The sequence below is a fragment of the Grampus griseus genome, assembly GCF_964374135.1.
Source record: "Grampus griseus genome assembly, chromosome: 4".
NCBI classification, from domain to species: domain Eukaryota; kingdom Metazoa; phylum Chordata; class Mammalia; order Artiodactyla; family Delphinidae; genus Grampus; species Grampus griseus.
This window is the reverse complement of record NC_138997.1, coordinates 143,267,134-143,335,191: the sequence shown is the minus strand read 5'-3', so window position 1 is coordinate 143,335,191 and position 68,058 is coordinate 143,267,134. Positions and strand designations below refer to the sequence as shown.

At 62.0% G+C, this 68,058-nt stretch overlaps 2 protein-coding genes across 10 annotated transcripts; one reads left to right on the top strand and one right to left on the bottom strand.

Annotated features, from left to right (window-relative positions):
• The first annotated feature begins 16,358 nt into the window (after positions 1-16,358).
• Positions 16,359-31,137, top strand: FGFR3 (fibroblast growth factor receptor 3). 8 transcript variants are annotated; one of them, XM_082653898.1, is made up of 17 exons: positions 16,359-16,543; positions 21,858-22,124; positions 22,268-22,321; positions 23,903-24,072; positions 24,156-24,279; positions 24,356-24,546; positions 26,139-26,283; positions 26,729-26,919; positions 27,271-27,416; positions 27,775-27,896; positions 27,974-28,084; positions 28,158-28,348; positions 28,431-28,553; positions 28,633-28,703; positions 28,915-29,052; positions 29,213-29,318; positions 29,432-31,137. In XM_082653898.1, the coding sequence occupies exons 1-17, from the start codon at positions 16,432-16,434 to the stop codon at positions 29,576-29,578; spliced, it is 2,409 nt and encodes an 802-aa protein (XP_082510024.1). In that variant the 5' UTR covers positions 16,359-16,431; the 3' UTR covers positions 29,579-31,137. The 8 variants fall into 8 exon arrangements, with proteins under 8 accessions (XP_082510024.1, XP_082510026.1, XP_082510022.1 ...); XM_082653900.1 differs by having other exon boundaries at positions 27,268-27,416; XM_082653896.1 differs by lacking the exon at positions 26,139-26,283 and adding an exon at positions 25,338-25,488.
• A 3,675-nt stretch (positions 31,138-34,812) lies between these two features.
• LETM1 (leucine zipper and EF-hand containing transmembrane protein 1) lies at positions 34,813-67,763 on the bottom strand. 2 transcript variants are annotated; one of them, XM_082653122.1, is made up of 14 exons: positions 67,532-67,763; positions 63,287-63,347; positions 57,108-57,519; positions 53,189-53,332; positions 52,459-52,596; positions 51,609-51,812; positions 46,239-46,358; positions 44,494-44,625; positions 44,037-44,180; positions 43,492-43,626; positions 40,439-40,573; positions 39,466-39,656; positions 38,248-38,386; positions 34,813-37,310 (listed from the first exon to the last, which is right to left on the bottom strand). In XM_082653122.1, exons 1-14 carry the CDS (start codon positions 67,608-67,610, stop codon positions 37,161-37,163), a joined length of 2,184 nt encoding a protein of 727 aa, XP_082509248.1. In that variant the 5' UTR covers positions 67,611-67,763; the 3' UTR covers positions 34,813-37,160. The 2 variants fall into 2 exon arrangements, with proteins under 2 accessions (XP_082509248.1, XP_082509249.1); XM_082653123.1 differs by having other exon boundaries at positions 43,492-43,623.
• Positions 67,764-68,058: the final 295 nt, after the last annotated feature.

Genomic DNA, 68,058 nt, shown 5'->3' with positions numbered 1-68,058 from the left:
CGTGGCCCTGAGCCCTCTGCCCTCCTGCCCGGACCCCTGAAGCCCTTGCAGCGGGGCCCAGGAAGGGCGAGCGCTGTGTTTCACAGAGGGGCCTGGCTCAGCCAGTCTGGGAGAAAGCAGCCTGTGCGTGAGGCCCCCCGAGGCCAATAGATGCCACAGTCGGGTCCCAGCACTGGCAGGGACGCTGTAGGGGGTCCTGCTGCCCCGCACCCCAGGACAGACAGAATTGGAGCTGGGAGGCAGGCAGAGAGGGCTAGAGGGGTCCAAGAGGGCTGCCTGGAGGAGAGGGCAAGGAAAAGGGCTACAGGAGAGAAGGGGCTGGCTGGCTCAGTGGGCTGCTGCTCCAGTCCAGGCCGGGTCCAGGCCCCAGGGCAGCGCTGACTCCTGGCCATTCTGGGGACAACAATGGCCGGCATTTAAATTCCAATCGAGTCGGCCTGAGTGGCCGCGGGCGTGAGAACGGGAGCCCCTACCCCCCGTCTGAGCCCCGCCCGCCGCATTCCTGCCTCCCCGGAGATGGCCGTGGCCGGGCGTCGCCAGGGGGCCGGACCGCAGCACTCAATGGCCAGGGACAAGGGGCCATTGAGCGGTGACGGGCGGGATTGAGCCGTCAGCACCCCTCCACTCGGGACCCCCCTCCTCTGTCCCAGCCCCCTCCCAGCGCTACCAACGTCAGCTGCTGGGATGGACCCTGCTCACGCCCTCCTGGGCCCAGAGCGGGAGTGGGCTGGGACCCACTGACCACAGGCCTTGGTCCTCTCACCCCCTCCCCACCACAGTCAGAGAGCCTGCATCTTAATCGGATCATGTCACGCCCCTTCCTAGAGCCTCAGGGCTGCCCTGTGCCCCAGGGAGCAAAGGCCCACTCCTCCTGCATCCACAGGCCAGCTGCCCGCCCGCCCCCAGCCTCCGCCCCTTCGCTGCCTGGAAGCACCCAGTAGGCCTCCCCTGCCCGCCCGGCCTGTCACCTGCTCTCGTCCTGCCCTGCCATCTCCCCTGTGTGTACCGACTCGTTTCATGTCTGCCACCCCACACTGCCAGCCCCACAGGTGCTCTGCGCCCAGCACCTGTCCCCAGCCCGGCACGCGGGGTGTCCACGCGTATCTGAGGAATCCAGTTTTCAGTGCAAACGGGCTGCCGGCCACGTCCCCAGGACCCCAGACGGGGCACAGTGCCCTCGTGCAGCCCTGCGGAGGGGAGGGCGAAGAGAGCACGCCGGCGGCCCCGTCCTGGCCCCCCTTGGGCGCTGAGGGCTGAGGCCCATCCCGTCAGGCAGCCCAAGGCCGCCATCCCCTCTTTGGATGTGCCGTCCGCCCGCGGAGGCTCAGAGGCCAGGTGCTGGCCGAGCGGTGCCCATCAGCGTCCGCCTCCAGCCAGACAGGGTCACCAGACGGGGCCCTGGTCCTCACGGTGCTCGGCGGCTGGCCACGGCCTTGCCTCCCTCCTGGCCGTGCCAGGGGCCTTGTCTCGGGCCACGGCGGGAGGATGCCAGGCAGGCTGCCAGGGAACCTGAGCCCGGGAGGGGTGGTCCCAGGGGGCGTGGGTGACCAGGAGACACAAAGCACTGGCTGCCAGGCCCCCGCCCGGAGAGGACTTGGGAGCCGGAGAGAGGCTGGCGCGGTGCCCACGGGCAGCACGGTGCGGACGCCTCCTTCCGCCCTGCTTGGGAAGATGAGCTCACCCGCCTGTCTCCTTGGTGTGGGGGAGCTGCCGGGGGTCCAGAGAGAGTGGAGGTACCCTTGGCCAGGATGGGCGGCCTGCCAGGTCTGGCGTGTATCCCACGTGGGCACAGGGAACCCCTCCCCCAGACAGGTGTCAGGGAACCCCAGGCAAGTAAGGTGTGATGGTTCAGGGGGCAGGGTCTGGGTTTCGTGGGTGCCTCCGGGGAGATACAGAGGGGAGGTTTCCAGGCAGGCATCCCCTCAGGCCCCGGCCACACTGACCACATGGACCACCACCCCTGGGGCTCCCCAGAGTGGCCTGACCACGTCATCCTCACCCTCCAGGCCTGACCCAGGGCCGAAGGGCCGAAGACAGGATAAGGAACCCTGCTGCTGAGGACCGCTGCCTGAGCCACCACTGGCCGCCTGCACAATGCAGCCCACACCCCAAAAAAGCCCTTCCAGCCTCCAGCCTCTGCCCTTGCCCTGAGACCACCCGTCAGCCCCTCCTCAGCTCTGGACGCCCCCACGGCTGCCATCCCGCTGGAAAGAAGCCAACTCCCCGGCTTCCTGGGCCCGCCACCGCCCTGCCCCTCCCCTGCCCCGCCACACCCCTTGGCCCCAGGCCCCCGGCCCTGCGTCGGTCCCCCAGCCTGGAGCTCTGCTCCCTCATCTGTGGGCATCAGCAGTCAGCACCGTGTGTCGCCCTTCCTTCCGGGCTGCGGCCAGAGCCCCACACTGCCCTGAGCACCTCAGGGCTCGTCCTGCAACCTGCCACCCACGTGACTGTCCAGCCCTGCAGGGCGGGCCTCGGTCTACGTCACTTGTGTGAGCCCCCGGGGCCGTAAGCAGTGCTGGGCACACAGCAGGTGCTCAGGGGATAGTTACAGAGTGAATGAACGACTCCTAATTCCCAAGTTTGGAGCTGAGGCTGAGGCAGGAAGTGTCAGGGAGTGGAACAGAGCAGGCAGCTCTCAGTGCCGCCTGTGAGTCCAGGCCTGACCCATCGCTGCCCCCTTGTCCGGGGGACACCGAGGCCTGCAGCAATCACCTCTGCCCTCACCATGCACAGGCAGCCCGGCTGTCCTCACGGGCCTCACAGGCGCAGGGACCCCTCACCAGCTCTGTGGTTGCTGTTGTTTTTAAATAAATTTATTTATTAATTTTTAAAATATTTATTTATCGTTGTCTGCGTTGGGTCTTCGTTGCTGCACGCGAGCTTTTCTCTAGGTGCGGCGAGCGGGGGCTACTCTTCATTGCGGTGCGCGGGCTTCTCACTGCAGTGGCTTCTCTTGCTGTGGAGCACGGGCTCCAGGTGCGCGGGCTTCAGCAGCTGTGGCACTTGGGCTCAGTAGTTGTGGCGCACGGGCTTAGTTGCTCCGCGGCACGTGGGATCCTCCCGGACCAGGGCTCGAACCCGTGTCCGCTGCACTGGCAGGCAGATTCTTTTTTTTTTTTTCATTTTATTATTTTGTTTTTAATTTTTATTGGAGTGTAGTTGCTTTACGATGTTGTGTTAGTTTCTGCTGTACAGCAAAGTGAATCAGCTCTACGTATCCATACATCCCCCCTTTTCTGGATTTCCTTCCCATTTAGGTCACCACAGAGCACTGAGTAGAGCTCCCTGAGCTGAACAGTAGGTTCTCCAACGGTTCATTTTAGTTGTTAGGTTTGAGCAGGTGGACTCTTAACCACCGCGCCGCCAGGGAAGCCCCACCAGCTTTGTTTTTGCCGGGAAGCCCTGGACCAGCTGGGCCAGCAGAGTGGGGTGTGAGCCCCCAGGAGCCGCTGCCCAGGGGCCCCTGCAGGCCTCCGTCTCGCACACCTCATCGGGCGGGCGGCCGCAGGGGTGGCAGCCGGGCCTCGAGGATGGGCTGCAGGCGCTCCTCTGGCGCTGCCCGCCCTGAGGGGCCCCGGCCTGCTGGGCCTTGTCCTGGGAGCCCACGCGGCCCGAGGCCCATCGCTGCTCGGCGCCTCAGGGTTGAGCCAGGCTCCTTACTGCCGGCCTCTCACCCCTCGTCCCTTCCAGCCCTCGGGCCCACTCCACACCTCCCCCACCTCAAGCCCTGTGTCCGGGCTCGGGGGGTGGGGTTAGGGGGCTCCCTGGAGATGAGCTGTCCTCAGGGGCGCTTGCCCCGGGCTGAGATGGGACAGCAGTGGCCTCTTTCGTTGAACAGGTGGCCCTGGAAGAGCCCTGAGCGGGTGAGGTGGGCGCTGGGGAGGTGGAGGGACAGAGTGGGCAGGGCCCAAGGTGGGGCGAAGAGGCACAGATGTCCGTGACAGGTGGTGATGAGAAGACACAGTAGCCAGCAGGGCTGGACGCATCCAGGGGGCCCCGACCCACCCACCCCCTCACGCCCAGGCCTGGGCCAGCTCCCTGAGCCCCAGACAGCCCTGCTCAGCGACCCTCAGCTCCCCCTTGCCTGGGGTGGGGTCCAGGCCCCAGCTGGTCGCGACCTCACAGTGGTTACGCCCCTCTGTTCTCGGGTCATTGAGGTGTCTCCCCGGTCCCCTCCAGGGCACACCTGCAGGGTGGGGCCCTGGTCTCAGTCCTGGGAGGGGAAACGTGGCCACGGATGCCTAGGGACCCTTCATCTTGCCAGCCGGACTCTCCCATACTGCTTTCTTGGGCATGGAAATCCACAGCAGCATCTTCTTTCTCTCTTTGTCCTGGCTGCTGGGGAGCTCAGGATAAAGGCAATGGCTCAAGTGCAAAAACTCTCCCTCCATAGGTTCAGGAGTATTTCTCTTTTTTTGGCCTAAATAAATCCAGTGTGGGGACTTCCCTGGTGGTCCAATGGTTAAGAATCCGCCTGCCAATGCAGGGGACACAGGTTTGATCCCTGGTCCAGGAAGATCCCACATGCCGCAGGGCAACTAAGCCCGTGCACCACAACTACTGAAGCCCGTGCACTCTGGGGCCTGAGTGCCGCAACTACTGAGCCCACGTGCCACAACTACTGAAGCCCACACACCTCGAGGCTGTGCTCCGAAACAAGAGAAGCCACTGCAATGAGAATCCGAGCACCGCAACAAAGAGTAGCCCCCGCTCGCCGCACCTAGAGAAAGCCCGCGTGCAACAGCAAAGACCCAGAGCAGCCAAAAAAAAAAAAAAAAAATCCAGTGTGAAAAAGGTGTGTTTTCTCAGCAGCTTTTTTTTTTTTTTTCCTGGCCGCACTGCATGGCATGTAGGATCTTAATTCCCCGACCAGGGATCGAACCTGCACCCCCTGCATTGGAAGCGCGGAGTCTTAACCCACTGGACCACCAGGGAGGTCCCTCTCAGCAGCTTAAAGCTCAAACCTGCACAGCAGACGTGCCTGGTGCCTACTCCCCCAGATGCACTTTCCTTCTGGCTCAGCCCCAAGGTCCAGATAAGGACCCAAGCTCCCCCAGCCCAGCAGGGCCACCGCGCGGTCTGGCCCTCATCCGAGCTGGGCTGGGGGCAGGGCGGCTCTGAGCCAGCCCGTGTTCTTCAAGCCCAGCCAGCCCCCAAGCCCCAGATCCTGTCCCGTCCCCACACAAGTACACAGGCCACCTGCCTGCACAGGTAAGGATCTAGGGACTTACCTGAGCCCTGAGCTGCCCCCTAGGAAGTGGCGTTCCGTGCAGCGGTGAGCTCCCTGTTCCTGAAGGCTTCGAGTCGAGGCCACCAGCATCTGAGACATCAGCAGAGCCGCAATGACGAGTGCTGGGCTCGGTGAAGTGTGGCCCTGAGGGCGGTGGCCCTGACGCCTGGCATCCCACAGGACTAGCTGAGGTCTGCCCTGCCTGGGCGCTCCTGGAGGGCAGGGCCCTGGGTTTGAGGGGGCTTGGTGGGCCCGGGGCCTGACAGGCGTCCCAGGGAAGATGGCCATGCTCAGGCCACCGTCAATGGGCCGTTGTGCTCCACTAATCCTGCCCACCTGGCAGGACAGATGTGCCCTTGCAGGCCCACTCCAGCTCCAGCTGGCAGCCGCACACGGCCAGGGCCTGGTGCGCATCCTGGGGGCTCTGGGAGCCCCGCCCAAGCAGAGAGTGAGCCCTGCACTCTGCCACCCCTGCACCCGGCCAGCTGTCCTCAAGGCCACGCTCCCAGCCATGGCAGGAGGGCAGGCGGTGGCTGACTGTAGCCTCACAGCTGCTCCTGGCCTGAGCAGTCCTTGCCCTTTCCTGGGTCTGCAGGTCCTGACTCTCTAGGGCCAGAGCTCTCCTGTCCCAGCTTGAAATCCCCTCCAGCGGCCCCAGAGCACCTCCACAAATGCTGGGTTGGGCAGGGGCTCGGGAGGCTTGGCCAACCCCCGGCCCCCCAGCACCTCGGGCTCCCCACCTTGGATAAGGGGGTCCCAGTGGTCTGGGACTGAGGATAGAGCCCTGGGGGGCAGCACTAAAGACCTGGGGGTGGGGGCAGGGTGGGGTGGGTGAAGGAGGGACTGGCTGAGATCCCCGGAGCAGAACAGACCCTCTTCCAGGGCTGGTCTTGGTAGCTGAACCCACACTTGGCCACAGGTTTCCAGTCCATGGGTGGGGTCAGCCATGTGGAGAAGGCCAGGGGCCAAGACCGCAGCTATGGCAGCGTGACTGGTAATGTCTGCCAGGGAACAGGCTGGCACATAGGGGTGGCACGCATGCCACATAACTGCCCCCCCAGATCTAACCCTCTAGGGTCACAAATACGCACCCCTGAGACCTCAAAGGCTCTGTCCCAAGGGCCCCTGCCCAGATTCTCCCTGGCCGGGGTCTCTGAGTCAGTCCACCTCATTCTGGGGGAGCCAGCTCTGGGCTGAGGGGCCTCCAGGGGACTCCGGCAGAGGACGGCGTGCAGGGTCTGACCCCATGGGAGCGATCTCTCCAGGGCTGAACTGCAGGGGGTGCAGGAAGGGTCTGAGGCCAGCCCCTCCCCTGCGTGTCCGGTCACCTCGACCTATGCATCGCCCCTTTACTGTCCCCGTTTCATAAACACGCTTGAGGCCACTCACCAAGTTCCAGCAGAGCACCTCCGGGACGGGAAGGGTGGGGCTGTGGGTGACCAGAGGCGCGACGCGGGAGAGCGGCAGGTGGTCACAGGCCTGGCTCCCTGCTCCTGAGGGCCATCTCGGGGCTGCAGAGGACTGAGCGGAGAGGCCCCAGGGAGGGGGCTGACCCCGTCGAGTCTCCACCTGCCCAACCAGCCAGATTTCTGGCACTACCAGTTCTGTGAGCTCAAAGTAGCCTGGAATCCTTTAAGCAATTTACGAGGAGAACGGTGCCTGGGCCCTGTGCGTGTGTGTGAGCGCACGTGTCTGTGTGTGTGTGTGGGGGGGGAACACATCTTAGGGGAAGGAGCGCCGCTCTGAGCCCCCAGGTCCTGCAGCGCCGGGCGGCCAGGGGCCTCCCGGGAGTGGTGAGGGCGCTGCAGTCGCAGGGAGCCTGGGCAGGTCAGCCTGCGAGCCGAGCTGGACGGTGGCCCTGCCACCCGCCTGGGGTCCCTGGAGGGGCTGCCTTAGCTTGCGGGCTGGACCGGGCGAGGGCAGGGATGGGGGCAGCGGGGCAGGGATAGTTGAGGCCACACCAACTCCTGGTTTTGAAGATCTGCTGCTTTCCCTACCCTCAGCGGGACGGGTGAGGCGAGGGTGCATGGAACGGGAGGCCGGGCCAAGCACGCGGGGCTGCAGCCACCCCAGCGGGGTTTGCAGACAGCCCCCTCCCCTGGCTGGCCGTGGTGAAGTCTGTCCCCCAGCCCCATGTGGCTGTGAGGACAGAAAGTGTGGGGCCCCAAGTCAGGGAGCAGGGGCGGCACCCGGCAGGGCAGCGGCTGCAGCGCTTCTCCTGCGATCTGGGGCCCAGGACTCCTCACCCAGGTGGGGCTGGCCTCAGGGGCGGGCGCCTGGACCTCGGCCCTGGCGAGCCTGTGATGCTACACCTGCAGCCCTGGCCCCGGGGGAGAACCCTTGAGCAGCAAGGCGAGCCCCAAGGCCAAACCCCTGGGGACTTCGCCGAGGGCAAGCATTATCAGAGGGGACTTGGCCAGCGCAGGGCAGGGCAGGGAGTCTGGGAGGAGCAGGAAGTCATGGCCACAGGCACGCAGAGGAGCGGCCCTTCTGGATCTGCTGTGTGCCCCAGGGTGGGTCGCTGCCTTCTCTGAACCTAGGAGATTCCCGCTACCTGAGATCGTTCATCTCCTTAGCTCCAGAGATCCAAGGGGCCGGGGGGTCTGGGGGAGGTCTTGCCTGAACTGGCCGGGTTGGCCACCCTTTGTGGGCTAGTCTGGAGTCTAGCCCATGGGAGCGATCTCTCCAGGGCTGAACTGCAGGGGGTGCAGGAAGGGTCTGAGGCCAGCCCCTCCCCTGCGTGTCCAGTCACCTATGGATCGCACCTATGGCTGAACTGAGCTAGCCTGGAGTCTGCAGTGGCCAAAGGCTGCCCTTGGCCAGGTCAGGGGCCTGTGGGCGTGGGGACGCCCAGAGCCCTGAGCAGCGGCTGTCAGCTAAAGCGGAAGACCCAGTCCATGCCCCCAGGGCACACACACGCGTGAGTGCACACATACGTGTAGACACACGTGCGCCAGGCTCGGCCTGGGTCCAGGCTGTGCTGGGATCTGAAGCCCCTGCCCTCGCTGGGTGCGTGCTCGGGCAGGTGTGGGGAGCCTGCCCAGCCTTGCTCTGATCCAGTTTCCCAGGCTTGGCCTGGCCCCCGGTGCCTGGGCAGGCAGGCGGGCGGCACCGGCAGAGGAGCTAGCTGGGCTGGTCGGCAACATAGAGGCCCGGGGCCCACGGCAGCTTGATGGGGGTACCCACTGGCTCAACGGTTTGAGGGCTCAGACCCAGGCTGCTCCCTGGGAAACCGTGCGCGCGCGCGCGCACACACACACACACGCTCGCATGCAGATGTGTGCGAGCGTCGTGTGCATGTGTGAAGAGCCCTGAAGGCTCCAGGCCACAGGGGGAGGACCTGTGTGGTAGGGGATGCTTCTGCCTCACTCAGGCCGCCTCCAGGCCCACCTGTGTCCTACCCTTGCGTCTCGACCTCCGGCTGTGGTCACCCACTGTGCTGCCCACCCGGTCTTCTACCTGGGGATGAACCGAACCGTGGTCCAAAGATCAAGCCCTGTGGCCCTCCACTACTGAGGTTGCAGGGTACTTCCTTGCCACACGCTCCTGGAGACCGGGACCCTACGGGGTCGTGGATTTGGGGCTAAGCCAGAGAGCCCCAGGGCCTTGGAAGGCCTCCAAAGATGTCCCGGAGGAGGGCGGGGGGGAGGGAGGGGCGGGGCGGGCAGGTAGGCGGCAGGACCACTGCGGGAGAAAACAGGCCTGGGGGGCGGGGAGGGGAGGGTGGGGAACGGTGGCTGGGAAGGGAGCCCTGACCCGATAAGCCCCCTTGATCCGCGCTGAGGCAGCACAGACCCTCGTCCTGAGATAACCTCGGCCTGGGGACCCTGGGGCTCCAGCTTCTGGAGGGCTCCCCACCCCCACCCACTCTAGCCCTGGGCTGACCCTGGCCCAGAAGGTGACTGGTCCTCAGGGCAGGGACCCTGGAGGCTGGGGCGGGGTTGGCCTGAGCCAAGAGGCCGCAGGGACCCCCCGTGGGGTGGGCCTGGCAGCGGGAGGGGCGCCTGGGCTGCTCACCTGCCCACGAGGCCACCCCCACCCTGACCTCCCGGATCCAGCCCTCTCTGGCCCCGCTTCTCGCTCAGCTCCCTCCCACTTTCACCCTGAGCCTGCTGGGTGGCCCTGTGTGACCTGGGTTACAGACCAGGGTGGGCACAGGTATGGACCCGGCGACCGCGGCCTCAGTCCCTGCAGGGCAGGCCAGATGGACACCAAAGCTGTCAGCGGCCTTGGGCGCTGGGGCCGGCACGCAGGGGAGGGGGGTTTTGGGAGGCCCCTCAAAGACGTCACTACTGGGGGGCCGCAGACCCTGCCCCGCCCGGGGCCTCCGAGAGCCTGGGGGAGTGGACCAGCGTGGGCAGAGGTGGCCCCCAGGCCCAGGGCGGACACGGGGCTCACTGGGCACCAGGGCCCCCTGTCGGCCCCTAGGAGGGCGGGCCCACCAGGCAGAGGAGCACACGGAGGCGGGGGCCTGGGTGGTGACGGGGGGTCCAGGCACCTGCTCTCCCTGCCCTGGAAGGCCTCCCTCTGAGGGGACCTCCCTCGGCACCACTCTGCCCCAGGCCCCGAGCACACCCCCAGCAGCCGGTGCTGGGACAGACCCCTCGTGAGGTGCTCCAGGACGCTGTACCTCAGTCCCCATCTGCATGACAGGGCAATGCTGACGGCTTAAATCCATATGCCGCCCCAGTGCCCACGTGCACAGGGCTTCCAGGCGTCAGGGTTTGGGGAAGCTCAGGGCCTGGGGTCCCAGAGAAGCGCCGATTTCCCGGGAGGTCAGGACGGGAGCAGCCTTCCTGCAGGAGTGCGGTCTCGGGCCATCACGATGCCCATGCTACCCGAGACCCCACGCGAACTACAGTGTCTCTCCTTAAAGCCCCCGCGGGGGAGAGCCCTGGGCTCGGGGAGAGGTCCCCAGGGAGCAGCCACCCCCATCTCTCCTTGCAGGGGCTGCAGGTGGGAGATGGGGTACCATGGGGGTCTGGGATCAGGACTGGCAGAGCCCTCCCCTCCCCCAGAGCCAAGCCCCCACTCTGGGATGCCCAGGGACCCCACGGGCCCGTATCCCCCCACGCCCTGCCCCCTCGGAGCACCTTCCCAGCACCCCTCCCTCCTCCCTGCCACCCTCGGAGCGGGCATTATTAGTTTCCCTGGACAGATGGGAGACCCAGGCCCTGGGTGAGCGGCCACTTGCCCAACACCGTAGAGCTGGGCTGCAGGGCTGCTGGGCCTGATCCAGGACTCTGCCCCAGACACCAGGCTTTGACCTTTCACCCCCAGCCCACCCCCAGGCCAAGAGCTGCTACAGCCTCCAGCCCGACTGCCCAGCGTCAGTGGTGTCCGCTGGGCCTCGGGGCAGCCTAGAGTGTCCACCGGCCGCGTTCTCCTGAGCAGAGGGCCCGGCCAGTGGCGGTGGAGGGATCGTGGCTCGCGGTGGGCCTGGCTGAGGGGTGCACACGGAGAGTGGGACCCCTGACGGTGGCTGCCCGGCAAGCCAGTGGTCCCTGCCCAGTGTCAGCGAGTTCGCTCTGCAAACAGCCCCTCCTCCACGCAGCTCTGCGCAGCCTGTGGGCCGGCCTCCCTACGACTGCGGGGCACCCGCCTGAGGCTGGAGGGTCTAGCCCACTCTCCGGGTGCCCTACACACTGCAGAGAACACCCACCTTTCCCAAGCTCAGCAGAAAGCTCCCCGGGACAGGGCAGCTGCACCCACCTGGGCACAGTGTCCCTGGGCGGGCCGTGTGCCTGCGTCCCCACCTGTCGAACAGGGCTGACGACGGGGCTGGTGTGAGGATCCGGCCCCTGCGGGTTCTTTGTCGGGAGCCGCCATCACCTGAAAATTCAGTCTTTCTGTTCCCAGATCCACAGGGTGTGGGTCGCCCCAACCTGAGCCTTGGGGGGGTGCCCTGGCCCCCGCCTGGGCTGGATGGTGTCTCCAGCCTCCAGCCAGTCGGCGCTGAGGCCCCCACCATCCACTGGGCCCAGCTGGCCACTCTGACCTCGCAGGCGCTGGCTGGAAGCACGGCGGAGGTTTGTCCAGGGGTGACCGGTGCAGGGGCTAGCAGGGGCAAAGCGCAGGGGCTCGAGGCCCCGGGGCGGGCATCTGAGGCTCAGGGCAGAGCTCGCTGGGGTTCCTGGAGCAGGTGACGCCCGCCTGGAAGGGTCAGCAGGACCCAGAGGAAGCGGCATCCCAAGAAGGGTAAAAGGCTGCTCAGGGGCAGGGAGGAGGGCGTGACGCGGGGTTGGCCTGGTGGCCTAGGCCTGGATTCCTGATTCAGCCGGAGCCTGTGGAGTCAGCCTTGTTTATTCTTGGCAGGAAGGTTGGTGCGGAGGGGCGGGGATGGGGGGGCGGGTAAAGCCTTTTCAAAAAATAATAATCATAAAAACGCTCATTTAGCAGGCCCCCAAGATGTGCTGAACTCCAAAAGCGTCCTGGAAAAAGTGCTGAGAAGGTTGAAGTGTAAATGGACCCAAAACACCATAATTAAATTTCCCTTAAATTTACCAGAGTTTGGGGTCAAAGAAAAAATAAAACTTAGGGAAAATACACTTGAGGTTTCAGGCAAATGCCAAGTGCTTAGGAAAATAGATTTCTGAGCTGCTCAGTGGCTACCGGCCTGGCCCCCGCCAGCCCCGGGAGTGTAGAGGCCTTAACCCCTCCCTGGCCAGCGGTGGCCGCCTCTCCACTGCCCTCATTCCCAGGCCCACCCCCTTGGGGGCCTCCCCCACACCCTGGCTGGCCCTCCCCACCCAGACTCTCCCCCCACCAGCACCTCCTGCCCTTCTGCACTGGGGAGCAGCCCTCTGTGCCAGGCTCCAGGCCGGGAGGTGGGCCCCCTGCTCCCAGCCTGGGGTGGTGCGCAGGAGAAGCCTGACCTTTCATCCCCATCTCCCCCACACCACCACTCTCCTGTGTCTACAGACAGCACTGGTCTCCTTTTTTTGCTCATCTGGGAGCAACCACATTTTCCAAACCTAAAGTCAGGATTTGAGGTCTAGCAATCTGAGTGAACCAAGGGGCAAAAAGGCCAGAATGTTTGGACTGGGGCTGTCAGAGCACATCTGAGAAGACAGGCTCCCGACAGCACATGATTCATGGTCTTGCCCTTTTTGCTCAGCCTGCCGGGAAGCTCAGAGCTAAAATTAAGGATCTTGTACAGCAGTTAGTGTTGGCCAACGGACCTTGGCATATTTTCTCTTCTCCATGTTCTTTAAAATTTCTGTTATAATGAGCAGATCAATTGTGCTTTTTCTTTTAATCCTCCTCAGATTTTCTGAGAATGAATCTAAAAAGCAGAAACTACCCACAATCCACAACAGCCATGGTGTCTCTCAAATCTGCTCATTCTTCTTTGGGGGGAGGGGGCCGCCAGCTCAGCCCAGTTCAGCCGGGGGTCCTCTTCCTCCATCCCTTGGTGACCTGTCCTGGTCCCTGGGGCCCAACCCCTGGACCCTGACAGTAGTGGGGGGCTCCAGGAAGACCAAGCAGCCCCCCACTGGGGGTCCCAAGAGCCTCCTGGAGAAGTGGACTGGGCACAGGAGACCTGAAGCCCCCTTGGGGCCTGCGTCTCCCCCATCCCTGCACGGAGCCTTGTGGCAGGGCCGAGAGAAGCTCCCACCAGCAGCCCCTCCCTGGGCCAGGCACTCCATCCTGAGTCCCTGAGGGGGGCTCAGCAGGAAGTTCTGGCCAAGGCTCCCCCTGCCCCGGTTCCCAGGCCTGGCTCTGGCCTCGATGGGCACCTATCGGGCACCGTGGCAGCCGCGGCCTGCCAGGAGTGCTGAGAATGGCAGGCGGGGTGGAGACTCCAGTCCACACCAGGAACATCCCCATTGCTGAGCGCACCACCGCCGTGATCCCAGCGTCAGCCCAGGCCTGGAAGGGGAGGTAAGGAGGGGCAGATGCAGGGCTGGCTGCTGACAGCCTGCTGTGATCCCAGCGCCCAGGGCACACAGCAGCCCGCTCACCACCACAAGCCCCAACAAGCCGGGCCGCCCAGCTCTGACTCACCGACCAGGCTGGGCTGGGCTGGGCTGCCCGTCAGACCCCCACTCTTGCCTCGCCCTCAGCCTCACCTCCGCTCCCCGCGCTGCGGTCCTTGGGAGATGGGGTGGGGACTTCGCGGGGGAGTGGGGGGCGTGTCAACACCACACCTCGGGCTCCAGTGGGCCCGAGGAGTGCCTACCGCACCGGGGTGCCAGGAGGACTGAGCCAGGCCGTTCCAGAAGGGTCTTGGGGGAAGTGCTCTGTCAAGAGGGCCATGATGAAATAGTGGCTACTAACGGCTCCTCTAGAGGCGGCTTCGCCCAGCTCTGGGGAACAGGGCGCAGGCGCACTGAACGACGGCTCGCCCCGCGTCTGGGGAAGGCCCCGCGGAACAACTGGCTCCAGCTGAACGGGCTGGCTTGGAAACAATAATTGTGAACAATAAAATTATTTTGTCAAGAATAACAAAACTGCCTTCAAGCAATTCCCTCCCCCGGTGGCGAGGGTGGGACAAAATGGGCAGCGACTCCTCCGGGGTTCGCAAGAGGCAGTGCTCAGACCCTCTGGAAGCAATCGGGCAGAGTCAGCAGCCTAGAGCCGTGCAAATGCTCCTGAACTTTGACCTAAATGCCACCAGACAGTGCCACTGGAAACAGGCCGCAGCGAAGGGACCACTTCAAACTGTGGGCGGCACCAAAGAAACCAGCCACTGTGGGGTGTAAGAAGGGCAGGATGGGGGCCTCCGAAAGGGAGATCCATGTCCTGACCCCTGGAACCTGGGAATGTGACCTCATTTGGAAAAAGAATCCTTTGCGGTCATTATGTTAAGCTCTTGAGATCAGGAGATCAGCTTGGATTACCTGGGTGGCCCTACATCCGACGACAAGTGTCATTATAAAACAGAAGAGAAGCCATGTGACTATGGGGGCAGAGATGGGGCGACGCAGCCACAAGCCAAGGGATCCAGGAACCACAAGAGGCGGGAAGAGGCGGGAAGGATCCTCCCCTAGAGCCTGGGGCGGGGCCGGGGGGTGGGGAGCAGGTGGGAGGAATGGCCCCACCCTGATTTCAGACTGCTGGCCTCAGAACGGGGAAAGACTAAATTTCAGGCAACTGGTTTGTGGAAATTTGCGACAGCAGCCCTAGGAAAGGAATCCAGGGTGTCTAGTACCCAGGGGTCAACCGAGGCCTGTCACTGGAGGAACAGGGGGGCTCACACCCACCCTTCAGGAACAGCGGAAGTGCCCATCTCCCTCTCGTGCTGCCCATTGGCCAGACCCACACAGAAGCTGATGATGCCCCTGGCCAGTCTGGGGGACATGGGTTTGACCAGAGCAGGCAACGAGGGCAGCATACAGCAGAGGCGCTCATCTGTCGGGTGGGCACAGAGGAGTGGGACCTTCCAGGGTCCTGAGGTCTAGCCTCAGAGGCTGCACCCGGAGCTGTGGGATGGCAGGAGCAGCAGTTCACACAGGGGCTTTCATTGTCCATTTCCCTGATAAGCAAACTGAGTCCAAGAAGCCACGAGCCAGGTGGGCCAGAGGCAGCTGGCTGGGGCAGCGCAGACCCAAGCCAGGTCACCCTCTCCCCTGTCTGGCTGCTGCAGGTCCCCGCCCCCCTGGGCTTGCCTGAAAGTGAGAGAAGAGCTCTCTTCCTTGCGAAGGGGGACACAGAAGCCACAGCCACACTGGGTCCTCCTGCCCTGCAGCGCCCCAGGACCCCGCACATGCCTGGCAGCTCAGGCTCTGCCACCAGCTCCCCCCTCGGCCTTCCTCCGAGCCCTAGGGTTGGCATCCCCCACCCAGGGCCCCCCAGCGCTGCTCTCCATTCTGATGTCTGGCGAGTACCCCATCTCCAAACTTCTTCCTCCTGGGGTAGTGAGGGTAAGTGAGCCTCTCTGGCGAGGCACTCACGCAGCTGAGCTCCAGTCGCTTAATAAAGCGTGTGCAACAGTCGCTTAATAAACGCAGGGGCGAGCCCGCAGCTTCCGGAGTCCCCTAGCGTTTCAACCCCAGGCGGGCAGGCAGAAGTGTCCTTCGCCCCCAGGCTTTCTGTGCTGCTCACGCCTCCGGGCTCAGCCTGTGCAGCTCCTTCTCAGTGAAGCCTCCCTGACACGTTTCACCCCCAGAGACCACCCTCTCTACACCGCCCCCTCCCTCCCAGCCTTCCGGGGCCTGAGCCCCTGGTGCGCGGCCGGGTGCTAACCGGGACTGCGCGCTGTGCAAATAGAAGCCTGCGCTCGGGCTCTCTGTGCGCCCGCCCCGCGCGGGGCCGCCCTCAGCGCAGGGCCCAGCGGTGCGACTGGAGGCCTCGCCGCGGAGCCGGGCTCCCACGCCCTCCGAGACCGCCGGGCGCCCCCGCCCCGCCCCGCCCCCTCTAATCCCCTCCGCGGGCAGAGGCGAGGCAAGCCGCGGCCCCGCCTCCGGACCGCCCCAGGGGAGGGGCGTGTCCCCGCGCCCGAGCGGGCCAGAGCGGGCGTGGCCGGGGCGGGGCGGGGCGGGCGCAGGCCGGCCTCCACTGGCTGCCGCGCGCCGGGCAGCCCGGGCTCAGTGCGCGGTGGCGGCGGCGGCGGCGGCGGCGGCGGCGGCGGCGGCGGCGCGGGCAGCTGGCGCTGCGCGGTCCAGCTCGGCCGGGCGCACGGACGCACCGCCGAGCCGACGGCCGGTGGGACGGGGCGCAGGCGCTGGGCCGGCGGGCAGCGAGCGCGAGCCAGAGCCGCGCTCAGTGAGTCGGGCGCCCGCTGCTGCCAGGTTGGTGCGTGGGGACCCGGCGGGCGCGAGGGGACCAGGCGGGCGCGCGGCAGGTCCAGAGCGCGCGGCAGGCTCGGATCCCGAGCGGTCTCTGCGGCGGGGCCCGGCCGGGGCGCGGGCTTCCAGCTCTGGAAAGTTTGCAGCCGCCGCCGCCGCCGCCCTGGGAGGGCTCTGCAGCAGCCAGGGAGGGAAGGGGGAGGGAGGGACCGCGGCGGGGAGGCGGCGGCCGGCGCCAGGCGGCCCGGGAGCCCTGGGCGGCGGCGGCGGGCGGGGCGGACGGGGATCGGAGGGGCCGGGGCGCAGGAGCCCTGCCACCGCCGCCTTCGCCCCTGCGCGCCCGAGTAACGAGTTGCCTGCCTCCTCCAACAGACTCCCGAGTGGCGCCCTCCCGCCGGTGCCAGAACCGGGCCATGGGGGGCAGCATGCTGGCGCGCGCCGCCTGAGGACGTCGTAACACCCTCCCCAGCTATGGGCGCCCCGGCTTGCGCCCTCGCGTTCTTTGTGGCCGTGGCAGTCGTGATGACCGGCGCCGTCTCCGGGTCCCCGGGCATGGAGCAGCGCGTCGTGCGGGGAGCAGCAGGTACGGAAGGACCCGACGGGTACTGGGGAGGGGCACTGGGCCCCGGCAGGCAGAAGCGTCGGGGCCGGGGAACGGGCGCCTGGGTGGGTGTGGGGCGCCGGAGATCAGAGTGGGCCCCAGGGCTTGCTCTGGGCTGGCATAGCGGGGCCAGCGTCCGGGTTTCTGCCGCCCTCCCTCCCCGGGGATCGGGGCCAGAGCTGGCGCGGCAGTTTGTGGGGCGCCTGGAGCCGCAGGGCTGCCACCCAAGTGCGAGGCTGCGGCGGCGAGCCGGGCACCGCGGTGGCGTCCGCAACCCCCGCCCCCAGCGGTTCCCCAGTGGGGCGCAGCCTGCTCCCGGGCGCTGTCGGGAGGGCTTGGGGACTGCGTTTCCACGATTCCCATTGTTCCGCGGGTTCTGCACTGACGGACAGTTTCTGCTGTTGGTGCCTCTCCCCCCAGCCCCCTTCGGGCCCCAGTTCGTGGCCAGCGTCAGCCAAAGCGAGAGGTTGGACTTTGGAGGGAGGGTATGAGAGTGCGTCAGCCCGGGGCCGGGCCCCAGCCCCTCAGTGGCCTGCATGACCAGGTGACACCTAGTGCCTCCGTTTCCCCCCACCCAGCTCTCTTGACCTGTGAGTTAAGATGACTGCCCCCAGGGGTGTGCAGCGAACGCCAGGCGGGGGCCGGGAGGTGAGAGGGCGGATGTCCGAGCGATGTGGAGTCGCGGAACCCCGCTGGCGGTCAAGGTCCAGGGGGACGTCGAGGGTCTGCGAGGAGGGCCCGTAGAGCCTGGGCAGGGGCGGGGCGGGAGCGCGTCTTGGCACCGGGCCCTGACCCGCACACGCACAAGGCCCTCGAGGTGCAGCGCGCGCTGACCCACGCTGCGCCCGGCCGAGCGCTCCGGGTGCCCACGCCCCGCACACGCGCTGCCAGGCCCCGGCAGAGAGGGGAGGCCGTAGGGAGCCCGCCCCCTGGAGACCAACAACTCCGGGGCGCTGGCGAGGACCGGCGTGGGCGAGGGGGCTGCGCGCACCGCTGTCCCCAGCCCGGCGGCGGCGCGGAGGGAGGCCTTCGCCCGGTGAGCTCACGCCCCACCCGGGCGAGACCCGAACAGCCGCTCCTTTGTACCTCGGCGCGGCCACAGACCGCGCATTGATGGCGGCCGGGCCTCGCGGGGAGGTGTGAGTCGAGCGGCTGCGGGCGCGCAGTGCCAGGGAGGCGGCGGCCGCGGGCTGGACGGAGGCAGATGGCGGCCCGCCCCTCCCTGCGTCCCCCGCGCCCCTTCCTCCGGCGGCGGCTGCGGCCTCCCGGAACAATGTCATTTTTTTATGAATGAAAGTGGGCTCGGCGCTTGAATGTGCGTGTCATTCAGCGGCGTGACAGAGGCCGTCGGGAGGTCAGGGCGCGCTTTTAGCGCTTGCTAGGGCGGCCCCCGCTTCCAGGGGCGCAGAATAGGCGGCCGCGGGGGGAGCCCCGAATTAGCATTCGCATTCAGATAAAGATATTACTCCCTACGGCCGGGGAATGTCAAATAGCCCCGGGGGAGGGGGCGGTGGGCGGAGCTCCAGACCTCCCGGACCCCCTGCGGCGCGGAGGTGGGGCAGTGGCCCCCTCCTTCCCCGCCTCGGGAAACTGGCAGCGCCCCCACCAGATGCGGGCCTGGGGTAGAGCGTCCTGAGGACCCCCCCAGGGGCTGGGGTGCCCGCGCACCGGGGCCCCTGTCCCCGCAGTAAAGTTGGTGAAACAGGTAGTGAGTTGATAGGTCAATAAACCTAATCCGGTTCCTGAAGGAGCTGGGCCACGAGCCAGGCAGTAAAAATACAAAGGCCTCGTGAAATTTACAAAGGTCCCAGCCTGGCACTTCCCGGGGAACATAAATTACGGAGCCGGAGCTGGCAGGGGTCACGGACACTGGGGAAGGTGTCCGCCGCTGGACTGCCCTGGCCACCCCAGGCCCCGCCAGGGCGGCCTCCATCTCCGCACGAAGCCACTGGCGGGGGCCCCCGCCAGGCAGGAAGGTTGATGGGTGCCCCCCCCCCCGGCCAGGAGGGGCCTCGGGGGGTGAGGGTACTTCCCAGGAAGGCGCTGGCGGCACCCTCCCCCACCTGCTCCTCCTCAGGGCTGGACTTTGAGCCCCGCGGGCCTCTGGGTGGTTCATTAACCTGCGCTGAGCCTGAGGCTGGACCTCTGGCCTCTGAGCCCCTGCACTGAGCCAAAGGTGCCCCCGCCCCCCCAGGCCCTCAAGTCCCACCTGGGGCCCTATCTGGGGCCTGGTGCGCCCCATTTTACAGTTGAACCTAGAGGGGAGCTAGGGGTCTCCTTGAGGAGGTAGGCGGGGCGTCTGCCCAGGTACCGGTTTGGGGGAGCGGGTGGCCAGGCCGGCCTGAGTGATTTACAAGTGAATGAAAGGTGAGGAGCCTCTTCAGGCTGGGGGACCGGGGGGCTCCCTGACCCCAGGCCCTGCTGGGCCCGAGGCTGCTGGCTGCCCACCCTGGTTCTGGTTGCTTTCCTGCAGCCTCAGTTTCCTCGCCTGTGCGGGATAACGGAAGGGTTGCTGGAGGATTAGGCTGGATAATCCTGTAAGCCCTCATTAGCCCGCCAGGCCTCTGGATCCCACCCTTTTCTTTTCCTCACTTTGTTACGAAACTTTTCATATTGTTTCCGGGTGGGGAGGGGACTGGGGAGGCAGGAAGGCCATGACTTCACGGTCCCTTTGGGGCGCGCCTCCCGGCTATTTAAAGCATGTACCTGGCATCAGAGACCTTCACCCACATCCAGAGCCAGAGGGCTTTGCTCTTCCTCTGTCGTCAGCTCCAGGTGCCTCCTCTGAATCGGGTCTGGATTTGATGCTTGTTCCCTGGGGTCTCCTCCAGGCCCCTCTCACGGAGGGTGGCCCGACCCCTGCACACCCCACATGCATTGAGCGGGTCTCAACTGTAGTGACCCCAAACCGGGAGCGAGTTCCGCCAGCAGGGCTCGCGGCCCTCTGGAGCAGGCTGGCACCACTCCGGTTGCGGCCTGGTGGACATCAATCCTGGGGTGTAGCCCTGGGGCAGGGGGGTCTCGCGCCCCCTATTTTCACCGGCTCCAGTGCTTTAACTGCTTGTGGTGGCCCCCCTGGCCTGCCAGTGGGGGAAACTGAGTCACAGGGCCCGTGAGTGGCAGATTCAGGAGGATTCTGGGCCTGGGAGACGTGCCCGAAGGCCCGGCTTGGCCCCTCCAGGACACAGTACCCCTTGGCGGCCCCCTCACCGAGCTCAGGCCTTTGGCGGGGGTGCAGGCTGGAACAGGTGCTGTGGGACCCACGGGGGCGGACATTCCACCTCTGCCCACCCCCGCATGGCACGTGGGCACCCACCATGGCACAGAGGACATTTGTCTTCCCACATGTGTGGCGCCAGTGCCTGTGTGGGTGTGGACGGGCCCCCTTTTGTTGATCAAGAAAGCCTCCTTCCTGAGGCCATTGTGGTGGGAGCTGAGGAGCCCACAGCCCCTAGGCAGAGTGCCCCCTTGGGCCCTGCCCGTCATTCTGTGTCCCCCCGCCTGACACCACCGCCGCCCCCGCCTTGGCGTTGCCTGGTCTCCCCCGGGTCCTCTGTGGCGCGGAGTGGATTGGATCTGCAGGAAGTGGAGGTGCTACTGCCGTCCCTGCCCTGGTCCGGAGGTCCCCGGCCTCTACGGCCACCTAGTGGAGCAGGGTCCTGGGCAGGTCCGGGGCTGGCCCTCGGCGGAGTGCTGGGTCCTCCCAGCCCCCTGCTGGACCAGGTTGAAGCGAATACTTGTGCGGATGGCTTGACCTGCCTTTGCCACCCAGACCAAACCGGAACCAACCACTGTTGCCCTTGGGCCAGGGCCTGGGGCTGAGGCAGCCGCAGCCAGCCTGTTCTCGGCCTTCTGGGGGGCCTCAGCCGGCTCCCGGCACTGGGTGGTCCCCACATAACACCGTGGCCGGGACTGGGGGTCTGAAAGTCAAGCCAGGAGCCCCCGACTGTGGGGACCCTGGGAATGCAGACCCCATGGGCACTTCAGGGACCCTTCTGGTGGGCGCCGAGCTTGTGGAACCTCCTGAGGTGGGGGGCAGAACGGGGCCCGTCAGAGGAGCCAGGGACTGGCGTGGCCAGAACGGGCAGCTGGGCCCTCGAATCTAGGCCGTGCGTCGGCAGAATGACAAGTAACGGTGTGACCGACCCAGCTGGGTCTGCGTGGTGGGACCACCCAGCCCTGTCCCGGGCCCAGAGCCCAGGCTGCCTGCCTGCGCTATGCATTGCCCAGCTCTGGCAGGGAGGCCTGGGGGGGCTGGTCAGCCCCTGGGTCCCAGGCCTTGTTGGCCCCTTGGGATCTGGACGGCCACTGGTCGGGGAGGGGCGCAGGGGCCACAGTGGACATGCGCCCTCGGCAAGGACCCTCCACCCCGACTTCTCGGCACCTGCGGGGAGAGGTGGGCCGGGCCTCCTCAGCCTGGCCTGGCGGTGCCTGCTCTGGCCTCGCCGCCAGCCGAGTCTGCAGTCTTCCTCCCCTCGCCTGTGTCCATCTGTAAGATGAGGGGTCCTAGGTCCCCTCACCCCACTGGCCACAACTGGTACCACGTCTGTGTATTTCTAGCCTCCTTCTGGGTATGTGTTCTCTCTGATTTACTGCGGAGGTGTAGTCTGAGTCGGGGTTCAGGCTGTCCATGCCCCTGAGAGCCTCCACTCTGGGCTGGCCTTGCCGGCATCAGCTTGGGGCTCTTCTGGAAGGCTTGGGGGTGTTGTCTGACTGCGGCGCTCCCTTCTGGGGCTGGGCAGGTCCCGAACTGGTTTTGAAGCCAAGATGAGGGGTGGGGGGCACCAGGTGGGCACCCCCTCCTGGGATGAATTGTCTTGTCACTACCCCGCTCGTCCCCACCTCCGAGCCTCTGTTTTAGCTGAGGTCGGCCAAACACAGCACGCCCACCTCCTGCTTCGCTGCTGCCCGTGAGGTCGGAGCGGATGCTGCATTTCTAAATCACTGAAAAGAATCAAAGGAAAATTGGACGCTCTGAAACTGGAGTGTTCCGTGTCTACAGACAGTGCTGGACTGGAGCGGCCCCTCCCGCTTCCTCGCGTGTCCTCTACATAAGCGCTACCACAGCAGGGTCGTCCTCGGGACGGAGACCTGGTGGCACTACGAACAGTGCCCGCTCCCGGCCCTGTGGGACAGTCGGCAGGACCACAGGCTCTTCCGTCTCCTGGGCCCACCTCAGCCCCCACAGGCCCCAGCCTTCCCCCGGCGCGTGCGGTGCCACAGTGTGGGGTGCGGAGCCCCCCGGCGCCCCTGGTTTGGGGGGCGCCTGCCTCATGGGCCCCCATCTTGCCCGCAGAGGTCCCGGGCCCTGAGCCTGGCCAGCAGGAGCTGGTCTTTGGCAGCGGGGACACCGTGGAGCTGAGCTGCCACTGGCCCGTGGGGGCTCCCTCAGGGCCCACGGTCTGGGTGAAGGACGGCGTGGGGCTGGCGCCCTCAGACCGCATCCTGGTGGGGCCGCAGCGGCTGCAGGTGCTCAACGCCTCCCATGAGGACGCCGGGGCCTACAGCTGCCGCCAGCGCCTCACGCAGAGTGTCCTGTGCCACTTCACCGTGCGCGTGACAGGTAGGGCCTGCTGGGGCCCACGACGCTCCCGAGGGTCCTGGTGGCCTTGGGGGAGGGGAGGCCCCCGGAGGCGCCGTCGGAGTGAGGGGCCCCTGCCTGGTTGCAGGGCCACCTCCCACATTTCCCTCTCGCCTGCGCTACAGATGCTCCGTCCTCAGGAGACGATGAAGATGGGGAAGACGAAGCTGAAGACACAGGTGAGGCCGGGTTCCAGGCGTGCGGGGCTGCCCAGGGCTGGGGACCGACCTCCCACTGGGGCCCTGCTCACCAGGCAGGGGAGAGACCGAGGTCTGGGGGCCAACTCCGTGGGGGCCCCTTAGTGTGGGGTGGCGGCGATGCGTGCCCAGCTCTGGGCTCCGGGTGGCAGGTGACGGGTGGGATGGGGCACCGTGCTGTGGGGAGGGGACTGGGGCCCGGGGCTCCAGGAGCAGCCGGGGGGCCGGTGTGGCTGGGGCCGGGGCAGTGAGGCCTGTGGGCGAGGTGGCCCGTCCCACGTGTGACTGAGACAGGGCAGGCGGCAGCGGACAGAGGGGTTAGGGCCGGTGGGAGGCGACTGAGACAGTGCGGGTGGGGGGGGGTGGCGCTGAGCAGCAGGGACAGCAGGTCCCGGCATATCACTGTGAAGGGGCTGCGCGGTGCTTTCCGGTGACAGGCTGGGGTGACAGCGCCTGGAACAGTGAGCAGCAAGGGCTTTGCCCAGCGGGCGGGGGCCGGCTCAGGGAGGTGGCGTCTGGTTTTGGAGGAGCTGAGTTTGAGATGCCCCGAGATGCGGGACGGGGGTGAGGGCCCGGCGGGCGCCCCGCCGCCTCCCGCCTGTCCCCTGTGTGTCCCGCTCGCCCTGGCCGTCCCAGGCAGGGGGTTGGCGTTCTTCTTCCTGAGTGGGCTCAGGGCCACGCAGCAGGGCTGCTGGCAGAGCTGCCTTCCTGAAGGCATCGCGGTCTCCAGTCCCAGGGAACGGCCCCTCCCTGCCGGGCTCCCCGGGCCACCCTGGGGTGTCTGACACCGGCCCCCAGAGCTCTGGAGGCGCCACCCCCGGCGCCTGCCCACACTGCTCCCCACCCGGGCTTCGGCACCCTCTCGGAGGTGGCTGCACGGATGGCAGCAGGGTCGCGGGGAAAGGCTCCCTCCCTCCTGGGGACACCCACCCAGCCTCCCCGTGGTGGGAATGCAGCCTCACCCCAGCCCCAAGGGAGAAAAGCCAGTTGGGCTGTGAGGGTGGGGGTGGGACGGTCCTGGAAAACAGGATGGGGGAGCAGGGCCTCCCAGACACCCTTTCACCGCGTCCCCACCTGGCGCCCATGGTGTGGAGAGTGGCTCCTGGCCGGTCTCAAGGCTCCGGGTTCTGCGGGTGGCTGGGTCTTGCCTCCTGGTGAGCTCCCGAGGCCTGGCCCTGCCCGTGCATGCAGCCGGGCTTCCTAGCCCGCTGTGACCTGGTCCCTCTGCGGGCTGCGTCTCCCCTCTGGTGGGCCTGCCTGGGTGGGTGGGTGCTCCCCTGGGAGGACACCTTTGCGTCGTGAAGGCTCCTGGGCCGTGGTGTGGCGCCCGGGGTCCTCTCGGCTGGAGGAGGTGCTTGAGGGAAGTGGACGGGAAGGGAGGGGACCTGGCTTTTGAATGCCAGGAGGTGGCCACCTGAGGCCACCGAAGGCTCGTCCAGCCCAAGCAGGGGTCTTCAAAAGGCCGACCTTTCCTACACAGGAGGGGAGACTGAGGCTGGCGCGGGGCAGGCAGGCCTCTACTCCCACCCTGGTCACAGCCTTCCCGCGCCCTTCTGCCAGCAGGGGCCCCTTACTGGACACGGCCCGAGCGGATGGACAAGAAGCTGCTGGCGGTGCCGGCGGCCAACACGGTTCGCTTCCGCTGCCCAGCCGCCGGCAACCCCACCCCGTCCATCTCCTGGCTGAAGAACGGCAAGGAGTTCCGAGGCGAGCACCGCATCGGGGGCATCAAGGTGGGCCCGGCGGGGGGCGCTGGGGCCTCGGTGCCGGCCAGCAGGGCACAGCCCGCCGTCCGCTCACCCGTGTCCACCTGCAGCTGCGGCACCAGCAGTGGAGCCTGGTCATGGAGAGCGTGGTGCCTTCGGACCGCGGCAACTACACGTGCGTCGTGGAGAACAAGTTCGGCAGCATCCGGCAGACGTACACTCTGGACGTGCTGGGTGAGGCCCGGGCTGGCGGGTGCGGGCGGCAAGCGGGCGCGGGTCAGGCAGCCTCTGAGCGCCCCCTGTCCCGCAGAGCGCTCCCCGCACCGGCCCATCCTGCAGGCGGGGCTGCCCGCCAACCAGACGGCGGTGCTGGGCAGCGACGTGGAATTCCACTGCAAGGTGTACAGCGACGCGCAGCCCCACATCCAGTGGCTCAAGCACGTGGAGGTGAACGGCAGCAAAGTGGGGCCCGACGGCACACCCTATGTCACGGTGCTCAAGGTGGGCCCCGCCGCGCCGCTGGCTGGGTGGGGCAGGCGGGCTGGGGGCGGGGCACTCCTTGCAGGTGAGCCATCAGGCCCGGCCCCGCGGGGGCCCCTTTCGCCGGGGACAGGGAGGGCATCCCAGGCAGGAGGCCTGTCGTGTTTAAGGGACGGGGGTCGGGGCACAGGCTTTGGACCTGCGGGGAGAAGCAGCGGGGGGGGGTCGGCTCGGGAGGTGGGGCCCGGCCCAGCACGCCAGGACCTACAGTGAGCCCTGTGTCCTTGCGCCCTTGTGTGCCTTCAGACGGCCACCCGCCCACCTCACTGGGTCCTCAGGGCAGGACCGCCTGAGCTTTGTTCCCACGGCCCCGGGGGTGGGGGCCCCCCGAGTTGGGGTGATTGCGACACTTGCAGCCCAAAGAGAAACATCTGTTTAGAGACGAGATGGGCCTGCGGGGCGGGAGCAGGGGTCCAGACTAGCCGCGGGGCGGTGCCGGGTGCTCTCGGCCCAGCCGTGTGGCAGCCGGGGCCCCCCGCGGTGGGCAGCTCCAGTGCCCTGGGAGGGCCTCTCTGAGCGCCACCAGACAGGGCTGCGCTCCGGGCTGTTGGGGTGGATGAGGGGAAGGCGCATCCGCGGAGACGACAGCCGCCTCCAGGCAGTCTTCCTAGCTGGCACAGCCTAGTCCGCCCATCCGTTCCTTGGGGGTCTCAGAGCCTCAGAGCCTGGGGTCTAGACAGGCCCGCTCCTGCGCGGCCACTTCCATGCCCGGCGGGGCTTCCGCGCCTGAGCCGGGTCTCTTGTCCCTGCAGTCGTGGATCAGTGAGAGTGTGGAGGCCGACGCGCGCCTCCGCCTGGCCAATGTGTCCGAGCGCGACGGGGGCGAGTACCTCTGTCGAGCCTCCAATTTCATAGGCGTGGCTGAGAAGGCCTTTTGGCTGCGTGTTCACGGGCCCCAAGCAGGTAACAACTCTGTCCCACGCCTGCCTGGCACGCCGAGCTCCAGCTCCGACGCCCTGGCCCTGCGCCCACCCGCACGCCCCGCCGCTCGTGCCCCGTCCCCGGCTCACACTCTGCTCCTGGCGTGGCCACATCTGCGCCGCCGCCTCTCTGGCCTCCGCCGTGACCGCCTGCTTTGAGCCCCCGTGGCCTGTGCCGACCCGCCTGCACCCCCGTGCGCACTCCTCCCCCCACCCCCCTGCCCGGAGGACCTCAGCCCCGAGGCCGGGCCGGAGCCCGTCTTCCGCTGCTCTGGCTCTCGCGCTCTCCCTCCATCCCTCTCTCTGGCCCCTGCTCCCGCTGCTGCTCACTTCCTGCCCATCTCTGTCGCCTGCCCGCCCGCCTCCCCTCCTGGTGCGCGCTAACCCCTCCTGCTGTGCAGCCGGTCGCACGCCTGGCTCACCTGGGACAGAGGACTTGCCGGTGGAGGGACTGGCTTCAGGCTCGGTGTGGACGCACGAGGCAGGGGGCCCTCGGCCGCCGTGGCCGTGGCCGTGGTGGTGGTGGCGGCGTTTTCCTTGCAGCCTGGCTGGATCGTCGCCGCGTGGACTCTGGCTGTGGTGCCCGCGGGAGGTGCTGGCGCTCTCCTATCGCGCTCTGTTCTTTCTTTGTAGACGGCGGGCGCTAACACCACCGACAAGGAGCTAGAGGTTCTGTCCTTGCGCAATGTCACCTTTGAGGACGCGGGGGAGTACACGTGTCTGGCGGGCAATTCTATCGGGTTTTCCCATCACTCTGCGTGGCTGGTGGTGCTGCCAGGTACCAGCTCCTGCTGCGCTCGCTCTGCGCCTGTCCTCTCGGGGCTGCAGCTCGGGACACGCCAACGCCATCGGGGACAGGCAGGGGACCGCAGAGCCCTCGAGCCAGGCCCTGTGCCCGGTATGGGGACAGAGCCCACACGGCCCTGTCTTGGCCCAGAGGGCCTCCCTCGAGCGCCCCATCCCAACGGGGTCCCCCGCAGCCGATACGGTGGCTTTGGTGTCTCCCGGGTGGCGGGTGAGGGTGCCGCTGGCTCCGCTGGGCTCTTTCTGTCCTGGGTCTGCCCCTCCTGGCCCAGGCATTTCTGGCTGCTGGACCTTCAACGAGTAGGCCCTTCAGGCCTCAGCACTCGCACCAGGGGAGCTGAGCCCCCGGCCCGGCCCAGGGCGGCCCGCGGGGGCTCCTGAGAGGCTGGGCCAGGCCCCCAACGCCCGTGTCTTTGCAGCTGAGGAGGAGCTGGTGGAGGCTGGTGAGGCTGGCAGTGTGTACGCAGGTGTCCTCAGCTACGGGGTGGGCTTCCTCCTCTTCATCCTGGTGGTGGCCGCTGTGACCCTCTGCCGCCTGCGCAGCCCCCCCAAGAAGGGCCTGGGCTCGCCCGCCGTGCACAAGGTCTCCCGCTTCCCGCTCAAGCGACAGGTAACAGAAAGTAGATACCAGGTTCCGAGCTGCCCGTGCCCCTGCCCCTGCCTCCCGGGCTCCCACGCTCAGTCCCCTTCCTAGTGTCAAGGCCTGGGGCCTGGGGCCTGCCCGGGGACAGCCCTTCTGCTGTGGGGGGCGCCAAGCCCTCAGTGGTCTCTGTGGTCACCGCACAGAGCCGGGTCACTCTGGGCACAGAACATTTTAGAAGTCTTCGCTCAGTGCTGTGCAGGAGTCAGGCAGCCATCCCAGGCCCAGCCTCGGCCTACGGTCCGAGGGGGCCGCACCCTCGCCCCCGTGCCCCGGCCGTGCGGCCCCGCAGCACCAACCTGCCCCTGCTGACCCAAGCAGGTGTCCTTGGAGTCCAGCTCGTCCATGAGCTCCAACACGCCGCTGGTGCGGATCGCCCGGCTGTCCTCGGGGGAGGGCCCCGCGCTGGCCAACGTCTCTGAGCTCGAGCTGCCCGCCGACCCCAAGTGGGAGCTGTCCCGGGCCCGGTCAGTGGTGTGCGAAGGCCTGGGGCCCTGGCCCGGGGGGGCGGGGGACGCACACACGGTGGGGGCCGGTGGTGGGGAGGGGCCCCACTCAGACCCGGCTGCATTCAGATGGGAATCAGGTAGGCCACTGCCGGAGATGGGGCTGGGGCGTGGCGGGGAGGACCCGCCCCAGGAAGTGCTCTCACCGGCCCAGAGGCCGGGGTGGGGGGGTGGGGGCAAGGTCCTCCACCAGCACGAGCACGGTCGCCGGGGCGAGGGTGGTGGGCTTCCTGGAGGCGGTGGCACTGCACCTCAGGCTGCCTGGGACAGTGCCTCGAGCGGGCGGGCGTGCTCATCGCTTCTCTGCTTTTGCCGCCAGGCTGACTCTGGGCAAGCCTCTCGGGGAGGGCTGCTTCGGCCAGGTGGTCATGGCAGAGGCTATCGGCATCGACAAGGACCGGGCTGCCAAGCCCGTCACGGTGGCGGTGAAGATGCTGAAAGGTGAGGGAGGGACGTGGCGAGGGGAGCCTGGACAGGGCTGGGGCGGCCCAGCCTGACAAAACCCCCTCCCCGCACAGATGACGCCACAGATAAGGACCTGTCGGACCTGGTGTCCGAGATGGAGATGATGAAGATGATCGGGAAACACAAGAACATCATCAACCTGCTGGGCGCCTGCACGCAGGGCGGTGGGTGCTGGGCCCGTGGCGGGCGGCGGGCGGCCCCCAGGTGCAGCCCCCTCTGAGACCCCGGTGCTCGCAGGGCCCCTGTACGTGCTGGTGGAGTACGCGGCCAAGGGCAACCTGCGGGAGTACCTGCGGGCGCGGCGGCCCCCGGGCACGGACTACTCCTTCGACACTTGCCGGCTGCCCGAGGAGCAGCTCACCTTCAAGGACCTGGTTTCCTGCGCCTACCAGGTGGCGCGGGGCATGGAGTACCTCGCCTCGCAGAAGGTGAGCACCGGTGGGGCCGGGCCGGCCGGGGGGCGGAGGGAGCAGCCGGTGGCGACCGCCTCAACCCCGGTCCTGTCCCCAGTGCATCCACAGGGACCTGGCCGCCCGCAACGTGCTGGTGACCGAGGACAACGTGATGAAGATCGCGGACTTTGGCCTGGCCCGCGACGTGCACAACCTCGACTACTACAAGAAGACCACCAATGTGAGCCCGGCCTGGGGAGGGTGGGGGACTCAAGCCGGGAGGGCGCCTGGCGGTCAACAAGCCCCGTTCCTCCTCCCAGGGCCGCCTGCCCGTGAAGTGGATGGCGCCCGAGGCCTTGTTTGACCGCGTCTACACCCACCAGAGTGACGTGTATGTGGCCCCCAGACCCGGGCGGGGGTGGGGTGGGGAGCCGGGCGGGGCACAGGCCACACCAGGGCAGGGGCCGGGGAGCTGTGGGGCAGAGCCGGCCACCATCGGTAGCCCCCTGCACCCCACTGGGGTCTGTCCTGGGGCTTCCGCATGCACGGGGGACCGCGGGCGGTAGGGTGGGCTGACGGTGCCGCGCCCCCGCCGCCCACAGCTGGTCCTTCGGTGTCCTGCTCTGGGAGATCTTCACGCTGGGGGGCTCGCCGTACCCCGGCATCCCCGTGGAGGAGCTCTTCAAGCTGCTGAAGGAAGGCCACCGCATGGACAAGCCGGCCAACTGCACGCACGATCTGTGAGCACACGCACCCGCCTGTCACCTCGGGACCCCGCTGGGCCCCCACTGAGCCCCGCCCCCGGGCAGGGGGAGGGCCGGCCTCGAGGCTGTTCCCAAGGGAGGGGGACTGGCGCGGTGTGCGGGCGCAGGGAAGGGCCCACCTGAGTGCCGCCCGCAGGTACATGATCATGCGTGAGTGCTGGCACGCCGTGCCCTCCCAGAGGCCCACCTTCAAGCAGCTGGTGGAAGACCTGGACCGCGTGCTCACTGTTACATCCACCGACGTGAGTTCGGGCCCCACTGCCGCCCCCCGCCCACCCCCCGCCCCGGGCCTGGACAGCTCGGGCGTTGGAGGTGGCGTAGCACTGACCGCAACCCCACCCCGGCCCGCCTGCAGGAGTACCTCGACCTGTCGGTGCCCTTCGAGCAGTACTCGCCGGGCGGCCAGGACACCCCCAGCTCCGGCTCCTCAGGGGACGACTCCGTGTTCGCCCATGACCTGCTGCCCCCGGCCCCGCCAGGCAGCGGGGGCTCGCGGACGTGAAGGGCCGCGGCCTGCGGGCCAAGCCCCCATCAACGTGAGAGCGGACCCCAGCCTGCCGTGCTGCCGCTGGTGTGCCGTGACCAACGGGTCTCACCGGCCTGGGCTCAAGACCTGGAACAGGTGGACAGATGGACAGACAACTTCCACATGTGTGCATGTGTGCACTCGTGTGTGCTCGGGGTCCCCGGCGTGCCCGCCCTGCTGTATGGTGACCTCCTGGCCACCTGGGCCGGCAGCACCGGTGGACCGGACGTAGAATGTAAGGGGCTTCTCCCGTGGGGTCCCTCAGGGCAGGGAGCCGGGCCCCTCCCCAGGCTCCCCTGACCCCCGCTGCCACCCCACAGGGAGCATCGGGGTGGGCCGGGCTCCAGTGTCCAGAGTGGGCTGAGGCCCCCCCTCCAAGTGCCCAAGCTGAGCCTACAGGGAAGCCCCCGTGTGGCACACCTCCCACCCAAGTGGCACCTTGCGCCTGGGGTGAGTGTTAGCGGCTCCCCACCTCCAGGCCTCCCCACTTCCCACCTTGACCCTCAGAGACTGAAATTACGGGTACTTGAAGGCGGGAGCCTTTAACTTCTATCCGAAAGGTGTATTCCAGAAATGAGTGTACATTTATATAAATAGATGCCGTGTATATGATATACACATACATATATATATAAATATCTATATGGAAGAGGCAGGCTGGTACAACTGAGGCACGGGGCCCTGAGGGTGCAGGGGCCGGGGTGCCCTAGTCGAGCGAGGCGCCCTGGGGGCTCGCTGTTGAGACGCAAAAACCAGCAGAGGTTGGAGGGGCTTTTCTGGCACCGCAGTTTTGTTTTAAAAATTGTTCCTGGACCTGTATGTTTGTAAAGCTATTTATCGACCCCCAGAGCCTGTGTCCCCGTCACTCCCCAGGCTCCTAGCGTTCAGCCAGCTGCACGGCAGAGGCTTAAGTTTTAACTTATTAACAGTGAGAGGGTTTATGCTTTGTTTAGGGGCATTGCTGAGGGTGTGTCCAGCCCACACCCCAAGGCCAGAGCCAGCCCCCGGCACCCTAAAGGGTCGTTAATAGTTCGAGATGATTCCGAGGGGATATTTTACTCCCTTTGGCCTTCTTTTGCAGGAGAAGTAGATTTCTATAGGAGTTTTCTTCAGATTTATTTTGTTAGACTTCAAAGCAAGCTGGTATTTTCATACAGGTTCTTCTGATTGCCACGTGTTCCAGGCAGGGAGGCAGTTTCGGGGCGGGGGGGCAGCCCTGCATGCAGGTTCAGATGTTAGATGTTACAAGTTTATATATATCTATATATATAATTTATTGAGTTTTTACAAGACGTAGAGTTAACACTTCTTACGCAACGCTTCTAGACTTTTGTAGCCCGGACTGCTACCTTTCAAAGCTTGGGAGAGAAAGCCACAAATTCAGTTTTGTTACTTTTTGTACTGTTAATGGCCCTGAGTTTGGGCGGCTGTTCTCTGCTTGTCAGCGGGCTCAGGGTGGTCTCGGTTCTCAGGGCCCCCAGCCTTGTGGGGGCCAAAGGTGTTGGCCCAAACCAGCAGACGTGCTTTCCAAAAAATAAACAGACAACTGGTTCAGATCCATGCTTTCTTGTCTCCTGTCCTGGAGTCCCGGGCAGCTCCCGGGTACTCACTGCCCACCTGGGGCGAGTCCTGTCATCTGTCCCCCGAGGAGGGAGGGGTCACTAGTTGCTGCTGGAGCAACAGCTGCGGGGGTGGGGGCCCCAGACTAGACTGGCTGCCTGGGTCTTGCGCTCTCCAAGGCTTTCCAGCCCAGGTCTTTGGCTCAGAGACGATGTGTCCTGGGCAGAGCTAGGGTGAGGGTGATCCGGTGTGCCCAGCTGCACAGGGGCCCGACGCTGGCAGGGCGGAACCTCAGGGTCACCAGTGGTCTTCACTGCCTTGGTCGGGGGTCTCCAAGGGCAGGGAATGCAAGTGATGTGTTTGTGGGAGAAGGCAATGGGGAAATCCTCTGGGCCTGCCCATCCCCTATCTGCCCCCAGCTCGTGGAGTTCAGGGGCCCTGAGGGTCACATCCAGGTAACTGTTGCTGGTTCCAAGGCCTCCCTCTCCTCACCCTGCCCCTGGTGTCTGCCTACCCTGTCAGCTGGGGGAGGGGGACGTTTCTAGGTGGGTCCCCCCCATGGAGCCCCACGTAAACCAAGCCCTCACCTGGCGCCCTGAGTCAGCCGTCTGCACTCCTGGCCACACTCCTGCTCCTGGCTGGCTTCCCACCCCCTCCCGGGCCTGGCACCCGCCTTGGGCCCCACCATTGTCCCCTGCGCTCCGCCACCGCCACTCCTTCAACTTTGGGCAGGTGCTGCACGCTGATGCTCAGCTCGTTGGGGTGCTGAGGACCCAGTGACAGCATCTGGGCCCGTCTACTGCACAGTTCACAGCCTGAGGGAGAGGGAAGACCGAGCAGGGCACCCAGCCAGCAGTGGTGGGAGTAAGTCTGGGAAGGCTTCGTGGAGGAGGCAGCAGTGCCCAGGCCAACTGGGGGACTCGGGTGGATTCAGGGACAGGTGGCTATGCAGACTCACGCCCTCCCTGGGACCCAGCGCTGCCCAGGGCTGGCTGTCCCTCCCCCCCAGCCCCTGCTTTGCCACCTGGTGCCCCTCCCTCTGTCCCTCGTGCCTCACGGTCTTGGACGGTGTGAACTTTTACTGTGGCTTCTAAGAAACTCGCTCCCCTTATTGCTGTGTCCAACTCACCTTCCAACTGAGGGGGTTTCTGGGGCCTCTTTCTGGAGAGCCGGGGAGGTTGCTAGGAGCTTGGTTCTGGATAACGATGCCGCCCAATACCTGACCCAACTCGGGAAAGCGCTCCCGGCCCCCAAGCCCCTCCAGCCTGCCAGAGACCCCGTGTTTGTGTCCAACGCTCGGGAGACACGCGGCGATAGTGACGGGGATGGCAAGGAGGCCAGCGAAGGCCAGAGTCTGGAGGGAGGCCAAGGCCAGGAGGCGGGGAGGCGGCGAGGCGGGCGCAGTGCGGGCGTGGTGCGGGGCCCTCTAGCGCTGGCCGGGCCGAGCCCCAGCTCTGCCCCCGGCCTCTGTCCTGCCTGAACCCGGCTGGGCTCCGGGTGCGCGCTCTGGACACCGAGTGGATTGGCTGTGGGTGAGGCGCGGCTTTCCGGGACACCGGACGGAGACCCGGAGGGGGGGCGCTGGCCGGAGAGGGACGGGCCCAGGTGGGCAGGTTGGGGGGCCCGACAGGGGAGCTGCTCAGTCCTCCCCGGAACCTCCCCGCCCAGCCCCGCCCCTCCTCAATACTGCCCCGCCCCCTCGCCCGCCTGGCCCCGCCCCCCACCTCGGCCCCGCCTCCACCCGCGGCCCGGCGTCTTCTCAGAGCCCCAGGGCCGGTGGGGTCCGGCCCAGGCCCGGGGGCGGGCTGCTGCGGGGCTTAGGGAGCAAGGCGCCAGCACTCCGCCCGCCCTCAGAGGGTCCGGAGCCCCCATTCTCGGACCTCTAGGTCCGGCCTTGCCCTCTGCCTTCCCCTCGCGGCCTGGGGTGACTCGCCTGGTATGTGCGTCTGCACCTCTGTCCTGGCCCCCTGGCCTCCGGAATCTTGTTCCCACCCTGCAGTGTCGCCAGGCTGGACAGCGACCTCTCGGTGTCCTCTTCCCCAGGCGGGTGCCTGAATACACTCTCGGCCCCATGGTCTTCAGGGGGCCGCATCACCACGTGTAAAAACACGTGACGCCACCGGGAACAGAACGTCCCCAGTCGCCCCCCCACTGCAGTTGATGCAGGTTTTAAAGGTTTTAAATCAGGACCCCATCTGGCTGTCCCTCCTCCCGCTACGTATGGCTTTTGGAGGGGGATGGCCATGGACGTGCTGGCGGCTCCTGTGGGGGGTCATGAGACTTCCCCGGCTGGGTGTCTGGGGCAGTGCCTGGGGCACACAGCCAGCGGCCCCGCACACCCAGCTCCCCACCCCCGTGACCCCAGGGTAGCCATCCGGGTGGGTTCCAGCGTTTCTCCCGTCTGTCCACCACCTGGAATTCTCCCTGAAGAGCTTCCTGGGATGGGCTCTATTTCCTCCTGAGAAAACAGGGTAGTCCCCAATTCTTTCCTGTCACCTGTTCTCGCTGTTTAAGAATCTCCATCAGCAGGGAAAGACTTTCCTGAGGATCAGCTGGGTGTGTGGATTTTTGTTTATGATCGATTTTGTCTTTTTTTGCTACTCACTCTGTCCTCGCTTTGGCCCGAAGTGTCCCTTTAGGTTGGCTGTGGTGTCCCTGGACTATATATAGCCCCCTTGCCTGCCCCCGCCCTGGGTCAGCCTTGCCAGAGCCCTTGGTGACCCTCGATGTGACCTTCTGAACCACAGAAGTGAGAAGCCTCGAATCCTGGGGCACCGGCTGGTACCTGAAGACTCGCACGGCCCCGACCCCGGCCACCTTCTCCCGGGGCCCGGCCTGAGGAGGGTCCAAGTGCAGTGGACACACTCAGTCCTCAGCATGAGGGGACTAGGTGCCTGCCGGGGGTGAGATGAACCTGGACAGAAGCCACTGAGGCCCAGCAGCCCCCTGCCCGCGCCTGCACCCCCAGGGACATCTCCCTTCCACACGGGTCACGACCCACGTGCGAGCCCGCAGAATCCCTGGGGCAGACTGTGGCCAAGGCCAGGCTCAGGGAGAGATGGGGTGCAGGTGAGGACGACCCTGGGCAAGGGGTCGGGGCTCAGCAAGGGTAGAAGGAGCCCCCACAGGACCTGGGGCCAGTGCAGGGGTGAGGCCGCCTGAGACAGGCTGGACGTCCCAGCTCACGGGGGGCGGTCTGTCCACGCTGGGAGGATGGGGAGGTAGGACCCTCTGCCTGGCGGCCCTCCCAGCTGGGCCTCAGCTCTCTGCCCAGGGTAGGGCCCCCCTGCCCCTGGAGCCCAGAGATGAGGGCCGGAGAGGCAGTGGGTGCGGGGCGGGGGGGCGCTGCGGGCTGGCCCCCGGTCCGCACACCCCGTCGGCTCTCTGGGCCCTGCCCTGGTGTCGGGGAGACCGCAGTTCCTGAGGGCCCCCTCAGACAGTGGAGGGCACAGCCCTTAGGCAGTGCTGTCCCTGATCCCGGGGGCCCTCAGTCTCTCAGAACAGAATTCCACCCCCTAGGGCTGGCCAGGGTCCCAGCCCTGCCCACCAGGGACCACCCCCCACCCCGGGGCCTCTGACGGTCGGGGAGAGGAAAGCCTGGTCAGGCAGTGGCTGCCGCGCCGACCTGACAGACAGACCGTCACAGGGAAGACAGGCCATCACGACAGCGCTTTATTCAACCTTCTCCTTACATCAACTCGAGTGCCTAGTCACCAGCACAGTCTGAGGGGACAGGCAGGGCACGTGGTCACAGCACAAGGGGACACCAGAGGCCAGGACCAGAGCGCTGGAAGGCCCTCTCGTCACGCTCTCCTGCCGTGAGGCTGGGACCAGACGCTCAGACATCTCTGCCATTTCCCACCCTGACTGCCGGTGGGCCACACGGTTCACAAATCTGGTTTTGAGCTGTTACAGGAACACGAATTTGATATTTTAATAAAAACACTATTTCTAAAAAAGGTGTTTACACACAGCCCGAGGAGGCGGCCCTCAGGCCAAGCCGGCCCTGGGCCCCTGGCGGACACGCAGACAGAGCCGCCAGCGGCCCAGGGCCCGCCGTGAGGAGCACCGCCTAGAGGTTCTTCTCTGCAAGTTACCAGGTGCCCTTCCTTCTCAAAGTCTGGATTTGGATATTCCAAAGCGACTCTGGAAGCCACGTGCCAACTTCCTGAATCCCTAATGAAGAAACCGGTGTTTAGGTGGAGCGAAGGAAGAATTCCCATTCCGCGTCACAGATCCCGAGGACGTCACAGATCCCGAGGACACAGGCGCCCTCTTGAGAAAGCTCGGGAAGGCCGGGCACAGGCACCGGGCACTCAGTCAACAGACGGCGGCCCTGACGCCTCGCTCGTCACATAAGACTCTCGTTCCCAGAGCCGCGTTCCATACACCTGCACCCGGGCACCCGTCAGCGGCAATAAATAAAGTTCAGGACAGTAAAAACAAGCAACGCGAAGGGGGAAGCCTGCAGCAGACCGTGGCCCACGGTACAAACACCAGCGAAGGGCCCCGCTGCACTGGGGGCGCAGACACGCACGATCCGGGAGGGCGGGGGGGTGCGGGGGGTGTGTGCGATGGCAGCGACGGGGACGCCCCGGGCGCCTGGCGAAGGCAGCGAGGTGAGGACGGAGGCGGCAAGGACGACCCCATCCGCGGCACGCCGGCTACCACGAAGTTCACGAGCAAGCACGCTTCCGCAGCGGAAAACCAGGCCGCTGAAACACGTGTGAGAGGACTCGGAAGTATCAACTAAGCGTGGGGAACGTGCCTCTTGAATAACCGAACGAGGAACCCTTTAGAACCACTGTCCCTTTACGAAGGTTTACATCCGAGAATGCAGAAGCTTATGTTGTCGAGTTTCTTCTTTAGTGGCTGGGTAGAAAGTTTCAAGTAACTTGGAAGCGATCATCTCGTCGTCGTCCTCCCTCAGCTCATCTGGCCACTCTAGGCCCACGTCTTCCGATTCCTATGTCTGTTTTCCCCCAAAGAGCGTTCTTGCCGTACCTGACCCAGCCTTCGCGTGGGCAGCCGGACAGAGCTGGGGCCACAGGCCGCCCAGCACCCCCACCCCACCCCGCCACGGAGCACCGGCCTCCCCAAGCTGCCGGTTGTGGACCCATCACCGGACACGCGGTGACACCCGCTCCGAACACCCCAAATGAGGACACTTCCTAAAAGCACAACAAATGACTGCACCCGAGATGCTTCACTGTCCAGGGCTTCATTAGCACTTCTCCTGGCATAATTACGTTGGATTTACTCAGGTGGGCAGACTGTCATGTGAGGAAATTCTGTACCAGTTAAGTGGTTAGGGTTAGGTGAGAATCAAAGAGAACTCAAGAAAGAGCTCGGATACACACGTCAGAGCGAACTTCCAGGAGACCTGACATCCGCGTCAGAGAACGCGGCCCTCCAGAGGCCACGGAGATGACGGGCGTGTTGCTCACTCGCTGCAGGTGTGAGCTTGGGAGCGCGCACGAGTGGCTCCTATTCACACTGCTCTGTGCGAATCCAGGCCCACGACTCACGCAGCGTCCTCTCCAGGCCGAGGCGGCTGTGTCTGAACGACTCCAATCCCACGCCTGGGGCTCCATGGGCACGGGGAGTCCACGCGGCCGGTCCTCTCTCCTCCCGCAGCAGACACCGCCAGGGGACAAGCGGGGAGGCCTGAGCCGCCTCAGGAGCCCAGGGGGCTGTGCAGGGCCACGACCCCCGCTGCCCGCAGGCCGCACGCTTGCCTGCCACAGCTGGGACCACACCAGCACTGGGCCACCGCGTGAATCCAGAGCAGACTCCCTGGAGGGGTTCAGGGATCCAGACTGGCTGAATCTTCGTGGAATGATGGAAATTAAAAATTACCGATTATGAAGTCTCTGATTTATTCCAGACAAAATATTAGATCTGTCTCTAAGAATCACTTCAAAGCAATAACTGTCACGTTAGGACCGCCGCGGCAGACACACAAAGGGCCACCAAGGCACCTGCGAGCCGGCGGGCCCTAACTCTTCACCTCTGCGGCCTCCTTCTCCGCCTTCTCCTTGGCCTTCTCCCTCTCCTCCACCTTCTCCTCCTTCCCCAGCGTGGCCACAATCTCAGCCACCTGGCTGGTGGAGATGTGGATGTCTTCTTTGTCCACCAGCTCGATCACCTGCACACACGGGAAGGGACGAGGGCCTCAGAGGTGGCTCTGCCCCTTCACAGCATGAAATCTCCCCTCAGGACACGGAGGGCACACGGCACACGGCCACCAGGCTGGGATGGCCTTCGGCACCCATAGGCCACGCTGTCCCGCCGGGGGCCCTGGGTCCTCCATCTGCCCCGGTCTTCTGAGGGCCAGACCCCCACCCGCACGGAGCCAACAGGCTCCACAGCCCCAGCCCAGGCTATGAGCCGCCAGGGAGCGGGCCCAGGTGAGGGCGCCAACTGTGCCTCCCTCGGGTCGCAGGGCTGCAGGAAGGTGGGATGGACGACACAGCGAGGCTGCCGGGCCGGGCCCTGCTCGGGCAGAGCGCCGTGGGCACCAAGGAGGGGCCCCAGACGACGGGCCCCGCCCAGCCACTGCTGCCGCCAGGGTGATGGCGCTCGGCCCCCGAGCGGGGAAGGCCGCGCTCCCGACCAGAGTGACGTCCGCTGACATTCTAGGTAGACGTTTGAGTGGAAAGTCCCCGACGGGCCGGAGAGACCCTGGAGCCATGAGAGCTGCCGGCGAAGGCGTGCTCTCCACAGGAACGCCAGAGCCCACGGCCGTCCTGTGGAGGCGGAGCCCCGTGCAGGTCGCCTGGGCTGCCCAAGCTCCCGGCACCCTCTCAGGCCTCCGGCCACCCCCAGGGGTCCCGAGGCCCAGCCCCGAGGGCCACAGGCATCCCCTCCGGGCTGCCATGGCCCAGCCCCCCCAACACCATGCTCCGCAGACCCGGCCAGGGCTGGGCCAGGGGAGGCCAAGCAAGAGCCGGTGGCCTGCTCTGGACGGACGGCCTCACTGCCCTGACTCCACTCTGTTTGCGGCGAGGGCAAGACCAGCCCCAGGGGCCTCTCGGGTGGACGCACAGGTGGAAAAGGCTGCCAGCAAGACCCCCACGACCCACCTTGACGAGGTCGTCGATGTTGACCTTGCCGTCCTTATTTTCGTCCAGGGCCGAGGCCAAGCTGATGAGCTTGTTTTCGGGAATGTGCTTGATTTGCTTCATGGCACTGATGAGCTCAGCAACGCTGATGACGGTCTCCCTGGGGAACACAGCCCGCATGCGGCACAGCTGGCGCCCCCTACAGCCTCACTGGGGCCCCGTGGGTCAGACCTGCCCTGGACAGCCCCTCCCTCCAGAGCTCCCTCGCCCCGTCCTCTGGGAACACCCAGCCAACTTGGACACAGAAACAGAAACCACCGCCCCGTCCAGGGTCTCCTGTGTGTGCGCAGCCGCCCAGCGAGCCCGGCCTCTCCAGTGGGGACGAGGCCAGTGGGTCCCTCAGGCCTGCCTGCGCCCTGGTCAGGGTGGGAGGGGCTGAGTATGGCCACACTGCCCTCCGACCAGGTGGAGGGCAGTGGGCCCACACAGCACAGCAGGTCAATCCAAGCGGGGACACTGGCCTCGCCCGGGGGGAAGGGCCGCTGACCTGAGGACAGCGGGGGCCCTGCAGCCAGCCCGCCTGCCTGCCCCCTGGAGACGTGGGCGCTCGTGGTGCGGTGTCTGGCCCACGGGAGCGCCGAGTGTCAGTCGCTACCACCTGGGGGGGTTTCATTTGCCCGGCAGCCACTCACACGACACTGGCCCCCGCTGGCCGCTGTCCCAGGCATGTGGGACACACCAGTGCAGAGCCGGCCCCCACGCAGGGGGTCATTATTGAGTTGCCTGTGTGTAGGGGTTCAGGAAGAGGGAGGAGGCTGGAGGAAGGGGAGAAGGGACAGGGAGAGGCTGGTGGTTCCCAAGGGAGCTGTGATCCGAAGGACACTGTGGAAGGACCGGTGACAACAGCCTGGAGAGAGCTGGGGGAGGGGCGGTGGACACAGGGAGAGCAGGCAGCCGCAGCCCAGGTCCTCCAGACGTGGGCTGACAGCGCTGCACCGTGTGTGCGTGCGCTTGTGTGTGTGAGCACACGCGCGTGCAGGGAAGACCCAACTTGGGGCCGCTTCAGTGACAGTGTCGTGGAGAAGTGGGGACACCTGGGTTCTGGCTGCAGCCGCTAGGTCAGAAGGGCGGGGCAGCTGGTCACCAAAGCTGAGAAACGCGCTCCGGTCAGAAAGGCCCTGCCCCCCCCCCCCCCCCCCCCCCCCGCTCCAGGCCCCGGCAACCGCGTCGCACACTCACCCTGCAGGCGAGCCCTCGGCGGCCACGCCCAGCTTGCCAGCCTTCTGATCGGCCTCCAGCTGCGTGAGCAGGTTGTCGATCTGCCCGATCATCTGCTGTACCCGCTTCGTCAGCCTCTTGCTGGCTTTAGACTCTTCCACGTAGATTTCTTTGCCAGTCTTTGAAAGTTCCTTCTTGATCTCCTGCAAGTCCTAATAAAATTGTTTGCTTGTAAAAAGACTGCCTTAAAACTAAAAAAGAAACCTTAAGTTCACCTTGCAGAAGTACTGGGTTAACCCAGACTCCATCATCAAGGTGGAAGGTCTAGGCTGTGCGCGGAGCAGCCCCATTAACTGGGGCCACGAAGCAGCAGGCTTACTGCTGTCTATCATGCAAATGGGTTCTCACTGCAAACTCAAGCACTGTTTTTGTAGCAAAGGAAATGAACTCTGTCCTGAACCCCCGACTTTCTTCCTGACGGTGAAAGAATCCAGGAATGGTGAGTGCCTTCTTAAATTCCAACTCGTGGTTTTCCCTAGGAGCAAGCGTTACAGGGAAGAACGGGAGGTGAGGTGGGGACTGGAGAACCCACACAAGAGGGCTGCCACGACGAAGTTCAGAAAATAACAGATTATTTTTACCAATCTTAAAATAAATAAATAAATAAATAGTGTATAAGAAAGAAGTCTCTTTTGGGGAATCATGAACAAAAATAAGATTTCATATACCAAGTGACCAGACTGTTCATCTGATACCTTCATGTGTTTAGAAACTAAAAAGATATATGCGTGTCATCGACAAGGGCGAATGGCCAGCATTCCAGGGGAAAGTGACAGAGTGGGATGACTAGAAAAGCTACTGAATAAGATTTACTTAAATTCAGTTTTCTCTCCAAAGACCATTTGGCCTGCTTTTCCCTTATCTGACGGAGGCATCAGCCTGGGTTTACTCTGTGTGTAGCCTCAGCCCCGCCCCCGCCCCCCCAACGCCGCACCTCGCTGTAGTCCTGGACGTCCTCCTTCAGCAGCTCCAGCTCCTCCTTCTCTTTCGTCAGAGATTTCTTCTGACCCTTCAGTTTCGAGCAGGCGTCACTGAGTATGTCAATTTCCTCCTGAGTTATTTCCTCTTCCTGGAAAGAAAATAAACAAGCAAACCGAAACCCTACATGAAGGGGAGTAACTGGCTTTCCCCAGAAGGCTTGGCCACTTTTCTATCCGTGTCCCGTGTCCACACTGCGCGTGCCAGTCTTGGGCTCTGGGCGAGGCGACAGGCACCTGCAGTCACCGTCTTCGCTCTCCGAGGGGCCTCCTGCACCCGAGCGCACCTGTGCAAATGTGTCCGGCAGACGTGCATAGCCACGGAGCGACCACCACCCGACAGAGAAGTATCGTCACCCTGAAGGTTTCCTTGTGCCCACGTCCCCACCCCCACCCCACTGGCCTGCCTTCTGCCACGACAGCCTCGTTTGCTGGAATTCTGACAAACGGTATCACATGGCTCGAGCTCCGTCACCCTGAGATTCACCCACGTGACGGTGTGTTCCTTCTGACCGCCGTGTACAATTCCATCCGCAGATACGCCAAACCTGCTTCTCTCCATCGTTGTGGCTATTCTAGGTCCTCTGAATTTCCGTATATGTTTTAGAGTAAGTCTGTCAATGTCAACAACAAAGCCTGCTGGGATTTTGATGGTGTTGAATCCACAGATCGGCTGGGGAGAATTAACATCCTACCAACACCGAGTCTTCACATCCACGAGTGCAGTGAAGCTCTCCGTTTAGTTACTGCTTTACTTTACCTCAGCAACACTTTACAGCATCCTGTACAGGTCTTCATATCTACTTTCAAACTTACCCCTAAGTAGTTCATTTTCTGGATACTACTGTGTGATATGCTTCTTAGAATTTCAGCTTGATTGTTCGTTACTAGTACAAACAAGTACAATGACCTTTTAGGCGCTCACGTCATCCGTGAATAGCTTCGCTTCTGTGCGATTTTCCTTGTTCTTCTCTAACCATCCTGGCCAGTCCCGCAGTCCGATGCTGAACCGGTGGTGACAGCAGACGCCCGTGCTACCGTTAGGGATCCTGTGGCCGCAGGGGCCACTCTGGCTGCTTTAAGTGGGGTTGAGAAGGTTCGCTCCCGCTCGTTTGCTGAGAGACCTTTTCAATTGAGAAGCGATGCTGAATTCTGCCAAGCGCTTTTTGTGCATCTGCTGAAATGATCGTACATGGTTTTTCTCTTGAGGCTGTTAATGTGCTCGTTACATTGACTGATTTTTTTGTATTCCTTGGACAAACCCCACCAGGTCACAGTGTATTATCCTTTCTACAGAACAGCTGCGTTTCACTTACTGGAAGCTTGTTGAGAATTTCACACCTGTGTTCAGGACAGATGCTGGTCTGTAGCTGTCTCGTATCCACCTGGTTTTGGCATCAGGGGCAGCTCATCTCAGAATATGCTCTTCTCAACTTTCCGCCAAGAGCTTGTGTAGCACGGGAAGGGTTTATTCTTTACATGTTTGGACTCACCAGCAACTTCACCCCTGAAGCCATGTGGGTCTGGGGCTTTCCCTGTGGAGAGGTTCTTCAGCTACCAACTCAACTTCCTAGAGCTATTCAGGTCTCTGTCCGAGTAAATGGTCAATACCGGTAAGACCCAGCCTTGTGCTGCAAATAGGAAACGGCGGTGCCCCGACTCTCTGTGGCATCTTTCCAACAAACCAAGGTTCTTCAGTGTAAGTTTTTAAAGGTTTGTGCTCCTTGCTAAGAAATCCTTGGCGATCCTTAGTTCATAAGCTCTCCGGAGAGTTTAAATGTCCTTTCACGTCTAAGTCTTAAATCCACTGGAAATGGAATGCATCTGTATCCATGGAGACAGCCAACCATCCTGGCCCTACTGCTGACGAGTGACCCCTAATCCCAGACCACGCTCCATGGGCCCGACCAGGCCCCGCCTCTGTTCAGCTTCCTGGCCTCAGCCCCAAACTGCCTTCAAAATGACCCTGGTACCTCGGTTCCTGACCCTTCCCAGGGTCACCCTTCAAGCCTAGGTCAGCCCAGGCTCCGGCACCCTCCTCCTCTCAGCCTCTCCTCAGTGACAAGAGCGTGTGGGTCTTCATCTGTCTCCTGGGCCATCACCAGGTGAACAGAGGCTCACCCGACTTACCCAGGCTACGCCAGCCGCTTCCCACCACACCACACCAGCCCTGCAGCCCACAGCTCCCTTCACCAAGACCCCCGGTGTTGATGCTTTATGCTTTCTCTTCTCATACGCACAGGACTGGAGGAGACTCCTCCCTGAGGCCCTGCAGTGGGGCCCTTCCCTCCACCTCCAATGACCCCGTGGGGCCCATCAGGGGTCAGTCCCCATCCACCCGGCCCTCAGGACACGTGACGAGGCCCACCCCTTCACCCAGGTATCAACACACTCGACTTCACGCACACCCCCCACCACAGCCTCGTCCCCCCTCTGACCCCTCTGAATGCGGTGGTCCCCCACCCGCCCCACCCCGGGACCTCGCTGGGAATCCCCAGACATAAAGCTGCCGTCCTGGTTTCTGTCTCCTACTCCAGCTGCCCGACGCTGCTGCCGCCCATCTAGTAAACACCTCCTGCCCCCAACACGCCTTCAGAAGCTGCTCTGCCCATCATGCTCCGTGTGCCAGGGGCCACCTGGCGGTTCCCCCGGCAGAAGGCGTCTCATGAGGAACATGGGCTACAACCACGACGGCGAGGCTGCCGGAAGCGAGCACCCCCAGCGCGCACCGCACGTCGGGCCCCCTGCGCTGGGCAGCTGGGAAGGGGACAGCAAGGGGGACTTCCCCGCTGGGGGCCCTGCCACGCGGAGCACAGGGGCCGCAGCCAGGGCAGGGCCGCCTCACCCTCCCCGGCCTCGCTCTCCTCGCCCCTCGACCATCCACCGTCACCCTGAGAAGCCAGGCTGCGGCCTTCCGGCCCCGCTTCCTCGGGAGCCCCCACCCTGCAGGCGGGCTCGCTGGCCCTGCGGTGCGGCTCCAACACCGCTCCCTCCAGGCGGGCGCCGTTACCTTCAAGCCCTTTAGGACGGGCGCGCTGTCCGTCAGGGCCTCGGACGGCAGGGTCACATCAGGCACTTCCGGCTGCGGCTCGACCACCAGCCTCCCAGGGGCACCTTCTGCCACCACTTCAGGCTCCACTTCCTTCTGAAACGCAAAGCCGCTGCCGGCTCAGCACCACCCGTCAGACCGTGGCCTTCCCAGGCATCCACACCGGCAGACGTGCCGCTGGCCAGAGGGCCGCCAGGCGCGGGGCAAGGTCTACAGAGCCCGGCCGGCTGGCAGTGGGGTCTGCCTCCTCCCGGTTCCGCCGCAGGACCCTCCACGTGGGCGCAGCGCGTGATGAGCGCAGTCACGCAGCTTCTGCATCCACGCCCCAGCACCTACGGGCTGCCGGAGGCCTCGGTCAGGTCGCCACAGCCTCGAACCCCAGCTTCGGGGCCTCAGGGCCGGCCGCTTGCGCTGACTGGCGCCCGAGCCACAAGAGTGCGTCTGCCTCCCCGTGCCCCCACCCCACCCATGGGCCCAGCCCTTCCACCGCCCCGCTGCCCGCTCACCGCCGCCTGGGACCGCCTCTGCAGCTCTTTCTCGCGATGCTCCTGCTGGATGGCCGCCTCCTCCTGCAGCGTGGCCTCCAGCTTCGCCTTGTTGTCCACCTGCTCGCCCTCCACCTCGGCCACCTTCACCTGGGCCTCCTTTGCCTTCAGGGAGGGGACACCCGTGAGCGCACTTGGAAGCGGGGCAGGCACACCCCCACCAGAGCAGCCCACACGGCGCCCGGCCCGGGTCTCGGGGTGTCTTGGCCATCAGGGCTTGCTCTCCGAGGAGCAGGAACCCCGGCTGCTGGGAAACGCCCTGGGACCCCAAGGGTCACCTTCTGCACGCACCGCAGGGCCCTCAGCGTGCAGAGGGCAGATAAGAAAGGAGGGGGCGAGTGGTGGGTCCGGGGGCTCCCCCAGAAGGGAGAGGGCCCCCGGCAGAGTGAGCAGCAGAAGGGGGCCTTGTAACACGCACCACAATCTCCGGAAGGGTCTGCAGGGTGGACTTGAGCTGGTCGGCGGGAGAGAGGGTGTCAGGAAGGTACATGGCCCGGGACAGGATGAGCAGCGACGTCGGGATCTCCTGGTGCAGGTGCAGCTCCAGCCACTGGAAGTGGGAGGTGGAGACCCAGACTCACCTGCCGGCCTCATCCCACCCACGTTTCCTGTGACCCGGGCAAGGGCTTCTGGCCCTGGAACTTCCCTCTCTGTTCTGGTTTGCGTAGGGGAGGGGAGGAGGATGACACTGGTGGCAACAACCACAGCGGCACCTGAGTGGGCGGACCCGTACGCCCCCCGAGCGAGTTCTCCCGGGAGAGACCCCGCAAGCTCCGAAGGGCCTATTTACCGCTGTGCTAACGCCCACTGCCCACCTCAGTCACGGGAGCAGGAGACACCCCGCAGCGAGGCCGCTGTGCTAACGCCCACCGCCCGCCTCAGTCACGTGACACCCCGCAGCGAGGCCGCTGTGCTAACGCCCACTGCCCACCTCAATCATGGGAGCAGGAGACACCCCGCAGCGAGGCCGCTGTGCTACGCCCACTGCCCGCCTCAGTCACGTGACACCCCGCAGCGAGGCCGATGTGCTAACGCCCACTGCCCGCCGCAGTCACGGGAGCAGGAGACACCCCGCAGCGAGGCTGCAGGGCTTATAAAACACTGAGCGAGACGGCCAGGTCCCGTTCCCAAAGTTCTTCACTTAACAATGGCACAGAAACTCCAAAGGTGGCGCTGGTGAATTCATTCGGCGTTTGAGGTTTGCACAGCTACCGTGAGCTGGGCACTGTTTGAGGCTATTTTAGTGACAGACAATGTTCAAACTGACAAAAGAGACCCCGACAATGCTTGGACACAAGGTAGACACAGAACAAAAGATGGGGCGAGAAGAACTCTCAGAACGGGGAGAAAATGCCGAGCACAGGTTAAACGACGAGAGAAGGAAGACACCTGAGCCCTTGGAAACCGAAACCCCCCGAATCCTGACATCCCTCGGGCACAGTGCCCCACACTCGAGTGCCCCAGGTGTGCTCCAGCCCAGGCGGACCCAGGGCACCCCCCACAGAGGAGGGTCTGCGAGGGGACCCTGTCGGAGACAAGGGCAGTGAAGACAAGGACGAGAAGGCACCGCCCACTAAGCACCGTCTGTGTCAGCAGGGGGGGCAGCGGGTGTCAACAGATCTCTGTCTACACTGGGAAGACAACCCGAGGGGGTGCCCAGCTGGCGCCCTGCCCCTTTTGATACGAAGGCTGCGTTGCTGTGAACGTTGCCTACCCATCGTCGCATCCACTCAGACCCATGCCGGCGGGGCAGGCCTGTGGCCCTGCAGAGCCGGCCCCTGGCTTCTGCCCGAGGGCCCCCTCTGAGCGGCCGGAGAAGCAGGGTCACTCAGACCCAGGCTGCCAAGAGCAGGGGCTTCGGAGGTCGGCCTGGCCTGGGTCCTACTTCCCCAAACACCCCTGGCCTCAGTTGAGAGTCGTACTGGAATTTCAAAGGAAGCTGACCTCGTCCTCGTGAGTCCACAGAAGACGGGGCGGAGGCAAGAGCAAGCAAAGCAAAGGCAACCAAGAGCTGGGGAGGGAGATGGGAGCGGCGCCCAGGAGCGGCGGGCAGCCACCGCGCGCCAAGCGCACACAGGTCCCGGCCCAGGCGGCAGCTGAGCCGGAGCACCTCCCACCCCCTGCTGGGACGGAAGGGCCCCCCACCACGCCGCAGGTACGCACCTGCTTCAGCTGGCCCCGCAGACGGTCTTCCGTGACGCCCAGGGCCCGCATGCCTCGCGCCCGACACGCCGCCTGTAGCTCCTTGACGTTGAGGCTGTCCACACCCTCCTCAGCGATCAGCTGTCAAAGGAAGCCAGCAGTTACCTCCTGAAGGGTCACTACGGGTCTGTGCTGTCTGCATTCGCACGCTTGGGAACTAAGTGTCTGATTAGAAACCACCTTCCTGGGCTTCCCTGGTGGCGCGGTGGTTGACAGCCCACCTGCCAATGAAGGGAACATGGCTTTGAGCCCCGGTCCGGGAAGATCCCACATGCCGCGGAGCGGCTGGGCCCGTGCACCACAGCTGCTGGGCCTGCGCTCTGGAGCCTGTGAGCGACAACGGCTGAGCCCGCGTGCTACAGCTGCTGAGGCCTGTGCGCCTAGAGCCCGTGCTCTGCAACCCCCCGCTCGCTGCAACTAGAGAGGGCCCGTGCGCAGCAATGAAGACCCAATGCAGCCAAAAAAAATAAATAAAATAAATACATTTATAAAAAAAAGAAAGAAACCACCTTCCTACTATGCTTTGCCAAACACAAGATAAACCCCCACTACCAAGGCCCCGATTCCAGGTTTGCAGTGATCAGACCTTCTGACAGAGGGTGGGACCTTAGGGTCAACAGCCAGGACCCACCTCGAGATGCGAAGACACCCACTCAGGGCCTGCTCTCTGCCCAGGGAGCAGCCCTGCTGCCCGAACCCCACGCTTCTCCCGTCCTGCACTGTGCAGGGACGAGGGGAGAGGAGAGGAGGAACAAAGGGCAACAGTGCCACCTGCTCCCCCCATTTAAACCCCCCAGTGACCCTGTGAGGAGGACACGACCGCTACCTGCGTCAACTGTGAGACAACCGTAGGTGGACGTGCAGCCACACGGCTCCTCCCCGTGGCTAACACCTTGCAACGTGCAATATCAAACCACCGCCGGGACGCGATGCCGAGCCAGTCCAGGCAGAAGACACCTCTGTCCCCACGAGGACCTCACAGACACTCCCACCCCGTCTTGACCCCTGGGAACCAACCACCAATCCGCTCTTCGTCCCTGTGATTCTGTCACTTGAAGAGCATTACAGGGATGGGACTGCACAGCGCACAGCCTCTGGGGACTCCTTGAGGATCCACGCGGTGTGTGTAGTAATAACCCACTCCTTTCCTTCGTGAGTACACTGCCTGGTACAAACGTCCTGGTTTCACCGTTCGCCCGTGAAGGACATCTGGGTGGTTTGGTTCCTTTCCCCGTCTTCCCATGGGGCACGTGGATCCCATCTGCACTTGTCTCCTGCGCTTCTGAGCACATGTCTGCGTCCATTTTCAGGGGCTGCTCTGGTATCACATGAGGCACCCACCTCATCATGGAGGGAACGTGGTGGCCTCCCCCCTTTATCCTCCCGCGCTTGTCAAGCTCATCCTAATGTCACCTACTGACACAGTGCCCCATCTTCGCCTCCACCATCGCACTTTACTTAGAAGACACACGAGCAGAAGCAAAGCCTGGTGCTTGTGTTCTTTCTTCCTGACGCCCTAAGGTTCCTCTAGGCTCTGCTGGTGGCAAATTGTTGTAGTTTTCCTTCACCTGGGAACGTCTTGATTCCTCCCTCGTTTTTATCTTTAATTTTTATTTTTGCTGAATCTAGGATTGAATTGACCGGGTTCTTTTTTTTCAGCACACGAAAAATACTTTCCAGTTCCTTCTGGCCTCCATGGTTTCTGATGAGAAATGCACTGTCATTTGAATTGTTTTTCCTGCAGGTAAGATGCCATTCTCTCTCATTGCTTTCAAAATTATTTCTTCTTTTTTTTTAAAATAAATTTATTTATATATTTGGCTGCGTTGGGTCTTCGTTGCTGCGCGCGGGCTTTCTCTAGTTGCGGTGAGTGGGGGCTCCTCTTCGTTGCGGTGCGTGGGCTTCTCACTGCAGTGGCTTCTCTTGTTGCGGAACATGGGCTCGAGGCGCGAGGGCTTCAGTAGTCGTGGTGCACGGGCTTAGCTGCTCCACGCCACGTGGGATCCTCCCGGACCAGGGACCGAACCTGTGTCCCCTGCACTGGCAGGCAGATTCTTAACCACTGGGCCACCAGGCAAGCCCCTCAAAATTCCTTCTTTGTCCTTCACGTTTGCTCATTTGACTATGGGTCTTTGTGTGGCCTTCTTTGTGTTTATCCGGTCTGAGGTTCACTCAGCGTCTTCAATCTGTAGATGCATGCCTTTTACCGAATCTGGGGAGTGGCCCACGGTCAGGACGGCGCTGGCACCCACTGCTTGTCTTCTTCTCCTTCGCTTTGGGGCCCTCCTGGTTCTCAGCACGAGGAGTGGTTTTCAGCTGAAGCTGGACCTTCTGGGTATAACTCTGGGTATTGCGCTAGGCGACCCTGGCGCTCACTCCCATCTTCGGCCCTAACTGGCTTCCTCTTGACAGCGCCCGGCAGGGGCTGCTCTACGCAGCAGTCGCAGGTGGGGTAACTGACAATCTGGCATCTACTGATCCAAACCAACGGACAAAGTTGTTTACGTCTCCCCTGCTGCTTGGCTTTCCTGGGCGTGCTACAATCGTATTTCAAATCCTCCAACCACGAACTCTGACCTCTGCTTCACGTCCTGCCCAATGAAAAACGCCTCCAGCTGACCACTCCCGCTGACCAGTGATGAAGGCTGTCTCGACTCCTCCCTCCCCTCACGTCCTGGTCCCCTCTTCTGGGGAACTGTGAGCACAGCTTCCTTCCAACAGCCCTGAGCTCTCTGTGGCATCACTCAGTCATTGTAAATTACATCCCGGAACGGATGAGATCTGGCCTCCACTGAGGCCAGGGGGAGAGGTACTTCTGAGTCTACTGGGAGGGGTGGGTGGAGTCTGGCCTCCCCGCTAGGCTCTGCATGCCTCCCTGGCTGGGAGGGGCGGGAGAACCTCTTACTGGCCCCTCCTGACACCACTCCAGCAGGGAAGTATGGAGAGTGCCTTGAGACTGTCGGGTGCCGGTGGAGGCCAGGCCCCCTGCTGGTCTCTACTGACACCACAGGGGGCAGGGGGCAGGGGGCCGGGGATGAATGAGCCAGCTCCTCGCGGCCTTCCCCGATACCATCCCAGCTGCTACAGCCTGAGGGTGGCGGTCCCAGCCCCACCGCCACTGTGTGTGTGTTGGGGGGGGGGTCCGGGGAGGGTCGGGGTGGGGAGACACTGTTTCCTGTGGCGTCTGGCTGGAGCAGAGCCATCACTCTCTGAAGTCTTCTGTCCTGCTAGGTGGCCCCGTTCCTTTCCTCTGACCATAGGATGGCGATTCTGGCTTCTTCAGCCCCATGGCTGGATCTATGAGGCACAAAGACCTCCTGTGTCATTCCTGGGGTCCCAGGGGCTTCTCCCCACTTTTCAGCATCTTCTTATGTATGTTTTTTACCATTTAACGTCCACGGGAAAGTATGCCCCCTCCACCTTCTCAACAGCAGAGGTCTGGCCACCGCCCCACCTCATAGGAATCAGAAGCACTGAGGTGAGGTGACTTGTTCAATTTCACAAAGCTAGTGAGTGGCGAGGACACAACCCCGGCCTCCTGCCTTCACGCTGCCTCTCCCGAGGAGGCGCAGCCGCACGGCAAATTCTCCAGCAGAGCAGAGAGACAACTTCTCTTCATCCTTACAAAATGCAGTGATGATCTGCTTCTGGAGAACAAGAGAGGCAGTTTTACCTGCAGACGGAAATCTTGGAGGATGGGTTTAAGAGTGATCAGACCAAGAAGAGAGGATAAGTAAACCACACGTACAAAAGGATGTAAAATACAGGAAGAGCATATGTGATGCAGGGACCGTGAGCGGTCTAAGGGGAACATAACCCATGTCGGGGGGGTAGGGGGGTATTTAATGAAATGATGGAAGCACCACAACCAGGAAATAGGGTAAGCACAGACACAGACACGCCTAGGGACGTTACTGTATAGCTGCTAAAATCCAAACAAGATGTAACAAAATCCAAACATCTCGGATGCTGCCGGAGAAAGATGGACACCTTCAAAGGAACAATAATAGGCCTGCCAGCTGACATGCACTCAATGGCATCTTTTTTTTTTTTTTTTTTTTTTGCGGTACGCGGGCCTCTCACTGCTGTGGCCTCTCCCGCTGCGGAGCACAGGCTCCGGACGCGCAGGCTCAGCGGCCATGGCTCACGGGCCCAGCTGCTCCGCGGCACGTGGGATCTTCCCGGACTGGGGCACGAACCCGTGTCCCCTGCATCCGCAGGCGGACTCTCAACCACTGCACCACCAGGGAAGCCCTCAGTGGCATCTTTAAATGTAGAAAAAAGAACTGCAAGCCTGGAGTCCTACACCCAGCAATACCCTGCAGAATGGAAGGTTAATACAGACAAATCCATACAAACGCCACTGAGGGGACTCCTCAAGCGGAGGAAACGGTCCGGGTGGAAACGCAGGAAGGAAGGAAGGGGGTCAGGAGGGTAAATACGTGGTGCACACACATCAACTCAGCAGCAAAAGCGCGTGCGACGCAGAGGCGGGGCCGGCGAGTGCAGCTGGGACCTGGCGCGTGGCAGGAAAAGCACGCAGTCCCATTAGACTCCTGTGTGTCGAGGAAGCTCGTTGTAAACTCCAGAGAAACTGCTAAAACAACAAATAAGGAGCAAGCTAATGGAGAGCGGATGGAAGAGTAAACGTTTGGTTAATCCAAAAGAAGGCAAGAAAAGAGATAAAGTGGAACATGAAACACACAGGACAAACAGGAAAAGAGTATGGACTAAATACTACAACTGTAAGACAGAGGGTCGTCAGAGCAGACGAAAACAGTAACAAACACAAGGCAGAGAGGATTCAGGAAGCCTGTAGGTAACAAGAGGGAAGATCAGCCCCGAGGCAAGCTGGTGGAGCTATCAGAAGACCAGGCGCCACAGACTTCAATGCAGGCAGCGTCATTAGGGAGAACGAGGGGCACTTCGTGACTTCCTGAGACACACACACTGCACGGGGGCAGGCAGGCGGCACAGCTCCGGAGCAATCTGGTCACGGGCCAGGACTTGCTTTTGGCCTCCTGCACTTTTTACTCAGGAGCCGCCATTCTAGGTCACTATTTTTATAGGACCTATCAAAGATCTGGGGCATAATTCACATTAATAGGTATTTATTAGAGGCTTCTTTAGGGTAGCAGATTAGCTAAAGTGACGGTTAATAAACTAGGACACGTTCATATAATGAAACATTAGGCTGCCTTTAAAATCCACCTTTTCAGCGACTACGTCCCACCACGGGAAGGTGTGCTGTCACGGCGGCTGGAAACCGTGTGATCCCAGCACTCACCCCAGGAGACACAGACGAGCCCCGAGCGGGCTGTGGGTGCTCACCTTGTCGTCGGCCTTGATGGAGCGCAGCCTCATGGTGAGCTGGAAGCGCAGGAAGTTGTTGGTGCCCATGGACTGCAGCTCCAGCAGCTTGCACAGCGCCACCAGCTGTAGGCGCGTGAGGTTGTCCAGGGTCAGCTCGTCCTCAAACAGTTTGGAAAACCGCATGATTTCCTCGTTGCTGGGTCTCTCACCCGTCTCTCGGATCTGCGGGAGCCATGGTAAGGGTCACCACGGGTGGGCCGTGTCCCCCGCACCCCCACGGCCTCGGGTCACACGCCTCAAGTCAGGAAACAAAGCAGAAGGGGCCACCCACACCCTCCCTCGGCTCCGCTCACATCTCCTACCGGGAGTGGCCCCTGCGACCCAAAGCCTTGAGCGCTGCCTGGCTGGGCTCCTGCGAGCGAGGCGTCCGCGCAGGGGATGGCATCCGGTCCCTGGCCCTTGTCTGCTACACCAGCGGAGCCGAGGCGGCTGGCCGGGAGGAGGCTGGGGCCTCTCCATGCTAGGCTGGCCTCCCGCACCGTGGGCGTGGCTATGGGGCAGTCTGCCCCCTCCTTCCCAGCCCAGCCCCCTGCTGGTCACAACTGTGGGGTCTTAGGTTCCTGCCAAACTCTACCTCCCCCAGGGCTGCTGCAAAGTCCGGAGACCCAGGCCAGGGCTTGTGAACATAAGTTCACGTTCTCGGGGCAGCAGGCTTGACCTCCAGGAGCCCCGCCCCCATCGTGCACAGTGAAAAGGAGGGAAGAAAGGAGACAAGGCACGCTCCCCAGATAAGGCGGGCAGCCCAGAGGTGCTAACCAGCACTGGGGACCGACAGGGCAAGGCCTCAAGGGACGACGCATCACAGCACCTTCTGGAAAAACATGGCGAAGTCTTTGGTGGCGTCCCCCTTGGCTGCCTTGTTCTTCAGGGCCATCTCCTCGATGGTGTCCTGCAGAAACTTGGCCAGCTCCAACTTGACCCGCAGCTCCTTCTTCAGCCTCTCTTCCTGCGAAGTCAGAGAGGGCACTGCACTCCTGGGTTCCCGCCCCGCACGGCTTCCTGGACGGCGCCGGTCCGGCAGCTGCTTCGAGCCCCAGCACGAAGTGCATGTACACCCAACCCAGCGCCGCCACACGCCTCCTGAACAGCGCTTCCTCCACCCACCCCCGCCAGAGAAGGGCCGGCGAATTCCATAAAGGGCTGGCATGTAACGCTTTCAGGCCCTGCGGGCTGAGCCGTGTGAAACGTGGAGGCCACAGACAATACACACACGACAGGCAGGCATGTCCCCAGAGGCCTTACTGACCAAAATGGCCTGTGGGCTGGAAGTCTGCCAACCCTGCCCTAGACCCGTCTCGTCCCCCACGAATGGGTCTCGACCTGTGGCTCAAGGAACACTGGTATAGAGAAACTAGAATTTAAGACACATTTTAAAGAGAAGCAAACCTGAAACCAGCCTCTATTAAATAATCACAGCACAGCATGACTGAATTATGAAGAAAACATAAAATTTAAAAACATCTAACATCTGAAATATCAGTCATAAAACAATGCGGCCTTGTAACTGCTTTCAAACTGGGTCAAAACGGGCCGGTCACCTTGATGGACTGGGTCTCGAACGTGGACGGTAACATGTTGGGGAAGAGCTTTACGGCAACAGGAAGCAGGAACTCCATGAAGGGCACCACCACGAAGACCAGGAAGGGCACCAGGCGGAAGAGGTCGGCACAGATCCGGAGGAACTGGAAAGGGGTGGAGGGACCAGAGGGTGACTGGGGAGCATTTCTTGCACAGTCGTCCGCAGGAGCAACAGCAGGCGCCTCGCAGGGAGCAGACAGGGCTCCGGAGGCCCCCTGAGGCCAAACCACAAGGTGACGGCCTTCAGAAAAGCTGGGTGAAGCTACCTCCCTGCGTGGAGAGGCACCCATCACTGGATGCTGCCAGTGAGCCGCCCCCCAGGGCGTCTGCCAGGTGCCCACCGGCCTGGCAGACAGCTGGACGAGACTGACAGACGGAGGACTGGCCACTGCTGGCAGCAGCGAGGGCCTCCGGGGAAGGCTGCGGCCACAGCACGCACTCCAGGCGCTCTGCGGAAAGGAGGGCCGAGTGTTGGCGGGGCACTTCTCTTGTGTTCCCCGACACAATCGGTTAGATTTAAGACTATGTAACACAGCAATGATCAGGGAAAAAATCCAAGTGCCTCACTGATGCAAACAAACCACTGCTGAAGACATTAAAGAAACGTGCGACGTGAAATAACCGACAACCCCTGGGAACAGCGGACACTGCCAGGCCTCCAGCAGCTCACCTGCCCCTGCGCCAGTGCCTGCTCACGCGTGCTCCTTCCACTCGGAACCGCCTGCGTGCACGGCAGCCGAGACTACACTCCCCGCATCCCCAGCTGTGTTTCCACCGTGACTGACGAGACCGTCTTTGGAGGAGTGACGTCATTTCTACTAAGGGCCTCGTTTCTGGCTGGCACCACTTTCCATGATGGTTGCCCTCCCCGGGGGTCAGGCGCCACCCACCCTGCGACAGCGGTCACTGTGGTCACCTGGACAGGCTGTTCTCCCCACTTGTGAGGGAACGCCCTGAGAGCACGCAAATAAACACCCATCTCTCTCCCTAGACACACTCATCACGGTTCCTCCCAAACCAGCCTCTACTCTGATGGTCACAAAACGGCAATTTCCTAACTCAAGCCCATCTCCCCATTCATCGACCTCGCTTTGCACCTTCATTTTTCTATTTATTACCAAAATGGACTCAAGGATTCTCATGTTTTTCATTTGTTTATAATTCATTATCATCTATATTTTTATGCTCAAATGATCCCAGATATGACCCTTCAAGTTGGTGCCTATGTTTTTTAACATTCTTCCATTAAATTATTTTTAGCAGTTCTATCGAGGTTTAATTTACGTACCGTAACATTCACTCATTGTAAGTATGTAATTCAATAAATTTTGGTAAATTTATAGACTGAAACCATCTCTAAAACCCAGTTTTAGAACACTTTCGTCGTGACAAAAAGTCCCACTGTGTCCATCTGCAGTTAACCTCCATTTCCACTCTGGGGTCTAGGCAAACAGGGATTTGATTTCTTTCTACAACTTTGCTTTTCCTGAAAATTTTCCATGCACAGAGCCAGCGTCCAGCTTCTGTTACCAGTGTATAAATGTCTAGGAATATCATGTCCTCTTGGCAACCTGACCCTCTCGTCACCATGAGTGACCTCTTCTGCCCTGGTAATCCTGCTCTAACGTCGGCTCTGTCTGATATTAACGTTGGCTTTCCTGGACTAGTGTTAGCACCACTTACCTTTCTCCATTCTTTTACTTTTAACCTATTTGTGTCTTTACATTTAGATGTGTTCCTTGTAGAGTGCACAGAGTTCAGTCTTGCTTTTTTATTTAATCTGACAATATCAACCATTTAGTTAATAAAACTAGAAAAAGAAAACACCATACGACCATCTAAATAGACACAGAAAAGATAAACAACAAGAATGTACTGTATAGCACAGAAAACTATATTCAATATCTTATAATAACCTGTATCATGAAAAATAATCTGAAAAAAATATATACATAATTGAATCACTTTGCTGTACACTTAAAACTAACACAATATCGTAAATCAACTATACTTCAAAAAAATTAAAAATAAATAGTAAAAAAAGTAGATGCAGAAAAAGCATCTGACAAAATCCAAAATCTGTTCCTGATAAAAAGTCTGATGGAATTTACAAAAAAGATACTAGAACTAATAACTGAGTTTGGTAAGTCTGCAAGATACAAGATCAATATATAAAAATCCACTGTATTTCTATATACGAGCAATAAACAAATGGAAAATGGAATTTTTAAAATTCTATTTACCTACAACAGACAGAATGTGGAAGCAACCCAAGTGTCCATGGATGGATGATGGATAAACGAACTGTGGTCCATACACACAACAGAGTACCATTCAGCCTTAAACAGGAAGGAAATTCTGACACCTGCTATGGCGAAGGTGAACCTTGAGGACATTCTGCTCAGTGAAACCAGCCAGTCACAAAGGACAGATCCTGTGTGATTCCACTGCTATGAGGTCCCTGAAGGGTTCAGATTAAGAGAGACAGAGAGTAGATGATGGATGCCGGGGGCTGGGGGCCAAGGGGTGGGGAGCTGTTATTTAACAGGTGCAGTGTCAGCTTAGGAAGATGACAAGAGATGAAGAGTTCTGGAGACAGATGGTGGTACCGACTTTACCCCAGTGTGAATGTACTTAATGCCACAGCCTGTATACTTAGAATGCTTAAAAAGGGTAAATTTTAGGCTGTGTATTTCACCAGTGAAAAAATTCCATTCACAATACCATAAAAAACATGAAGCCACACACTATTGCTGAGGGAAATGGAAAAAGTCCCGTCTTATTCCCCACTGGCCATCCCCAGAAGGGCCCCCGTTGTTTATTTTCCAGCCTTTTCTTATTTTCTGACACAGGTTATTCTAGTACCACTGCTGTCCCAGCCCTTGATCAGTTATGCTTCCAAACAGCCCCGGTTCCCATTCATGGGGGTGGTTAGATCCAAGGGCTGGGAGTCAAGGGTGCTCACTGCTGCTAGGTTGGGGCCCCAGACTGAAAGGGAGCAGAAGGTTTGACAGCATGAAGGATCAAGGATCTGACGAGAGCAATTTAACAAAGGCAGAAACTAAGTCACAAAACAACAGCTTCATCTGTGACAACTCAAAGAAACTGGGGGGTAACTTTCAACAATGCACTTGGCATAAAAGGATGGATTAGCAGTTTAATCATTCTAAAAGAATCACTTATATGGTGAGGGTGCCAATCCTTCAACATGCTACACCTTAAGCAAGCAAGTAAAGCTCCAAAGGAGGACTTCCCTGGAAGCGCAGTGGTTAAGAATCCGCCTGCCAATGCAGAGGACACGGGTTCGAGCCCTGGTCTGGGAAGATCCCACAGGCTGCGGAGCAACTAAGCCCGTGCGCCACAACTACTGAGCCTGCGCTCTAGAGTCTGTGAGCCACAACTACTGAGCCTGCGAGCCACAACTACTGAAGCCGACACGCCTAGAGCCGGTGCTCCGCAACAAGAGAAGCCACCACAATGAGAAGCCCGCCCGCACACCGCAACGAAGAGTAGCCCCCGCTTGCCGCAACTAGAGAAAGCCACTCGCAGCAATGGAGACCCAATGCTGCCAAAAATAAATAAATAAGTTTATTAAAAAAACAAACAAACAAAACCCCCCCACAAACTCCAAAGGAGGAGCCGTGAGCACACTTCAGGCAGAGAACAGAGCCCCGGGGAGCCCACCAACGTGGTTATGGCTGCACCTCCTCTACAGAGCTGCGTCAGCCCCAGCGGAAAATCAGGAACCCTGACGCGTCTGAAAGAAACATTCAGCTAACTCAGGCGAGAACTAAAGCTACTGCAGGACAATCTCTTGCTGTGACTTTAGACACTTAAAGCAACTGACAGGTGACCCCAGCAGGGGCACACGCCCATTACCTGCCTGCGCTCTCGGCGGGTCAGGCTGTGGCCGTGGAGGATGCGCCAGAGCATGCGCGCGGCGATCTTGGTGTCGATCCAGAGCAGGCGGAAGCCGTGGTAGTAGTGCTTCAGCTCATCCAGGACCCGCTGCCCCAGGGGCTTTCTCACGGCCGCCTCTGCGGGGGGGCTGTACACGGGGCCTCCTTCTTCCAGCTTCTTGCTCTTGTCCTTTAGGGACCGGAGGGACTTCTCCACCACAGAGTCATCGCCCAGCGGGGGCGACGAGTGCCAGCAGCGCACAGGAAGGAGCCTCGGCCCTGCGACCACCACGCACGTGTGCTTGGGCCTCAGAGTCCAGCAGCCGAGGGGATCGCCTCGCAAGGAAAGGTACACGGGGTGGATGGGACTGCAGCCGCCAAAAAGAAGTTTCCTTGAAGAGGGAAAAAAGAAGCCAGTGGTGAGGGGCCAGCCTTGCTATGACCTCCTGGCAGCAGCACAGACCACAGCCGGATCAAAACCTCACACCCAACGTCCCAGCGTGTAGGACAGACTCCCTGCCCCTTCCTGACGCCGGAGAAATACACTCACTGTGGGGAGCCAGTCCCCACGGCCTCAAAGGAGCAGGTCAAACACAAACAACCAGCAAAGGCTTCACCTCCAGACAAGACAGACCCAACCTCTGGGTGGGTCTCCCAGGCCAGCCCTCTCCCCAGCAGGTGACTTTCTACAAAGACCTGCGGTTCCTGAGCAAGTCTGTCATGAAAACCAGGGAGGATGTTCCAATCGGGGTGACCCGGATCTGTGCATCAGCTGACCGAAGGCCTCTGGGCAAAAGGACACAAAGCCCAGGCCTCCCTCTCCTCCCCCTGCGGCTCACTCGGCTCCCGCACTGGCCTCCTTGCCCACGCGCGGCGGCAGACCCCAGGCCCAGAGCCTCTGCAGCCATGCCTGCCTGGACACCCCACAGGTGCTGGCTCCGCCCTGGGCTTCCTTGGGCCCCCCAACCTGCGGGGCTACCCTGATGCCCACCCCTCTCAAATGCTCACACGCGGGCCACCTCCCACTGGACCATGGGCTCCACAAGGCCCAGTGGGGAGCCGCCTCCACACCACAGCGGGAAGCTGCAGGGGCTTCCGGAAGTGGGCACCTCAGAGCCCTCTCCATCGGCAGCCTAGCAGGCCTACAGGGCTGCCCAGACCCCCGGCCGCCAGAGAAGGCCAGTCTGCTCTGCCGGGCCCCAGGCAGCTGTGTCCTCGGTGTCTGCCTGCAGGACAGCCGCTCGAGGAGGGCCACTCGCTGCAGCCTGAGTTTCTGCAGCCAGGACCCGGCCCTCCCCAGCTCTCGGTGCCCACTAGACCTGGCACAGCCCAAGGTCTGGGCATGACGAAGAGGTCCCCTTCCAATGGCAACACGTGATGGAAGGCCATTTACATCCCAACACTGGAACAATTTACCCACACAATTCTCCTTCCGTGTTTCACAATCTTCTCATCTCACGTGTCGCTTCAGAAACCTCTCCCTGCTCACGCACGAATCCACCACTGGGTGGCCAAAGGCCCACTCACTTGAGAGGCTGTTTATCACTGACACACCCCAGCTTCTTCCCACCTGTCCAGTCATCCCTGTGCACCTGGCCTGCTGCCAGCAGCGAGGACCCGAGCTCTGAGCAGACCATCCCAGGTCAAACTCCAGCTCCACCACTGACGGCTCCGTGACCTTGGACAAGCAACCTCTCTGCTTCAAGAGCACCCCTCGTGGATGTGTGCGGGCTAATACACAGGAAGTGCCCAGAACTGTGCCTGGGGCACGGCAAGCCCCGTTAAAGCGGTTGAGAAGCCACCAGTCAGGGCTGGAAGAAAGCTGGGACATGTCTAGTTTAGCTGCCTTTTTTTTTTTTTTTTTTTTTTTTTTTTTTTGCGGTACGCGGGCCTCTCACTGTTGTGGCCTCTCCCGTTGCGGAGCACAGGCTCCGGACGCGCAGGCTCAGCGGCCATGGCTCACGGGCCCAGCCGCTCCGCGGCATGTGGGATCTTCCCGGACCAGGGCACGAACCCGCATCCCCCGCATCGGCAGGCTGACTCTCAGCCACTGCGCCGCCAGGGAAGCCCTAGCTGCTCCTTTTATGCACGGGGAACACTGAAGGACAAGCAGGGACGGCCCACCTTGGCTCTGGCCTGTACAGGCGGAGACAGCTGGCAGATGGCACCCCCCGCCGGCCTCTCTTCTGTCCCGAGCCCCTCGGCCCCGCAGTCAACACCTAAGCCAGGAAAGGCGGGTCCCTCGAGCCCGCCCTGTCCTGAGTCCTACAGGCTGGGGAACAGCCTTGCCCAGGGCACGGCAGCACCGCTGGCTCAGCCATTACTCTCTGTGCCTCAGTCTCACCTCTCAAAGCAGGAGATGATCATGCCCACACCTCCTGTCTTCATCAAGCTTAATTAACCAGTTTTCCAACCCAGTTGCCAAGGAAGCAAGTGACTTCCTCGAGGTGTGATGTCAGTCACGAGGGGCAGCCAAGAGGCAAGGACAGAGACCCATGAAAACAGACCAAGCAGAGAGACATGGGGCGCGCCCAGCGAGGGCCATCAGGGCCCCCAAACCTGGCTGTCTTCTCGCATGTTAGAGAGACTATTAACCGTCTAGCCAGAAAGATTCAGCTACATTCCAAAAGCACAAAATAACAAAACTAACGCGGGCACTGCTGCCTTTCCTCGGGGAGCTGGGACAGACAGCATCTTCGAGCAGGCAGCTCCTGCTCTGCCCTGGCCCACCAGAGCCCAGGCGTCAGCCTCCTGGAAGTGCCTGCTCCCCTGACTGCCAACACATGGGAACGTCCCTTTCCCAGGGGGACAGCATGCCAAGACAGCAGCCTGAGGCTGGGCCAGGGAGGACGCCGACCCTCCACGTGCCCCTCAGCTCCTCAGGGCAGGCAGGAAAGGGAAGGCGGGATGCAGCAACAGGCACCGCGACCCAGAGGGTGTTCCAGAAGTGCAGGTGCCCAGAGACAAGAGGGGACCCCACGACTGCCTGCAGGACAACATGCCCCTCAGCCGGGACCTGGAGCCCTCGGGGCCATAGGACATCCATGCGAGGGCAGCACCGTCACCAGCAGCTCAGTATGTCCGCAACGAACCTTACACGCGCTCCCGCTAAGGGAGGCTTAAAAACAGAAGCAGCTCATCAGCTCAGCTTTTCCCACTGAATGGGGTTCGGCGCCTGCGGGGGTCTCAGAACCGCCTGCTGTTTCACGGTCTGACGGCTCATTCGAGTTGTGGGTGCTTCCTCTCTGCCTTTGTTTCTATGATAAGGGAGGTGAGAGCAGCTAGACAATGTCCACGATGTTATCTTGGATCAGAAACCCCCCCCACTCACCCTTCAGGGGTCTGGACTGTTTCCATTGAGACTGAGATTGCAGGGCTGCCCTGGTGGCGCAGTGGTTGAGAGTCTGCCTGCCAATGCAGGGGACACGGGTTCGTGCCCCGGTCCGGGAAGATCCCACATGCTGCGGGGCAACTAAGCCCGTGCGCCACAACCACTGAGCCCATGCGCCGCAACTACTGAAGCCCGCGCACCACAACTGCTGAAGCCCGCGCGCCTAGAGCCTGTGCTCCACAAGAGAAGCCACTGCAATGAGAAGCCCGTGCACTGCAAAAGTAGCCCCTGCTCGCCGCAACTAGAGAAAGCCCCAGTGCAGCAACAAAGACCCAACGCAGCCAATACTTAAATAAATAAATTTATATATGAAAAAACCCCTGAGATTGCAAAATGACTGTTAATAAAAACTAATACAAACGAGTACCACTTACAACCACTTATCTGTGTGACTCAAGATTTCTTACGTCGTGCGATCAAAATAAACAATAAAAATTCCTGGATGCTGAGACTGACATAAGACTTCAACTCTCGTCTATAATTCCTAACCTGGAGTGCGTGAGCTCAGGACGACAGCCTTACAGTTCTCCCTGTTTCACTTTCTAATCAAAGTGTTTAACTTTCTAAACACTGTGAACTTAGAAAACACTAGAGTCTCTATTTTTTGCTGTCGTGATAATGCGTGAATGACTACAGCTCTCTGATAACAGAGCTGGCTACTGAGATGAAAGAAAACTGAAGCAAACGCACTGGGAAGGAAGAGACAAAAAATCACTGCTGTGCACTAGGCAGCCAATTAGAGCTAAAACAATCAACAGAGCTGTGTGAAGTGGCCGGGCACAAGAAAGCGTACCCAAATCAGTAACTTCCACGCCGCCAACAATCACTTAGAAAAGATAATGAAGAGCGAGCCCCCTCAGCCCCACCAAGTACAGCGCATCTGCGAACTGTCTTAAAGGCCATGCACGTGGCCTGCATAAGGAACACGACAGACCCTTTTCCGAAAGAGGGAAAACGACTTACAGGTGGAAAGACCACGTGTGATTTTAAAAGTTAATATTCCCCAGTGATGTTATGGGTTTAACGACATTCCAGTTACAATCCCCAAAAGACCATCCTAGAATGGAAATAATTCAAAAGTTGGTCTAGAAGGACTGTGGAGAAAGGAGGCAGGGGAGGCCTGGCCCCCAGCAAGTGACAGGTGCAGACTGTCCCCTGCAGGAGAGGCAGGCACGCCAGCCCCGCAAGCGCCGGGGTCACTGACCCATGTGTGGCGCCGCCCCACCACCTGAAGAGCTAGGCCACACAGCAGAACTAACCTGCCTCAGCGCTCAGTACTTTAAAACCAGAGACTTCACACCGAGACCCAGACTTCCAGCTTCTCCTGAAAAACCCTGACAGTTGACCCTGAGGGACCACATCCTTCACGGCAACCATGACCGCACCCCCAGGTCACCGGTCACCCGTTTCCAGCCACCCACTGGGCCCTAAGCCCCTGAAACGCCAGCCGCCGATTAAAGAGTTCACTTAGAACTCTGAAATCCAGAAAGAGTAAAGATGTTCTACACTCATACGTTAATGCCTCCACATCACAAAAAGAGGTTTCGTGGCGACAAAGTCTGGTGACTATCAGAAGAGGAGCCTAATTAAAATCAAAGCCCAGAGCTGGCTGGGAGCGCTCCGGCAGCAGGTGGGGGCCTGCAGAGGCTGCTGCTGGGAGGGGCTTCTGAAAATACTTTGTCGTGTCCCCGCCAAACACTGCCCACGCGCCCATTCTGCTCCACGAAGACACCTGCTCATGGGTGGAAAGGCTGGGCCCGGCTACTCATTTTAGGACTGTGTAAGAGCCAGAAAACTGGAAATCCGCTTACATACGCTTTTGCTTTAACAGCAATCCAGTCTTCACGTACAGCTTGTGTACTGTTCGCTTTAGGGAATGAAATCTGTCCCAGGGAGCATCCTCCAGAAGTTTCATAGCCAAGATGAGGCAACACATCAACGATCTCAAATGAATGAGAAAACCCGAGGAGCCCACAGCTCTACGGACAAGGGGTCGTAAGGGCCCAGCACTCTCACAGAGGAAGGATCGGGCGTGTCGAGAGGCACGAGCTCCACTCCAGGTACCCGGGGCAGGTGGACATGGACCCGGTGCTGACAGCGGTCTGGGTGCCCCACCACACAGGTGAGGGCGTCAGGAGACTAAGCTCAGGGGCTGGGCAGGGATGATGACTGGCGAGGAGAGTACAGCAGCCCTGCGGGAAGCTCAAGTCCATGGGTGACAGTGGACAGGGGAGTGTGGGTGCCACTCCCTCCAGGAAGCCCTCCAGCCTCTCAGCAGTGCCACAGAGCTCCCACCACACTCCAGATATGGCCCCAGGACCATCAGGGCAGGCCCCGTGGCCAGCGGTCCATCCACATGGCCGTCTCCAAAGGACCGAGCGCGGTGCCAGGGAGGGTTTGTCTGTGTGTTCACACGAAAAGCCACTGGAAATGGCAGCTGTGTGAGTGTGGAAAAGACTCGATACTGTACACAGACTGTGGTTACCACTGCATGTTTCAAAAAACAGATACATAAGGAAAAAAACCAGAATAAAATATACCAAAAGGCTAATAATTTCTGTAACAGGTACTGGGATTATGAGTGTTTATTTTCCAAATATTCACTAATGTATGTGGTTACGTATTTCAAGATGAAAAGATACAGGTTTAAAAGAACAAAGAGCAGGAACGTAGGCTCTACCACCTCCCCAAACCGAGAGTCGCGCGTCACTTGAGCACTTTCAAGCCCCCACCTACAAACGGGCAGAGGGTGACGTTTATCTACTTACATGCAGCTCGTCAACCCCGCGGTGCTGGCACACCTGAGGCAGGCACGATCCCCCGCACGACCTGCGATGAAACCAGAAAAAAGAAGTCAGCCTCAAACCAGGAGCTTCACACTGGCACCATCTCTTGTAGGCTAAGTCTCCGGAAGCTGAGCAAAGGCTCTGCCCCAGCTGGAACGCGGTGTCTTGGAGGCAGTCCCGGGGCGCAGGCACCCTACCTTGGGGCCCAGGCCCTGGCGGCGCTTCAGGCCTCCCCAGCTGGGACCGCCCCCCACCAGCCCCGGCTGCCTCTGGCGGGCAGACGCAGGGCGCACGTGACCCCCAGCACACAGAGCAAGGCAGGGCCCCGTCCCAATGTCCCAACACGCCCCTGCCCGCACGAGCGGTGGGGGCCGTGAGAACTGCCAGGACAACCGACGCCAAGAGTGAACCAGTTCTTGCATAAACAATACTGAGGAGTGCGCGGCACGTTTTCAGGATTTTCACGCGCTTTTGATGCTTTCTCTAACGCTAGTTCTCAAGCCCTTCCTCCAGCTGAGGCGGATCCGCTTTCCTTGTTCCCCCAACAGAAGCCCCCCACCTCGAGACCTTAACTCAGAAACGGGCCCCGCGGCAACCAGACCAGCTGCCGCAGCGCCCAGAGCCCCCTGGCCTGCCTGCCCCCCGCACGCCGCCCTGCCGGCCCCTTCCCATGCCCTCCCACTCTGAAGGCCTGGAGAGCAAACCCGGGGGTGGGCTCCAGGCTCTGCCCGCCCCCCGCCCCGGCACAGAAGGTGGTGGGTGTGCCACCCCCTCCTCCCGAGGCCCTTCTGTGTCTCTTTCCCGACAACCACCCTGAACTCTGACCCCAGCTGGGTCTCCTACAACTCACTGCTACCCTAACTCCCCAGAGTTAGTCCTGGGCCCACAGACGGCCCGCCACTTCAAACACCAGTTGCAAGTGGGGTCCCCAGGCTAACCACACTCCTGCCAACTACAAATTCGGAGTATCCATGACCCTCTCGGTTTTGATAATTTGCTAAAATGGCCCACAGAACTCAGGGAAGTACTCTATTCACTACTGCAGTTTATCATAAAGGATACAGATGAAACGCCAGACAGAAAAGTATATAGTGCAAGGTCTGGGAGAGTCCTTGAGCACAGGGGCTTCTGTCCCCACTGACTGGCACGTGCCACCAACCCCAAAGCTCCCCAAGCCTCCCTGTTCAAGAGCTCCTATCTTCACTGCCTAGACATGACTGATTACATCCTTGGCCACTGGCAGCTGAACTCCATCTCCAGACCCCCTCCCCTCCCTGGAGTTTGGGTGTGGGTCTGGAAGGTCCAATCCTCTAATCACAGGTACCTCATTAGCATAAACTCTGGGGTGTGGGAAAGGGACTCATTATGAATAACAAAAGATATTCTTATCATTCAAGAAATTCCTAGGGTTTTAGGAGCTCTGCCAGGAACCCACGATGGGGCAAAAGAGACCAAACTTATTTCTTCCTATCCCACACCATTCTTAACCTGGCTTCCAGTACACCAGGCTCTTTGGGTTCTCCTCCCTAAGCTGCTCCAGGGAGGATCCTCCCTGCCCCATCTCCAGATCCTCCCCAGGCACTCCGTACCTGAACACCTGAGGATACACGAGACCCAGAAGTCCGATGGGCACCTCGCACTCAACAGCTCCAAGAACTCCCGGCCCCCCCAGCCTGCTCCTCCCCCGTGCTCCCGTGTTTCAATAATGGCCAGACCAATAATGGCCATTCAATAATGGCCTGCTCTCACACCCAGTCCTTGGCAAATCTGGTCAGCCCACCTCTACAAGTCCCAGCCCACTCCCAAGTCCGTGCCACACATAGCAACTTCCTCCCAAAGAGTACAGTGTGCAAAGGGCAGGAAGCAACTCTGGAGAAGACACCACCTTAGCCCAGTGATTGAGGTCAGCACAGCCATGGTCTTAACACCTGCAGGCACCCTTGACAGATGTGATGAGAAGGACACACTTCACCTCTGGAGTCTTCCTCCCCAAAACCCTAAACCCCAGTCTAACCATGACAGAAACATCAGACAAATCCCAATAGATGGGCATCCTACAGTATATCTGGCCAGTCTTCCTCAAAACTATCAAAGAGTCTGAGAAACTGTCACAGCCAGGAGACCAAAAAGAAATGGTGACTAAATGTAATGGGTGTCCTGGATGGGGTCCTGGGACAAAAAAAGGACATCAGAATAAAGTATATACAGAATAAGGGAAATCTGAATACACTGTGGACCTCGGTTAATAACAATGTATTAACGTTGGTTTACTGATTATGACAATGACCCAAATTGATGTAAGATGTTAATAATGGGGGAAATGTTCTCCAGAAAAGGGCTGCCACACCCAGCTGGGAGCCTCATTTCCAAGGGTTCAAGGACTGGCTCCCCACGGTCCAGCCCTGGGTCTTGCAGGCTCTGGATGCCCTGTAGGTCCTACAGAAAATCAGTCGTCTGACCAACACTCAGCCCCTTAGTGTCTGTATAAAGAACAGTGCTAACCATGGGACACACCTGTGTTCCTGGAATGATACAACCACAAAACAAATTCAGCTGATTTTTAAACTGTAAACATGCTACAGAAACCTGTGTGGAGGGACTTCCCTGGTGGCCCAATGGTTAAGAATCCGCCTGCCAATGCAGAGGACACGGGTTCGAGCCTGGTCCGGGAAGATCCCACATGCCGCGGAGCAACTAAGCCCGTGTGCCACAACTACTGAGCCTGCACTCTAGAGCCCGCGAGCCACAACTACCAGCCCACGTGCCACAACTACTGAAGCCCATGCACCTAGAGCCCGCGCTCCGCAACAAGAGAAGCCACCGTAGTGAGAAGCCTGCGCACAGCAACGAAGAGTAGCCCCCGCTAGCTGCAACTAGAGAAAGCCCGCGCAGCAACGAAGACCCAATGCAGCCAAAAATAAATAAAATTTTAAAAAATATATATCAAAAAAAAAAAGAAACGTGTGTGGCCAAAGTATTTTTTTTTTTTTTTTTTTTTTTTTGCGGTACGCGGGCCTCTCACTGCTGTGGCCTCTCCCGTTGCGGAGCACAGGCTCCGGACGCGCAGGCTCAGCGGCCATGGCTCACGGGCCCAGCCGCTCAGCGGCACGTGGGATCTTCCCGGACCAGGGCACGAACCCGTGTCCCCTGCATCGGCAGGCGGACTCTCAACCACTGCGCCACCAGGGAAGCCCCCAAAGTATTTTTATCACCATACTTAAGAGGCAAGAGATATAGAGAGCCCTGACAGCAGAGGGAAGGACTAAAAGCTGGACTGGGCAACCAGACTACCGTTCACAAAGGAGTGCTTGCTGTTGCATGCCCTTCTGCCGGCTCCAAAGGTCTAAGCAGCTGATCAACCATTATTGTTAAAAAATGACAAGAAGCGTGTTTTCCAGGGTGCCTTTACAAACTGTGAACACCTTGAAACACATAATTCTATTTGACAACCTCAATCTCATAGGACAAATAACAAGCCACAAACTCAGAAAGGTTAACGTAAAAAGAGACATGGAGTGAGAGTCACTGCAGGCACCCTACATGCGAGCCCCTAAGAGCCCCGCGTTATGTGTGATCTCCGTGTCACAGCTAGGGTCACTGAGGCTCCAGGTACAGCGGGACCTGCCTGAGGCCATGCGAAAAGGCCTGGGGACCCTGCACGACGCCCGTAACACCATAAAGGTATCGGTCCCAGGAACGTCCGCCCTTCAAGCCGGCAGAGCCTGCTCGCCAGTGTGTGCCAGACCCCGCCGTGGCCCCCGCCATCTCTAGAGCCCCGAACGTGGCCCGAGGGCAAGAGTGTCCTCGCGAGTGGGCGCCAGGTCCACGGGGCTTAACCACGAGAGGAGCGCCGACACCGTCCCAGGGCTGGCAGTCAGCGCGCTCCCTTCAAAACTTTCCCAACCCCGCTCCCGAAGCAGCGGCCGGCGGCAGAGCAACTAAGGTCACGGCGCGGATGAGTCACACGCGGTCCCCGCGGGAAGTCACGGCCCGGTCGCTCCCCACCCCCCGGCGACCGGCCGGCCAGGGCGGGGCGGACGGGCAAGGCCGTGCAAGGCCCCTCGCGGCGTGACCCGGCTCCGGGCTCGGTCCGAGTGCCGCGATCCACCCAGCGGGGAGTCGCCCGGACCTGAGGGTAGCGGGGGGCCGGCCCGGAGGCCCTCCCCGGTCCGCCCAAGACGGCCCCGGCCCCGGCCCCGCGTCATCGGCCGAGAGCCGGCCGCTTACCCCTCGGAGCGGCGGCGCGGGGCGGCGGGAGGCGGGCGGGCCCCCGGCCGCGGCAACTCCTCAGTAAAATGGACGCCATGTGCCCTGCGCGGCGGCCGCCGGCCTTCTGATGCTGCTGCTCCTCCCCCGCGGCGGCCGCGGCGCCTCCGCCCGCCAGCGGAAGAATGAGAACGGTAGTTGGTTGCAGGTGGCGGGCGCTCAGCTCAAGGACCCGGCACCGGCGGCGGCCATGTCCCGGGGCCGACGTCCGGTGGCGCGGGGCGGGGCGGCCTGGCCGCCGCTCCCATTGGACCCTTAGGCGCCCGGCGCCGGCCAGGTGAGGGGCGGGCCCGCGCCGCCGCGGACTGCCCGTCCCGGCGTGCCCCGGGCGGCTGCCCCTGCAGCGCGCTGCATTCTGGGTCGCGGCTCGACGCTCGGCCCAGCGTGCCGGCTGCAGGGACTCGGGGAGCCGGCGGCGCATGCGTGCTGGGCCCTTCCGCGTCCGGGCGGCGGCGGCTGCGTAAGGCTTGGCGTGCGGCGGGAAGGAG

Bases quoted from the DNA above. Each gene is read 5' to 3' on its own strand.
- FGFR3 (XM_082653895.1), top strand. From the start codon at position 16,432: ATGGGCGCCCCGGCTTGCGCCCTCGCGTTCTTTGTGGCCGTGGCAGTC. The intron at 28,085-28,157 runs GTGGGTGCTGGG...CGGTGCTCGCAG, and splicing joins GGGCGCCTGCACGCAGGGCG to GGCCCCTGTACGTGCTGGTG. The intron at 28,349-28,430 runs GTGAGCACCGGT...TCCTGTCCCCAG, and splicing joins AGTACCTCGCCTCGCAGAAG to TGCATCCACAGGGACCTGGC.
- LETM1 (XM_082653122.1), bottom strand. From the start codon at position 67,610: ATGGCGTCCATTTTACTGAGGAGTTGCCGCGGCCGGGGGCCCGCCCGC. The intron at 38,387-39,465 runs GTGAGTGTGCGA...TGTGTTCCCCAG, and splicing joins GCCGAGGGCTCGCCTGCAGG to GGAGACCGTCATCAGCGTTG. The intron at 37,311-38,247 runs GTGGGTCGTGGG...CCGTGTGTGCAG, and splicing joins ACATCGACGACCTCGTCAAG to GTGATCGAGCTGGTGGACAA.